The 72089-nt window shown below is 35.7% G+C and overlaps 1 protein-coding gene across 4 annotated transcripts; it reads left to right on the top strand.

Moving 5' to 3' along the window:
• The first annotated feature begins 16888 nt into the window (after positions 1 to 16888).
• LOC145690825 (uncharacterized) lies at positions 16889 to 44995 on the top strand. 4 transcript variants are annotated; one of them, XM_081766138.1, is made up of 3 exons: positions 16889 to 17026; positions 27071 to 27623; positions 42912 to 44995. In XM_081766138.1, exons 2-3 carry the CDS (start codon positions 27139 to 27141, stop codon positions 43081 to 43083), a joined length of 657 nt encoding a protein of 218 aa, XP_081622264.1. In that variant the 5' UTR covers positions 16889 to 17026; positions 27071 to 27138; the 3' UTR covers positions 43084 to 44995. The 4 variants fall into 4 exon arrangements, with proteins under 4 accessions (XP_081622264.1, XP_081622263.1, XP_081622267.1 ...); XM_081766137.1 differs by lacking the exon at positions 16889 to 17026 and adding an exon at positions 17128 to 17381; XM_081766141.1 differs by lacking the exon at positions 16889 to 17026 and adding an exon at positions 17445 to 17496.
• The last annotated feature ends 27094 nt before the right edge of the window (positions 44996 to 72089 follow it).

Here is a 72089-nt window from a genome sequence, read left to right on the forward strand (position 1 = left end):
TATATGGAGACGGGACCCAAAGTTTCAAATGCGATCCGATCCATCTCTTAGTTGTTGAGTCCAAAGCTTGGACTCTTAGTGGGGATTGACCCCGCGACACGGCGCGCCAACGTGCAACCTTGCTTTCTGTTGCTTCCTTGCTTATCCACGTAACGATGTAACAACTGAAAGGAACAAGTACCATTGAAATCAGGTTGATGGTTGCAGACTTATTAAGATAATGCATATGATTTCAAATCACAAATCTCTTATACATTTAATCACATCATTCATGTAATGTACTTAACATTGGGTCTCGTTCATTAGTGACATTCACTCAGTTCACTAGACATAACGATATTTGTAGCCATTGCTAAACATTACGCATATCTGGAAATGTGCTGACTATATTCGCTATCAGGCTATTTGGGGGTTTCTTTTGCATCAAGTGTTTTCACAATTTCAAGCACTCTGCTTCGTGTTATGCTGTAGCAACACCGCACGTGCCTCACTACGAACCTTAGACTGCGTATTCTCAGTACTTCATATTCCGAAATTCATTATTGGGCATCATCCGTATGTGGCGGTTATGCAACCACACACAGCAGGTATACAAGTGTCCACTATTTTGTATCCGTTTGAGTTATCGTCTTGGTACCAGGGAGTACTGTTAACGGGTGAGGAAGTCGTCCATCCATACCCCTTTCGAGCCATCTTCACTCGGCGAGCCATCTTCACTTATCCGAGAATCCCTATGCTCCTTTGGGGAATCCCTTCCGCAGGCATTGCAAGATTATGAAACATGCATGTTTAACAAGAGCAGGTATGACTTCGCTGGTGAGTTTTTAAACCGCACCCTCTACGTTGAATAGTTTCTGAAATATACGCGTTTGAAGATTCATTTCCCACGGTTTCGGCGCCTTATATCTCCGAAACAACGCGTTTCCGGACTCATGTTTACTGAGCTTTTTTGTTTCTTCGTATGAGAGGATTTACCTCCCAAAGTTTGTCGGTGGAATTTTTTGACACCCGATATATATATATATATATATATATATATATATATATATATATATATATATATATATATATATATATATATATATATATATACTCATATTAAAAAGTAAACTGCCGATGTGTCTGAAACGAAAAGTTTTCAATGAATGTATTCTTCCTGTTTTGACATACGGGGCTGAGACATGGACACTAACAAAATCAGACATTCATAGTCTGCAGACTACACAAAGGAGCATGGAGAGATGTATGCTCGGAATAACCCGAAGAGATAGGAAAAGAAATATGTGGATCAGGAAGATGACAGGAGTGACGGATATTATTGCGAAAATAAAGGGACTGAAGTTGCAGTGGGCGGGACATATCGTAAGAAGAACTGATGGCAGATGGACAAAGGCAGTTCTCGACTGGATACCTGGAGACAGGAAACGCCCAAGAAAGCGCCGTAATACAAGATGGAGTGACGAAATGAAAAAGCACTGTAAAATAGCATGGAAAAGAACAGCAGAAGATAGATGGTTATGGAGAAGAGTTGGAGAGACCTTCATCCAGCATTATATCATTTTAAAATGTTCTAAACTGCACAAGAATTGTTGGGAATGATGGATCGCTGATACAACAGGTCCAGGGTCTGGAAGCGTCCACCTTATGTCCAGGGCCTGCACCGAACTTCCCTACACCGAATCTTCATATCCCCGCAAAAAATACCCTTTCTTGCAATTTGTCCTATTTTTAAAGGACGGTAAAGTCCCTGGACCTCAGAACCTTCATCTATATTTCTAGGTCAAATGGCTAAAGCTAGAAACATCAAAGACAAATGTTGATTATGATGAATGGGAATGAGAATGAAAATTAGAAATACGAAATTTGATATAAAAACCTTTCACCAAACGCGTATTACGAAAATACTTTCTTTAAAAAGTTCATGAAGTCGCCATCTTGAATCCAATATGGTGGATGAGAATGTATTTCACAATCGCTGGGGATAGAAATACCAAATGAAATACACATATTGATTATTAAGATGTGATCACGAAATGATAAATAAAGTGTGAAAAAGTCGTTGTCTTGAATCCAAAATGGCCTCCTATGATAAAAATCGAAGGTACTAAATTTGGTAGAAATGTTCATGAGAATGGGCAGGTAAAGGGAAGAATACCAAATGTAGAAAAGTTCCCATCGTGGATCAGTATGGCGCCCTGAATAAATAACGAAAGTATATGCACAACCCAATAAATGGATGAAGGCAGAAACACTGAATTTGGTATAAATGTGCATTATGATGACTACGTAAATGGGATAATATGAAACTTTGAAGTGGTTTTCATCTTGGATTCAATATGGTCGCAATCACGAAATAGGAACTTTTCCCTGTATATGACTTTAATCGAAACAACTACTAATTGCCATCTGAATTTAACCAACAAAATGAAAATACAGAAAAAAAGCGAAGATGTCTGAAAAGCCCTCGAAAAAGTGGACGAAAACAAACTACGCTTACATTGTACGGAAATGGTGACTACTTTGAAATTGTATGTACGGTTGCCGTATTGAATTCAAGATGACAACATTTTCAAAGTTTCCAGTGATGTCATCCTAAAATTTTAGGTGGGATACGCTCTGACATTTGTTACACACTCTATAGATGCGGTATATAGACTTCATAAATTTTAGGTAGCCATACAATGGTGTCTCAAAATTGAAGGTGAGTATACTTCGAATATCCTCGTATTCCCTCCATTGCATTCTTGGTATTATCCAATTTACCTAATGGATTTACCAATTTATCATAATGCACATTTATACCAAACTCTGTGTTTGTATAGCTTCAGCCATTTGGTTTGTGCATATACACTCCTTATTTTATTTAGGCTCCAAATAGGATCCACGATGGCAATTTTTTTCAAAATTTGGCGTTGTTTCCTTGACTTGCTCATTCTCAAAAATATTTCTACCAAATTTGGTACATATAACTTCAGAACTTTGACTGTACATATAGCTTTGATTTTTATTTTAGGAGGCCATATTGGATTTAAGATGACAATTTTTTCGTACTTCATTGCGTGATCACATATTGATAATCAATATTTGTGTTACATTTGGTGTTTCTATCCACAGCGACTGTGAAATATATTCTCGTCCGCCATATTGGATTCAAGATGGCGACTTCTTGAACATTTTTTTATTCTTTTAATGCACGTTTGATGAAAGGATTTTACACCAAATTTCGTATTTTTAGGTTCAGTAGTTCGGGCTGTGCATATACTGTGCTTATATTTTAGGAATCATATTGGATTCAGGATGGAGACTTTTCCCAAATTTATTTTCTGCTTCTAGCCTCCTCGTGATGGTCATTATTTATACCACATTTGGTGTCTCTAGCCTCAGCGTCTAGGCTCTGTATTTGTATGACAAATGCTTTCGGCCACCATATTGGATCCAAGACTTTGGGAGGTGATAGGGAAGGTAATTCTAAGCAAAAATGTTTATGTGAACATATAGGGTTTCGGAGATAGAGGTGGAGATAACTTTTTGCATCTTGCACTTGCCCATTCTTGTTTCAAACATTATAACACACCCTGTAGTTGGTCTTACATTACATATTATAGCTTGTTTTAAAGCTAATGAAACAGGCTTTTAGGAGATCTGCAATTTGTCTCAACACTGCATACAATAGGGAAGTAACGGAGTTTTTTTTTTTTTTAATTTTCTTTTGCAACACAATTTTTCACTGCTCTTGAGTAGAAACTGTCAGTAGAGAAACTGTTTCTGATTTGGGGAAAACTATACACAGGTGTCAAGTTGTTATCTTCTTTAGAAGCCATAAACACTTCTTACTAATCGGTTTATTTGTTAAATAATGACTTCCACTGGAAACAAACAATTTTGCTTGTTTAGTAATAATGATTATTATAATTTCTTCTCTTATTTTAATTGTTACTGTTATTATTGTAACTTCTGTTCCTACGTGGAAATGTAGAGCTTTCGTATGTTTGAGAATAGTATTGTATTTCCAGTTTTGTAGAAAAACGGCTTATTAACCAAGTAACGGTTATCCTTATATATAAAAAAATGATTGTATATATGTACGTATGTATGTGTGTATGTTCCACATCTCCTCCTAGACGGTTGAACCGATTTTGACCACACTTGGCACAAATATTTCTTGCTACTAGGCAACCAACACTGTCGGGGTTAGCTACCCCATACTCACCCCGTTGCAGAGGGGGAGGGGGTGGAACACTACACAATGCTTTTTAAATGGCGATATAATTGCATAAATGGTTTTAATGAGTTATCTTAAGAACGGTTCGACCGAAACTTGGCCCACATATAGCTTATAGTACGGCGAATAATAATGTTGGAGTAGAACACCCCTAGCGCGTCCAGGGGCGGAGGTGGAGGGAGTGAAATATAAATAATAGTATAAATAAATGGTTTTAATGAAATATCTTAAGAACGACTACACCGATTTGAACGAAACTTGGCACACGTATAGCCTATAGTCTGGCGAATAATAATGTTGGAGTAGGACATCCCTAGCGCGTCCAGGGGCGGAGATGGAGGGGGTGAAATATATATAAATAATGGCATAAATGGCTTTAATAAAATATCTTAAGAACGACTACACCGATTTGAACGAAACTTGGCACACATATACCTTATAGTCTGGTGGATAATAATGTTGGAGTGGAATACCCTAGCGAAGGTGGAGGGGCTAAAATGTAAAATTTGTCGAAAATGACGAATACATCCTGTACATAGGTCTTGTACATAGGTTTTGGGGTCACTTAGATCAATGTTAACACTCCAAACGCCGTAATAGTAGTAGTTGCTGTTGTTGTTGTTGTTGGAGTAGTAAGTAGTAATAGTAGTAGGTAGTAGTAGTAATAGTAGGTGTAGTAGTAGTAGTAGTAGTAGTAGTTGCAGGTAGGTGTAGTAGTAGTAGTAATAGTAGGTGTAGTAATAATAGTAGTAGTATGTAGCTGTAGTAGTACTAGGTAGTTGTAGTGTTAGTAGCAGTAGGTAGTTTCAGTAGTAGTGGTAGTATTAGTATTAGTAGTAGTAGGTAATAGTGGTAGTAGTAGTAGTAGTAGTAGGTAGTTGTAGTAGTAGTAGTGGTAGTAGTAGGTAGTTGTAGTTGTAGTAGTAGTAGTAGGTAATTGTAGTAGTAGGTAGTAGTAGTAGTAGTAGTAGGTAGAAGTAGTAGTAGTAGTAGTATAATGTAGTAGAAATAGGTAATAGTGTTCCAAAATATTTTTAAGAAACCAGATCTCCCCGTACGAAGTCGGGCGTTAAGGCTAGTAACCTTTAAAAAATAGGAAAATACTTGGATAAACTGCATGTAACGTAAGACCAACTACAGGGTGGGCTATAATGTTTCAAATGAAAATCGGCAAGTGCACCACGAAAAACGTTACCCCCACCCCTATCACCGAAACGAAGGGGAATAGACGCTATGTTTACATAAGCATTTTTGCTTAGCATGACCTTCCCGATCCCCCCTCCCCATCACATCCCAAAATCTTTGCATTTCCTCACCGGACACCGTGTATACATTGTAATATACTTATTGGAAATATCAGTATAATATTTCCAATAAGGGTGATGTTTTTATCAGAAGTGATATTCGAAAAATCTGCATAGAAATTTTCTAGAATTTCTAGCAGAGGATCTCTAATAGTGGATTATCACCTGTTCTCACTTTGTGTGGGGTAGGATACATTAACGAGACTGTTTTTGTTGTTCCACTGCGAACTACCGTGGATGGAATGGGGAATTAGTATTTTGCATATCGATAATACTTGGGAAGAAGAAGAAGAAGACTAGATCCACAGATTCTACTCTATAGCGTCTCACAGTGCCCCCTACACTATGTTGCGTAAACCGAATTTGAAAATTGTTCTTCGTTCCAAAGATATTTTGATTTGTCAAATTAAATGTACATAAAAACCCTGTATATAAAAAGTGTATATTTTTTTTTAACTTTATGAAAGTAATTTTTAATGCTGAAATTGTATTCAAACCACATTCTATATGGTAATTACTTTTAACAAACATTAAGAAAACACAAATAGCTCAATATTCGCGAACTTGTACCTTTTCATACACACGCACAAATATATTCATTTTCATAAAATTTATATTTGAATTGAAATATTTTTGGTAAAAAAGAAGAAAGCAACTTTATGGAGCCTGCGGTGCTACTTTCCGGGGTATTTATCATCTCCCGAACCTGGAAACGGAACGAAACTTTTCTGGTGGAAATTCACGCAATGCTGCTCTTTCAGCGCTAAACAAACTTATTGCTACGTGCTTTGAATGCACCAAATCGGCCCATTGGAATGTGTCCAGGCTTGTCGTTGGCCAACCTTGTCGTCAGCGATCCAAAATCAATCCCGACAAGCCTGGACACCTCAGGAATGTGTCCAGGCTTGTCGTTGGCCAACCTTGTCGTCAGCGACCCAAAATTAGATGTGTCCAGGTTTGTCGGGATCGACCACGTTGAAGCTTGAATTCGTTCGAGACTGGTGCAAGAGGATAAATTGAGAAGTGTCCAAGCTTGTCGTTGTCCAAGCTTGTCGTTGTCCAAGCTTGTCGTTGTCCAAGCTTGTCGTCGTCCAAGCTTGTCGTTGTCCAACCTTGTCGGGAGCGGCCAAAATTAAGTGTTCAGGCTTGTCGTCGTCCAACCTTGACGGCGTCCCGCTCATACTCTTGGACGCCTACCGGCTGTAGAATCAAGATGAAACATGCCTTTTCCTATTCTTCTTCTCGTCGTGTATTGGCTAGTTATTTGAACCACGCACCCCCGCCCCCGTCAGTAATCAAATCATGAAACATGCTGTTGCTAAGTGTTAGAACTCCTTGTGGGAAATTTTCGTTCTGGGAACGTTCCCTGGGTTGCTAAAATGAATAGGATTGTTTTAAAACGTGTTGGATTCTATTGATTGAACATAATCTAATAACGGAAGCTTCTAATGTCATTTGATATTGTTTTCACAACGTAGGATGAAAATTTGTATACTCAAGTGAACAGGGGCGCTGGTATTGCATGTGAAAAGTGTTATGTAAAGAATCACATGAACGAAATGACTAGTAATTAAAATCACTTATGCAGAGAATTCAAAAATCAAATTATGCCAACGAATATACTGCTTATGTTGAAGCCGTAATGAGATATTGTTTTGAAACACATTCCCATGGAAATGACTGTATAAACAATATGAAACATGATTTTCCCAAGTCTTGATGTATAAGATGTTATGTGATGTCTGTATTGAAACGGTGATGAGATATGTTTTCGATGACTAGTATGCGACCCCCAATTATTGAAGACATGTGTGAACGTGTTATAACATTTTTGTCAAAGGTAATCAGGTGTGTGTGTGTATGTGTGTGTGTGTGTGTGTGTGTGTTTAGGTCGGAAAAAATAATTGTAAGTGAAAGCTAACATAGAGAAGCTGTGTTTAGTCTTTATCGTCTTTCGCTTAAAACTTGTAATAGTGTGTGTGTGTGTGCTTGTGCCGCTGGATGTGGAAAGTTGTGAATAAGTGTTATCATTGGACATTTTTATTAAAGTAGGGAAGCAAAAATATTACTAATTATATTACGGTCCATGATTATCCCTGAAAGAAAAAAACAGTATGTTATGTCTTCATTTAACTATAAAGGCAATCAAGATATTGAATTTACTTAGCGTTTCCGTATTTGATAATGAGATAGATTTCTAACGTTAAAAAATACACATACATACAAGCGAATCTGAACTGAATAGTTCTTCTCCTCGTTGTACATTGAATTCCGAGGAAACGATAAGATAAAATGCCTGAGTGTTTTGAGACTCGTATTGCATCTAGCTTATAGCTGACGCGAAAAATGTCTGGAGTCTTGTATAAAGCAAATAGTGAACGTTCAATAATAAAGACGTATCACTTGTAGTTTAATGTTAAAATAACATTATAAAAGAAGACGTATATTATGTGTTTTAATTTCGATAACATCATGTCTACCTGTCTGTCTATCTGTTTGTAGTATGTGCTCGGGGCCAGCAAACATTGAAGGGCGATCTGGGAACGAATCAAGAATCCTCAAGCACTGAGCCACCGTGTCCCTAAGTGAATGATAATAGAATAAAATGTGGAACGTATCATATCTACCTGTCTATCTGTCTGTCTGAAGTATGTGCTCGTGGTCAGCAAATATTGGGTCTTATGAATAAAGTGGAGCAAGGTGAGCATGCTCCAGTATTTGTGGAGTTTACTCCTTTTGGTATGAATAAAGAGGAGCAAAGAGAGCATGCTCAGGGAGAGGTTACTCAGTGCTGGAGCATGGTCTGAAAACTACCGAGCATGCTCACATTTCATATGAATAAAAAACGAGTTCGTGCTCGCACTTCCGAGTACTGTCTCCAAAACTCTGGAGTCACCTCATTAGCTGACTCAAGCCGTGCAGTGAAAGTGTGTTGTGAAAATGGCTGCATTCATGAATTTACAACGACGTAAAATATACAAGGAGCGCAGAAACAAGTGGCAAGTGGACTATGAAACTGTGTATCGCTTTGATCAAGAAAACGTGAAGTAGTTTTCCTAGGTGCAACAAATGAAACTAGAGGCGGAGCACTTACTAACGAACAGAGAATGCGAATTTTTTTGAGATATTTGAGTGATCCAGGGTTTCAAAGTGGGGTAGGGGAGAATATAGGTGTGGATCAGAGTACGGTGTCCGTGACATTTGTAAATGTTCTAGACAAAATAATCGAAAAGGCTCCCCTGTGGATAAAGTTCCCAACAACTGTTGCTGAACAGCAGGTAGAAATGAATAAGTGGCTCCAAAAATACAATTTTTCCTTTGCCATCGGGGTCATCGATTGCACACATGTGGAAATTAAACGACCTCATGTACACGCGGAGGAGTACATAAATCGTAAATGACGTTTCACCTTGAATGTTCAAGCCACTTGTAATTGTAACGAGGAATTCACGAGCGTTGATGCTTCCTGGCCAGGTTCGGTGCACGACTCCCGAATATGGATGAATTCAGCTGTTCCTGTGGTCATGACAGAAAACAGGTCAGGAGCCTTGCTTCTGGGCGATTCTGGATACGCCATTGCTCCTTGGCTTATGACTCATTTCCAAAATCCAGCTACAGAAGGAGAAAGAGAATTCAACAACTGCTTCAAAGGAGAACGAGTTATAATAGAAACTTGCTTCGTCAAGTCAAGTAGCGATTCCCTACACTAGAAAATAAAATACGGGCGACCAACAAAAGTGCCTTCGGTGATTCTAGCCTGTTTTGTCCATCATAATGTGGCTAAATATCTGAAAGACGGCGAGTTTTACATTGTTGAGAGAGCGTTTGAAGACTATGACGACATGGAAGAGGATAACGAGGGCATCCCGCGCGTGAGACAACGTGGGCAACAAAGGAGAAATGAAATTGCCAGGATGATAGTTGGTCATTAAAATGTAAGAACTTTCATAAAAAGTACAGTTTATTTACAGTAGTAGTTTGTCAAATACTTGATAAAAATATTCATGTTATACTACAGACTTAGTAATTCTTATAAATCTTATAGCATCTATGAGGTTTTATAGAAAAGTTCAACACAAATTTCTTGAAATAAATGTCTCTCTCTCTCTCTCTCTTTTTTTTGTTGTTTCATTTATGTCTGTTGACACTTCTTAAAATAAATAACAATACATGCTATTCTTTTAAAAATAATATAGCAGAAATAAGTGCAGTTGCAGACTGCTTGCTTCGTCGTCCCAGCGCGGAGTGGAGCAACCTCTATGAGCATGCTCGGCTTCTGCAAGAGTAAGCTCTCAAAACTATTGATAGTTTTTATTCATACGAAATTTTTAGAGTTTGCTCACTGATAGAGCATGCTTACCTCAAGTGAGCAGAGTCTAGGCTCCATTTTATTCATACCACCCATTGACGGCGCTAGCTGAAATCGAACCAAGGTCCCCCAAGCACTGAGCCACCGTGTACCGTAAGTGAATGATAATAGAATAAAATTTAGAACGTATCATGTCTACCTGTCTGTGTGTAGTGCTGGGTAAATTCCCGGGAAGATATTTTTCGGGAATATTCCCGGGAAGACACTCAAAATGGGAATTTATCTGGAAATTTATGTACAATCAGAAAGAAAATTGCTTTCTATTATTATATTATGATTTCAAAGTTGAATAACTTTTTATATCACATCATATTATTACTGTTGTCCACAGAGGATTCTTTAAAATGTATATTTTGAACGGTACTATGTTACTTTGTTAACATTTAATTATATTTAGAGAGTACGCATAAATGTATATTTATTTACAATATGTTCTGTCAATTAAACATATGTGAAAAAATTATATAGAAAGACCTAATACTTTTACACCACTAAACAGTTTAAATTTATATGTAAGTGGATTTCCTTAACTTGACTCTATTACTAATATTATAAACACATTGGGTCTTATGCAGAGTCGTTTTGAAGTCTGATTAACACTTTACTACGGGGTTGACTAAAGGATGGTTATGAAAGTTGTATTCAGAGTCTGTGATTAGGACGTAGTATTGGACGAAGTTAATCACATGTGACTAATTAATCTAGAGCAGAGACTAATCTTTTACCCACGGTTTAGCGTGCGACACAACATTTCGTATTTCGTAATTCATGTATTTTAATTTTTACAGACTACGCATGCGCTCATCTACTTTTCCGTAGTTGCCATATTTATTTTACTCACCGATGCATAGGGGTTCTATAAGTTAATCATACCCAAATAATAATTTTAATTGTACTCAAGTAGACTCTGAATACCAAAAAGTGCACCTTCCTTAGTAAAGAGTTAGTATGCTTACTAACTAGTCTGTGACTAACATTCGATTAACGAATCCTCTCTGAATACCGCCCATTAAATTTATAAATGTTATGAACCAATTAGATTGGGTAAATGCTAAAAGATACATGTCTCACCAATTTATCAACATTTGTGCATACATATTTATGTTCACAAAATTTTCAAGATATTTACCTATCTTTATATTTTAGCACGTAACATTGCCATACACGACCTTTCATTCTACCTATTTCTCGAAATTCCATACGTTACCATAATTCACATGTAAAAGAAGGCCGACTACCTCTTCAGAAATTCGAGTCAGAGAGAGGAGACAGACCGACGTCTATTACTCATGGTGGTTCAGAGTTTATTAATAGAACTTCATCTCTATTTCTACATAATTCTAAATTACTTTACAAAATGGATCCTTTTCATCATTTGTAATTTAGTACTTTGCTAATTTTGGCTGTTCTTTTGCATTCGGGCCCAGCTTTTGCACATACTTTTTTCGATATTCTATTCCGATGCGGTTGTTTTATGGTTTCATACGTTAAATTACGTTTGCAACATTAAATTGAGACAGCATTGCAGAGAGAGCGTTAGCGCATGAGGGCCGGTTAGAGCCCTGCATGGTACGTTGTTTTCTATCTTCGTTACCAACAATTCATTTTCTTTTCTCACATAAATCATTTCCACTTACCTTTCCGTTTTGTATAAGTACTCTACTGCCCTAAAAAGATGTGTTCGATACTTTCTTGACGACTTGAGCATCACTATCAACTCATTTTTTCTTTAAATCATCCTACTTTTTGCTAGTTTTGGCCCCACCAATACTAAATAATTACCTTACCTTTTAGCGCAAATGGAAATGTAACTTAAAAACCCAAATTATTAGTTATATAAAGTACCGTCAAATAATTTTAAATTTGTTAACCTCCAAATTCTTTAAAACATAGAAGTTAATCATAATATATTAAAATAATTAGTCATATGGTTGTTATAATTTGGAACATAAAGTAGAGAAATGGAAATAAATTCCTTCCCAAGAATTTATAGGCCAGGGAAAAAACTCGTGAATACTCCCATTTTTTAAATCCCTTCCCACCGGGAATATTCCCACTGCCCATCACTAGTGATACCACCGTCATTTTGATATTCGTTAGTAAGTACATTATCGGAGCCTGACAGCAGTTTTGATCGAGTGCGGTTCGATTTCTTCTGTCGTTGTAGTGCTACGAGTGCTGAACTTTTGACTTTGTGTTTTACATACCTTGGTGTCCTTTGTATCTGTGCCTTGTGTTCCCTAGTCATTTTTTTGTGTAGTGTTCTTATCTATTCTTTATATTCTTCTTTTCCGCCTTGCGGCAACATCCGACGGTTCTGAGCCTAACTAGGCCACTTTGACGACTACTACTTCTACTTCTTCTAATGCTATGGTGATCAATTCAACAGAAAATCATTCAACTTCTGCACCTGCTTTTCCTAATAATGTTTATGCTGCTCATCTTTTTGGGCCTTATATTGTTCATGTTAAGGATTCTGGCAGTATTGGTAGACAACATCCTATGAAATTGGGTCGCTTATAACATACGCATGGTGTTGCAGATCTTGGATCTAAAATAAGTAGGTCGTAGCTTACTTAAAGTTTATTTTCGTACTGGTTCTGCAGCGAACCACTTCCTTACAAATCCGTTATTACAAACAAACAACTGGAAAGCCTATGTGCCTAACTATCGAGCTTCCCGCAAAGGAGTTATCCGTAATGTGGACCCGTCTCTTAGTGAAGCCGATCTTCTGTCACATATCAAAAGTTCCGCTACAATCACACACGTGAGGCGTATATTTCGTACCACTTCTTCTCCTATTCCGAGTTCTCGTCCTCCCTACAGCGGTCAAGGAGGCTCCATCCCCCGCGCTTCCTTCCCGTTCCCCGTTTACACCCCCTTCTTTCTCTCCGAAAACACCCACTAGTGCAGTTGTTTTAACCTTCAATACCAATATTGTGCCCGACTATTGTACTCTTTTTTACATGCGCCTTCCGGTGGCCACTTATATACCCCAACTGAAACAATGTTACAAGTGCTTCTATTTTGGTCATTATTCACAAAACTGTAAAGAGCGCCCCCATGCGCCAATTGTGGCTTAGAAGAGCATACTTCATCTGTCTGTAAAGCACAACCTCATTGTCTCCATTGTTCTGGTGCGCATGTTGCAACATTGCGAACCTGTCCCGAATGGACCTTCCAAACCCAAATCAATCAGCTAAAGGCCCTGGAAAACCTCTCTTTTCACGAAGCCAAACGTCGCGTGCATACTACCTCACACCTCTTCTGTTCCTTCGCCTCAATTCTCTACACATTCCTCAACTTCTCCTCCCCTTCCTTCTCGCCGCCCGTTATCCTTTGCAGATACTGCAAAACTACCTCCTCCCGTTTTCACTGTTGGTTCTACTTCTCCTAACACACCACGAAAGAAACGCTCTTTTGCTCACGTCCTTCTAATCCTTCTAAAGGTCGGGTCCAACCTTTTTGAAGGCCTTCGTCGCCCACGCACACTTCTCTTAAATCAGATGTTCTTCTACATTCACCTTTTTGAGTCTCCTCTTTTTCTTCCTCTTCTCCTACCAAATTGAGTGGTATTCAACCCCATTTCTCTACTGCTCTTAAAACTATCCTTCAAGTTCTGGAAACACGTCCGACACAGTTTACTTCCCACGAATTGAATACCTGTTTACAAGTCCTAAAATCCCTACCTTCACTTTCATTATGCAACCCTTAACTGTATCCTTTCCCTCCATACTCCAATGGAACTTGCGTAGTCGTGCTTAAGACTTATGCTCTCCAAAAACTCTGTACCTACTTTCAGCCTGATATTATATTCCTACACGAAACATGGCTTAAAACTCCTTCTCCTTGTCTCCTTTCTAGTTATCATTGGCTTCATGAAATTCGTGCTGATGGCTACGGCGGTAGTTCCATCGGAATCCGTAAATCGCTTCCGTATTTTCTTCTTTCCACTCCCTTTCCACTCCACTCCCTCCGAGATACATTGTCAGGCTGTTCGAGTTGGCTCTGTCACCTTCATTAACATGTATGTACCTCCTCATCTTCATCTGTTAGCCTCTGATTGGATCTCTCTTTTTCAATCTTTACCCTCTCCGTGGTATCTTGGTGGAGACCTTAGTTGTAATCAACCCCTCTGGGGGGCTACATTCGCCAATACGGCTAGTAATGAATTTTATGATGCTTACTTTCATTCCTCTTGTTATCTTCTAAATGATGGCACCCCTACTCGTATTCCCCGTCCTTGCGAATCTCCTTCTGCTCCTGATCTGTTTGTCTGCTCTCCTCTCAGTCGCTTCCTCCGTTGGAAAGTCTTCGCTGACGCTTTCGGCAGTGATCATTTCCCATTTCTTATCCATGCCTCCTCCCCCCACCGCCTTCTCCGTCTTTGTCATCGGCTTTACCTCCCTCTCCTCCCTCCTTTACTCGCCTATCCACCTCTTTAGACTGGACGCACTATCAAACTATCCTCCAACATTTACCATCCACACCGCCTTCTCCCTCTTCCCATGACCAAACAATCCATTTTCGCCATAAAATTGCTATAAGCACCCGTAACTCACGCCTACACCCTTCTCCTACTCGCCGTTCCGCTCCCCCGTGGTGGACCTCTGAATGTCAAAAATGGATAAATCACTGTTTCCATGCTCAGGAAACATATCTCCGCACCCATTCCAAAGCTAATTTTCTTCTTTACCAACGTGCCCAAGCTCTTGCGAAACGTCATATCCGCCTTTCTCGTCGATTAACCTGGGTACGCTTCTGTTCTACTCTTACTTCCGGTACTAAACCTTCTAAACTTTGGTCCTTACCGTTCCCTTACTCGTCCGATTCGCTCCCTTACATCTGAGATACATATTTCTTCCTCATGGGTTTCCCAATTTTATGCCCAATTGGCCCCGGCTACGACTATGTTACCTCCCATTTGGTTTTCTCCTTTCTTTCAAGATCCTCATGTTACGTCACTTTCAACATCTGCCTCCTCCCCTTCTATCCAAGTTTTTACATCTATACAACACCGTCTGGACCACTGAACATATTCCTCTCCTCTGGAAGGAATATGTCGTTCTTCCTATCTTAGAGCCAATAAAACCCCTGGGGTAGCTAATCATTACCGTCCTATAGCTCTTTCTCCCTGTTTTTTAAAAGTCTTTGAGCATCTTCTTAAAAATCGACTGCAATGGTTTGCGGAACATCATAATCTACTGACCCAATATCAGTTTGGATTTCGTGTGGGGCGCTGTACTTACGACTGTCTCATTACTTTGGTTTCTGATATCTCATTTGCTTTCACTCAACGTAAATCTCTGTTTGCAGTGTTTTTAGATCTTGAACGTGCCTACGATACTGTTTCCTTTTATTATTTTTAGACGAACTCTGGCAACTAGGTCTTCCTCTTAAATTTATTCCTGTAATACATAATTTACTCATCAATTGTACTATTTACATCCGCATAGGTCATCAGTATACTTCCTCCAGACTTACTTCCCAAGGCCTTCTTCAAGGTTCTGTTTTAGCCCCCTTTTTATTCAATTTATACTCGGCAGATCCGTCATCTTGGTAATACTGTTCGTGTTTTGTGCTTTGCAGATGATATTGTCGTGTATACTACAGCCTCTTCTCCTTTACTAGCCTCAAACCTTCTTACTACGGCTCTCACATCCTTCGCCCTTGGTGTGATAAATATAAATTTTCATTAACTGGACTAAAGCACATCTTGTGAAGTTTACCCGGAAACGTTCTACTTTCCCTCTCAAATTAGTCATCCGTGGAGTTTTAATACCTGAGGTCACATCTCTTAAATATTTGGACATGTACTTGGATTCCTTTTTGTGTTGGACTCCTCACTTTCGATACCTACAATCTAAAACTGACCGTTATACTCATCTTTTCCGAATCATCAGTAATCCCCGTTGGAGTGTTGACATTCGTCACCTTCTTACCCTATTCCGTCAAGTTTACCTCCCTATGATTACCTATGGCCTTTTCTTCCTTTCCCCGAAACCTGTCAAACGTATTAAAACCATCCAATCCTTCTAATATCGCACCCTTTGTCGTTCCCTCTTACCACTCCCACTACTGCCGCCACAGTTCTCTTTACGGAAGCACGTGCTCCACCCCTCACAATATGTTAAATTCGTCAGTGATACCTTCTGCCTTTCTCGCTTCCCCAGTACCTCCTACCCAAACTCCAATTATTGTCATACGTACATACCTCATCTCATCATCGTCCCTATCATTTCTCTCTTCCCTTTATTTATTACAGTTATACCGCTCTTTCCCCTACTTTCCCGATCTCGGAATCCTTTGCCTTATTTGTATGATTATTTTCTTTCACCTTTAGATCTCAATATCGAACTTCCCCCTTACCCTCCCTCCTCGATTGGTCTCCGATACCCCATCATTTATGTTTCTATTTTCCATTCCTGGCTTTCGCACTTCCCCTCCAACACCCGCTTATATATATAGATGGTTCTAAACCACGTGACTGTGTCGGTTCGGGTTTCTACGATTCGTTTCTCAATCAACATTTCAGTTACAAATTGCCTCCTTCTACTACTATCTTTCAACCGAAACTTACTCTGTGGCTGCTGCCCTCCGCCACTCTCTTCACCAATCTTATGCTAAATAGTATATCTCGTTACTGATTCCAAATCCCTTCTTTTCACATTACAATCATACCCTTGGACTTCTACAACTGACCGTATTATTTTAGAGATCAAATCGTTGGTAGCTCTACATACCACTCATGCTTGTTCTACTTTCTTTTTACTAGTGAAAAGTCACGTGGGTGTCGTGGGCAATGAATCAGCGGACAACGCTGCACGTGTTGGAAGTTTGTTTGGTCACCCGATTTCTTTCAAACTCAACCCCTCCTCTTACCGCTTCAATTCCTTCTCTCGTCATATACAACGTTGGAAACATTATAACTCCCAAAGTCCTACAGCTACTTGGTATTGGCATCAGCCTTCTCCCCTCCCCTCCTCGCCCTGGTTTCTTTCCGCCACCCTCTCCACCTTAAAAATCCGTATTTTACTCCAACTTCTTCTTCATGTCGCACCTACTCCCGTTCGCCTCTATTGCCTCCTATTCCCTCAATCCGCTGTGACTGTGGGGCGGACCTTGGTACAGGTAATCATTTGGTTTTTTCATGTCCTCTTTACTCTCTCTATCGTTCACAGTTCTACTCTCTCTTGTATGCAACTTATGGTTTGGGACCTTTCGATTTGGATTCCATTCTATTCCCCGCGCCGATTTCTCTTCTCAAATTTTATATCTTTTACCTCTCTACAAATCGCATGTTTTCCTGTAGCTCATAGTGCTCTCTCTTGACAACCGCTTATCTCTTAACTTTCAGAGAGTTTATTCTCTACCCTCTTTGACCTATCTTACCGTTTTGTTGCTACTTCTGTAAATTGCCGCTAGGTCTTATACAAGACGGAGGCAACCTGTTTGCGTCATATTTGGCGCAAGAGGAACAGGAACAGTAAGTACATTATCTAGGCATGTAGATTTTCTAATTGGTTGATTATTAACATATTAATAGTTGAGAGATCTGAGGATATCACAGAAGAGACTTCGTACCGGTGAACTAATTAGGGGTAATAGTTAAGAACAGCTACTTCTCATCTCCCATGCACGAGGATACGTCTTACTGTTGCACTACCTAAACACCCTAAGTACAAGGGCAAGAACTCAGTCTATTACCTACTTTTTAACATCCTAGATAGTCGATGAATAATTCCTGAAAGTATGGCGTTTCTCGTTCTTCCCTAAATGGGAAGTACGGCTCCTTAACTATAACCTAATTAGGACATCAATGTCCACGTCACCATTAAAGAATACTTTGTATTTATTAATATAAATGTTTAACTCTTCCCAATTAGCAACGAAAATATTGATATCTGAGTTTGGGGTTCGGTATATAGAAACAATTATTACTTTTGTGCTTTTTAGTAATAACCCAACTACTTCAACAATCTCTTCAATACAAAATCATTCTAAATTCAAAACAGTGTATTCAATATTAAACGAATTTTTCAGATATATACCTACACCACCATGAAGTATTGAAACTCTACAGAACGGGTAACCTATATCCTGTTGGAACATAATTACTTATTTCTTTAACCGTTAGTGGTTTTGTAGAGAAAAAGAAAATATACCAACGCGAGTTTGTAAGTTTTTAATTCACATTATACCGAAATATGTTCTTTATAAATATGTCTTTTTGGAGTATGTTTAGTACAAGGGGTCCAGTAGCACGTAAAAAACACAAAATTTACAGAATAAATGAATGATGCAAGTACTTAGACGTAACATAACGTAACCAAATCTAACCTAACCTAACATAAACTAACGTAAACTTACCTAATATTATAGAAATAAGCGAAATTCTATCATTTTCTGGAAAATTATGCGGGACACCTACACTAATTTAACATACACTAACCTAACCTAAACTATACTATACTAACCTAAGCTAGCCTAAACTAACATAACCTACTCTAAACTAACCGAATGTGAACAGAAATTACCAAAATTGTAACACTTTTTAGAGAAAAGAGCTGGACCCCTTCTGCTAAACATAGGCCGTCTTTTCATGTAAAATTCTAAGTTTTATTTGTAAATCTTCCAAAATTTGGTGCGCCAAACGTAAACCAGCACCAAATAAGGTAAGGGTAGTGAGGACACTCATAGGAACCAGTGCACATGGAAAATTTAATTGTAATTTTAAAAATATTTGTGAAGCATACATAGAAGAATTTTGCCCCTGTGATTTATATGATATATCTTTGAGCACTAATTTTAATTTCACAATGTGGTAACGTGAATTTATATATATTTATAAATCAAGTAAGGGTTTTACTTTACAATGTCCACTCCATCTTGTGTACTCACTCAGGAAAAAATACATTATTTTAAGAAATTATATTTATAAGTCAGGTATGGGTTTAACTTTACAATGTCCGCTCCAGCTGGTATACTCACTGAGGAAAAAAAAATACATTATTAATTTTATGAAAATGGGTCAAATTTTTCTAACCTTAACTAAACCGTTCCTACCTCTACGCTACTAATGCGCAGTTGGAGCATTTTTTTTTTTTTTTTAATTTACCCCAAGTTAGTATATCGCGTACGACAGATACTGGGTACAATCCTCTATATCCATATAAATGCTTAGTCAAGATACAATGGATAATGATATTAGGCAAATTTCCCACCGTCACTTACGGGGATCCGCCGTGCACTTAACAATGTAAGTCAAAGCCTCCCTCAACAAAAATCTCGTACAATTTTGGTTCGAACATTCGAAACCATGGGATATGGCCATGGGAAGGAACTTCGTAAGGCTCACAAAAAATAAATGAAACACATAACGTTTGAATTCCCTTGCACAGTGTTGCGCCAAACTGTATGGTAAAGAAAATGGTTACGTGAAACACGTGAGTACATTCAAATGATACCTTAAATATCGGTTCCTTCTTTTAATGGAAGATTAAATAATCACTTTGTACAAACAATAAATAACGAAATAACAACTAAAAGATAAGTAATTATAAAAAATGAAGTAAGATGACTTGTATTAATCGATATTTACATTATACGTAAACTTTAGCAAAACAAGGCAATCAAAATAAATTGAAGTATTCTCATTTATTATATTCTTTACTAATTGTATGATCACAACTTAATTTCACTAAACAAAGTAACCACGATGAGTAAAACTTACGGCACTTTTTTCATACTGAAAAAAGAAATCGCGGACGCGAAACTGCTGAGCGAATAGTTACGATTAAGTAGAATTGTTCACCACACACATCCACATTACAAGTAATCATTTATTTCCTATTACCAGTGAGGAAATAGAACTTCACCGAAGAAAATACTTCTGCATTGGTAGATTCAATCTTAGTTACATATTGGATGAGAAATAGTCGTAAAATAGTTGTATCCTCCTTAAGTGCAAATTACGTAGCTTTATCGAAGACGATCATTTTTATAATTATTTATTGGTTACTATACTTAATTATGACTAATTTATGCAAACGAGGCTTACTGATTTCACCTTTGGTATTGAATTTATCACATACCAATCATTAATTTAAAACATTCAGTGGGAAAATTTTAGGCTTGTCAATCTTGGGTAGCGTCAGAATTCCCACTACCCGGCTCATGCAAGTACTTGTCTCTTCCCAAAGAATGACAGGCGCATTGATACAAATGTAAATTAAAAATATTTCCACTAAATCAGATTAGTTTAAATCAGATTTCAATAAAGTTTAGTAATTGGCACAAAATGCATTCTCCGTATCAAAATATATTAAATAGAATGGTAAGATACGTCATAGTCCACATGAGTCAATGAGTGAGATGCGACGTGCTTTACCACCCAGTTTCTATATGAAGTAAAAACCGAACACTGACAAATTAACCAAGTAGATAGCAAAATTTACAGGAAATTTCAGGTGGTTTGAGGACCGTTTTGTTTCACCAATGTGCATTGGCTCCGGAAGCTTCAATATGATATCTTCCAATGCAATGGAAAATAAATCATCGTTGTCCCCATTAAAAATATATCCATTTTGGTCATCTTCTTCAAATATTTAACGTCATATTCATCACCCATATTTCGTTCAATTCTTGGCACAAAATATTTCTTACATTTTTCCCTACAATTTTCACTAACACATAATCGCCAATAGCAAGAGAAATATGTTCATTAACTGTCGAAAACTGATATTCCAAATCATCTGCCATGATTTCTTCAAATGAACAAATTTCATCATTCAAACTATCTTCCAACTCAAAACTTATATCATCATCGGTGCTCGAATCATAAACCAGGCTTCGTTTTCCTTTCTTATTTTGTTTAACATGTTTGGGCACTTGTTTGATGCGTTTCGGTTTACGAGACTTTGCTTCCATTATCTTTTACTTCTCTGGTGTGTCTGTGATAATTCTCGAGCGGGTTTTTCTATTGACCATTCGATGGCTTGGCCTACAATCTTCAATACTAGGATGTGGTCTTATCAATTCAGGTGTCAGTCTTGCGCCAATAGATGTAGATGTGGAAGGGTTTCTAATATCAATGCTTCTTTGTGGTAGACCTTCTGAGTGTGATATTTCTGGATGATCGTCGGATTCATTGTGAATGATTTCAGATGAAGATTCTTGTGTTTCAGCTCGATTTTCCAAAGAATTCCACTCATTATTGTTGGAGCTGTTAGCTCCTGGAATTTCAACTGAAATAAATTCATTATCTTGAAAAATATCTGTGTTCAAGGGCAAAATTCCCGTTACTTTAAAACCACTTAGTATATTCTTTGGAGTAAATGCCAATTCATATGCCGTACCCGCTAGACCCGCTACATGATAAATAGTTACACGTTTCCCTGCATTATAGGAACAATTCATCCAGTCAGCTACTCCTTTGTAATAAACAGTCTTAGGAGGACCAAAAACAGTCGCATCCAATGGCTGTAGCTTATGCGATGTATGGGGTGGTAGTGTTAATATTATTACACCTGCTTCTTTGGCTCTCTCGATGAGACGTAATGAAATATGACTATCGTGATTGTCTAGTATTAAGAGATGTGGTCGATTGCGAGGTCTCGCATATGTACTGAATTTCCAAACCATTGAAGAAACACTTCTTCGTTTGACCAACCGTTGTGAGTTGCCGCACCAGATGAACCAACATGAGCCCCTCTTAGCATCGTGTATTTAAAATGTACTCTAACTAACTAACTAACTCTATGGCCTATGGAACCCGGAGGTAAAATGCCGCGTTCACTAAAGCTCTCCAGTGACTTCTATCCTTAGCTAACTGCATCCAGTTTCTACTTTGTATTCCAATCTGCGGGATCCATCTTAATATTATCCTCCCATCTGCGCCTAGGTCTTCCTAATGGTCGTTTTCCGACTGATCTTCCAGTCAAGACTTTGAAAGCGTTTCTACTTTCTTCCATTCTAGCTACATGACCCGCCCACTTAAGCCTCCTATACTTGCCTATCCTAACAATGTTGGGTGAACCATATAAATTATGTAGTTCCTCGTTATGAAGTTTCCGCCATTTCCCATTCCCGTTCCTCTTGGGTCCGAATATTCGTCTCAGGATCTTGTTTGCAAATACTTTCAGTCTATGTTCTTCCCTCAGAGTAAGTGACCATGTTTCGTAGCCATACAGACCAACAGGCGTGATTATCGTTTTATATATCTTAAGCTTCAAATTCCTCGACAGAGTTCGCGACGACAAGAGATTTTGAACCGAATAGTAACACGAATTCCCTGCTTTTAGTCGACATTTAAATTCTCCGTGAATTTGATTTTCGTCTGTTAATATTGATCCTAGATATTTGAAAGTATCCACTTTATCAAAATTATTATTTAATATATTAACGCGTCCATAACTTGATGTATTCCGGTCCCGACGCACTTCCATGTGTTTAGTTTTCTCTGCATTTACTTCTAAACCCATGTCTCTGCAAGCGTTTAATATGATCTCTGCATTTTTTATACTGTCCTCCTATCATCCCCTATTAAATTTACATCATCAGCATATGCCATAACCTGGTGAATACCGTTCAACTCTAGGCCCTGGTTGCTATCTTTGATTTTCCTTATAGCGTACTCCAGAACGAAGTTAAATAATAATGGCGACAACGCATCTCCTTGTTTCAGGCCATTTTCAACGTGAAAGCTCGTGGACAAAAATTTCCCTACCCGGACTTTACTTTGGGATTCATTTAAACATATCTTAATTAATCTAATTAGCTTTCTCGGTATTCCAAGTTCTGTTAGAACGTTGTATAATGTTTGTCTCCTAACCGAGTCGTAAGCCTTTCTAAAATAAATAAATAGTTGATGTATCGGGGAATTTTATTCCCACTTTTTTTCGAGTATTTGGCGAATGGTAAATATTTGGTCGATAGTTGATCGATTTCGTCTAAATCCGCACTGATAATCTCAAATAATTTCATCAGCGTATGGGGTCAATCTTGCCAATAGCATGTCCGAATGCCTTGATAATTATTACAGTCAGTTTTGTCGCCTTTGTTGTGAATTGGAACAATGATTGATTCTTATCACTGTTATCACTGTAGGAAACCTTCCTTGTTCCAGATAAGGAGAATGAGGTTGTGTATCTTGTTCCACAATTTTTCGTCTCCAGCTAAAATTAACTCAGCCGGAATTTCATCTACACCCGGAGATTTGTGTTTCTTTAATTTCTTTATAGCGGTTTCTACTTCTATTCGGTTGGGTTCTGGAATATGCGGTTCTGCAGTGTGTATCTCCTTTTCTCCACGCACCGTAGTTTTTGGTGTCGTGTTAAGCAAATCGTCTAAGAAATTTTTCCATCTATTTAAGATACTATCCGTGTCAGTGAGAACTGTACCGTCAGATTTCTTTAATATACAGTGGAGTCTCGTTAATTCGATCTTGAATAATTCGAAATATTGGATAATTCGAACAGAAGTCCATTCCCCTTGAAAACTGTATTGAAAACAATAGTAAAAAGTCGTGGATAAATCGAACTTTTGAACCTAGGTTTTGGATAATTCGAAGTAAATACAGTTGAAAATTTTTAATGTTGGACAGATGTAAACAGAGAAATACAGTTTTAACGTGTTTTCAGTTATCCAGATGCAGTCATAGGAAGAGTAATACAAAGGATAAGTAGCAAATCTATGTAATGATAAAGATGAAGGTGAGTTTGGGAAGAAGTAAAGATAGAGAACGTGTGCCAACCTCATGTTGTTTCAGAATTGGTTGAAAATTTAAGATGAATTATTGATAAAGTCAACCAAATGTTATTAATATCGTATTCCACGCAATACATGAAATTCAAGATTTATTGACCGTACAAAAACAATCAAATTTAAGCAAATGAGGTTTACGACTTCTTAAAATTGAGAACAGAATATTCAAATTGTTCCTGGTGTTTAATTGTTTGGGCTATTCAATGTATGTTGTAGTGTTGTACGTAAATATATTTTCCACTGTACACGTAGTTTGAATTATGTGGAGTCAATGTCGTTTGTTAGTTTGCGGTATTCGATCATGCAAATAATAAGCTGCTTTAAAGGTAAAGTCTACACCATATGAATATGTTTTTGATGCACAGTACTTCGGTTTGTTTGTTGTTATATATGTGAAAATGAATGTCGTTGGATAATTCGAAGTTTTTTCGTGTCCCCTTGGACTTCGAATTAAAAAGAGTCCACTGTATAAGCACGAGGTTAATAGCCTTTCTTAAATTCGTCGATTCCCTTATACATGTCCTGGATGTTTCTATTTTTACTATTATCTTCAAGTTCCTTAATTTTACCTTTCAGAAAATCGCGTTTCTTTGTTCTAAAAGTTTTGGAAGTTTCCCGCCTGATATCTGCAAAATTTCATGTAGTTATTTTATTCGTGTTTTGTAGCCAGCGTAATTTTGCTTATTTCCTTTTCTCTGCTAGTTTTATGCATTCCTGGTCGAACCATGTTTTTTTGCTACGTATTTCCGCGTGTCCCAATTTTTCTTTTGCTAAAATTTTAATGCTATCTCTAATTTCAATCCAGGTATCCTCAACACTAGTGCACTCCGAATCTCTAAAGCCGAGAATGTATTCGAAGTTTCAATCTGGTATTTCTCTCTTACCTGGCTCTCTTCCAATTTCTTTAAATTCAATTTCTTCGTTTTCGGACAATGAATATTACCTTTATTCAACGATAACCTCTCTCGTATTATCGCTGCTACTAGGTAGTCGTCAGTGTCACTCTCAGCCCCTCTATACGATCGAACGTCAATTATGCTAGATTGCCTTCTTCTATTTACTAAAACGTGGTCAATTTGATTATGTGTTTTCCCGTCTGGTGATGTCCAAGTGTATTTATGAACGTCGCGATGTGGGAATTTTGTACTCTTCACGATTAGGTTTGTGGATTTTGCAAAGTTCACGAAACTTAACACAAAGAAGGGAGGAATGCTATTGCCGACACCGTTAACTGAATCAATCATAGTAATGTTGCTACCTCTTTCGGCTGAGTAGATAGAGCCAAGCTGTTTCACACCCTTTGGAGCAAATACTTTTGGTGGATTGTGCTGAGTAGATAAACCTGTCTCATCCGCATTCCAGATTTCTTGTGGGTCAAACTTGCATTTCTAAAGAGCTTCTGTGTAATTTCCAAAATACTCCGCAACCGCAGTTCTGTTAAATCCCAAAGTGCGTGACAGACTTGTTCCTTCAGGCTTTCTCAACGACACATTAGAATGGCGTCTTCTAGAGGTGCGCAGCCATCCCTCTCCAGCCATTTTGTTTCCCACATGGGAAAAGTTTTATTGGTTCGTATAGCAAACTCGTACGCTGTCTCATTCCTACTTTTGTCAAACCATGTTTCAGTCGAGCTGCTTCTATGAGTTAATTTACTAGCTGAGTTTCCTCTTCTTCGGAAAACACTTTATGGACGTCGTAATTGGGATTGTAATGAAATTCTGTGTTAGAGTTTTTAAATTTACGTACATAACGAGCAACAGCAGACTTCGATACTTTATCTTTAAGTGCAGCATGCCTTGCAGAAACACTTCTTGAACAGCTGCTTCCATACATTCTTTTGTTGGAATTGATCTATTGACACCACCTTTACTTCTAGGCATTCTTTTGTGCTGAAACAAAGCAAAGCAAAGTCATATAATTAAAGAATTGCTGTGAATATTCGTCTAACATTTTAACATAATTTCCTCAAAACTTAATTTCTGCATAGCAATATCCGTGAAATTTGTGTTCCACGTGAAACTTATCACCTTAATACAGGAATTTTCTAACATGGGTTTTTGTGCGAATAATTTTTCTGACTTCGAGTTATCAATGTTGTATTAAAATATTTTCATAGTTTTTTCTAATTTATACGCCTATAACACTCGTATATTTTGTTTGCTTGCAATCTATGGGCTATGCAGAAAACAATATTTTGGAAAATAATTCTTACTTTAAAGTGATGTACCAAGGGACAAGGAAAACACTGTCCCGTGGTACATCAAGCTATCATGTCCCTTGGTACAACAACTGTTCAATTTGTAAACAGAGGTAAATTTTAGAAAAATTAAACAAGTTAATTTTAAATTACCTGAGTGTCCAGTTAGTAAATGCATGTCCTAATTACGTTGTAGCCTTTCTCCTCCGCTTCAACTTCTGTTCAGTATGACAGAACATTCGAAACTACACAATAAAAAATTAGTTTTTGACACCCAAAATCGATTAGGCCTTCCTTCGAAGAGGTCTCGCCGCCATGTGCAATTCATTCAGTGTAGCCAAATCACACTTCCAATGATGACTTCAATTATAAAATGAAAAAAAAAAACATTTCATGAATTTAGGACGCTTTAAGCGCGTTGTTCCTTGGTACATACTGTCCCTTGGTAGAGCAACTTCCCCTATAGATACATTAAGGTTATCGTGTGCGCCATCTTCGCGAAACTCCGGTTCATTTCTGGTGGGTGGGTATTCTTAGGATCCAACTTTAACCAGTTTGCCTATATTTCATATAACTGGTACTAGAATGGACGCTATACGCAAGTGAAAGACTGAATACAGCAAAAAATCCCTCCATAAAATATTACAGTATGTCTTGAAAATGTCATTCATTTTTAAGTCTAAAATTTGTATAGCTATGCTGTCATGATTTATTTCACAAATATAGGCTAGTAATAGAGTAGAAAATATTTTTATTTTGGCTTTTTTTTATTTTTTTGCTGATGCAGCACTGATCGTACGTTTAGTATTGGTAAATTTATTTCAAGGTAAAGAGAAAACAGCAAGAATCGTACCTCGATAAAATGTAATAATGTATAAGAAAATTATAATGATATGCTAGAAAGGAAATATAGGCCTATAATATATGTAAGTTGACAAGAGAGAAAATATAAAAAAATGGAATTGGTGAGTATTTCTATATTTTTGTGTAGTTCTGTATTTTCGGCATTTAATTATATCGATATTTTGGTATGAGTAGTAGCAAAATCTTACATATTTTAAATTACTTCTTTCAGTATTTTTATATGCCTAGTCTGATCCAAAACCTTTCCACCCACTAACTAGATTTCGCCTGAAGCGGGAATAACTGTTATCTTCTTCCAACCCTCTGATGAATTTTGTTGAACCGAATAATATTTTTCTTATTCTTTTCAGATCTATTGGTTTCTCTTGAACGTTAATTGCTGAAGGTTTCAAATCTCCCACGTGAACACTATTGTGTGATGGAAATGCCTTTACGTTGTTTCAACTTTGCTTTTAATAAAATTGAAATGAAAATAGAAAACGTTCCTATTAAAGTTGAAATTAAAACAGAAAAGGAGTCATTTGAAGATTGTAGATATGAACTATGTATTAGTAACACTAATGATGATAAAGGTCCTCTTACTATAGCTTTGGAAAACAAGAAAAGAGGAAGTGGAACGGAAGGAGAGAATATCGCTTCAGAAAAGAATGAGGGTGAAACAATACCAGATGGGAAACTAACTTCGAAAGCTATATGTTTGGTGAAGCGTTTACCAACAGATGATGTACTAGTTTATGCCGAACGTTTTCCTAGTACCATCAGGCGAAGATCTTCCAATCTTTCATACATCACAGACGGGTCAAGCAGTCACATATGTGCCCCTATTGGAGATAAGAGGGATGATCGAGAGGATGTTCATGAAAATGATACTCGAAATGCTGGTAGCAGTGCGCAGGCTCTGAGGTACATTTAAAAGTGTTTATTTCATCTAGGTTACGGTTTGTTTGAATATTTCTTTTCAACTCTTGCAAAACTACGTTAGATATTATTTTTTCCTTCACCTGAAACTGTGTCATTTGAATCGCAAACATTTGATCACATATATAATGCAACTTAATGCGTTGCGTTGTAAGACGTAGGACAGTTCGGCATTGAAATAAGTATCCAAAGGTAACGGTAAACTGCATAAACCTCCTCCTTATGCCAGGCCTAGAGGTTTAAGACTGAGTACTGACACGCTTCTGACTCATGTCAATATTAGGTAATACGTTTCCTACTATATGGGAACAGTACGTCGCCGAATTATTTATATCTCCTCTCTCACTAAAAATATATTTTTTGTATAAAAAAACACATTTTAGTATTCATTTATTTATTGGTTCTGAAACCGTAGCATTATTTTATGTACAAAACATCTTAGTAATTAAAAATAATGAATATAGATGACACAAAAAATTGTAGATATTTAGAAAATATATAACGATACAGAACATTTTAAATTATAGTAATTGCTGTTAGGTTCATGTATGTTGTATCACGAACGAACTCTCACTAGACTAACCAGAAATTCAGCTTTTTCTCTTCTGCAAGTAGCTTATTATATGGTTTATTTAATTCACTGGTAGAAGTTCCTGTCTCAGAACATTAAATCTTAAGATGGAGTGTCTTGTTTTATGAACTTCTACCGCGGGAAAAGATTATATAAAAAAGGATTTTTTCTTTGACATTTGCAGGCAAAATAATATGTTCCCTTAAAGAAAGCTTTCGTCTGTTCTTTGAACACTGATTATGTTATGGGGTCAAGGATGCTCACTAGAAGAGTGATCACCCCGGGCCAAGGATACTCACTGGAAGAGTGATCACCCCTGGCATCTGGGCTACTGGTTTTGTCCCAAATTATGATAGTTTCCTTGGCGTTTTTGAGGTACTCACGAACATTGAAAACGTGCTTCTCACTTTCTTCGTTGCACTATTATAATGCGTTTCGTCTTTTCCCTTAGCCTGGGTTCATAAACATAGGATGTTTAAATGAACCATTGTACAAATAAATGTTGACAGTTAAATTGCCCATGTATGATAAAAATTGGATTAAAATCGATAGGACTCAATAACATTATAAATAAAAAGTACTAATGAATACTTAACTATTCTCTTTCGATTTTTTGAAGCAAATACATTGCTTCGATACTTCATTTTACTTAGGTATAAACAAAATTACCTGTTCTGTAAAGAAAGATTATCAAATAAAACTTTAGGATTTTTTCTTTGTTTTTAATGATAAGCAGTTACATAACTGTTTAATGAGAAACTTTGAAAACTGTGCTTTGTAATTGTTTTATAAAATGGCAGGCAAACACTCTATTAATATAATGTGTGCTGTGGTACGTTTATTAAGCAAGTAAGCATTAAGTTATTTGAATGATTGGCAGTAAGAAATTGATTAACTCAAAATTTTAAGATTTTCAACTAAGGAATTCAGTTGCATTTTGAAGAATGTTTGTTGGATACCTGTTCCTCGTGAGACATTTATACCGTTGTTTATTAGAAGTAGATTTATGCATAATTAGATAATGCAATGTTTTTTTTTTATTCTATTGTACACTTCTAGAATTTCAGTTTTCTGTAGCTCAAGATCATAAGATTTATATCGGGATTATGTGCAGTATTTTTGAGACAAAGCTTACAACTAACAAGGGAAGAGAGGGAGATTATATATCAAAGTGGAAGATTGTTTATACGCCAATCGAAAGCACTAATGACGCCTAATATGAAACTGTAATAAAAAATTTCCGAATACATATACTGTGCGAGTTATATGAATATATAGGGTGTCCAGAAAATCCGTTTTCACCCCTTGAATCGCAAACGGTGAGAGAAATGCCAAAACAGGGAAACACGTGTCTGGTCATTTTGAAAGTACAACGTATCAAAACAAAAAGCGTTGTCCCAGAGCCACTCGTAGGGTCACAAGTGAGGTCCAATTCAAAAATTGCAAATTGTCAGGGGGTCAACTAGCATATCGTTAAAAACCTGTTCGGAAATGAAAGAACACGTAATAGGTCTCGACTGTATAAAATTACCCTGTGCAAAATGGCGGACGGTCAAAATATCAGCAAAAACGTCATTGTAAAGTTTATGGGCACCCGAAAAAAACTGAAACGGTGAGACAGATGTCAAGACAGGAAATCGTGTGTGTCATCATTTCAAAAGAAAAATGCCTGAAATGTCCTCCAGAGTCCCAGATGCGGTTCTACTCAAAATTTTCAAATGGCAAGGGAGGTTAAGTAGCATATCGTTGGAAAGCTGTTGTTAATTGAAAGTAGATGAAACAAGTCTGGACGATCATTGATAACACTGTGCAAACATCTTGTTTCTTAGTTATTCTTTCTATGGTCGTTTTTTTTTTCACTTTAATTCTTGTACTCAACGGAAAGAAAGGAAACGCACCCTGGTTTGAGATTCTGCTCTTTGGACCCACTAATGTCTAAATAAATGAATAAACAAAGAAATATAATAAAATAAAATTAAGAAATAATGAAAACAAAAGAATTAACATTTGACATCTTTGAGTATAAAACTGACTAGTTAACATATGGTGTAGAATAGTTCTGCCGACGTTCCAAAATTTATGTGGGTGCATATCAATCGCGGAGGTATTATATGTTTTCAGGGGAGTCTCGATATTTTTTATTGATTTCTTTTAGTTTAAATCTTTTATGAACACTGTCATAAAGGGTTGTGCTCGATTCTATTCACAGTATAGTTCCATTCTTATTGTAGGGGCTGTGTTGCTTGGTTGCCTTTTACAAACACATTTCGAATAAACAATTATGTATTAGAAGTTAGAAATTTTAACTTCCATCTCAATGTTTTAATTGCTTTTTAGATAATGGCAAGTGAGAAATATTTGATTTTGTTTCTCTCAAACTAAAAATTTTTATGGGTGTGGTGGACCCACAAAATTATTTGTGTGGGTGCTGGAGCCCTGGAGCACCCGCGTAGTAGGGGCGCAAGTAGTACTTATGCTAGTCTGGATTATCAACTATAAAATGATTCAAACAAAAAAATTTTTGCACCAGGTACCGTGGATACGTACAAACGTCTCATAATGACAAAAGTTACCATTACAAAATGGAAATCGAATGCGCTCGGAGAATCGAAATGAGGATTCAATTTTGACCGGCCGCCATTCCGCATAGGGCAATTTTAGAGAATCGGTACTTGTTCAGTCTTCTTTCATTTCCCTACAGCTTTCCAACAATATGCTACTTGATCTCCCTTGCCATTTGAAAATTTTGAGTACGACCCCGTCTGGGACACTGTGGAGGACCGTGGGACAAATATTTTTTTACATTAGATCGTTGCACTTCTAAATTGATAACACACGTGTTTCCCAATTTTGACATCCGTCTCACCGTTTCAGATATATTGGGGTGGTCATAGACTTGTCAATGACGTTTTTACTGACATTTTGACCAGCCGCCATTTTGCACAGGATAATTTTATAGAGTCGAGACCTATTCCGTTTTCTTTCACTTCCCTACAGGTTTCCAACGATATGCTACTTGACCCCATTACCATTTGGAATTGTTGAGTTAGACCTCGACTGGAACCCTGCGAGTGGCCCTGGGACATCACTTTTTGCTTTGACTCATGGTACTTTTAAAATGATCATACACATGTTTTCCAGTTTTAGCATCTATCTCACCGTTTCCCATTCTAGAGCTGGAAACGGACTTTCTGAAAACCCTGTATGTTGATATAACTCGCACAAAGATGTATTCGGAAAAATTTTATTACAGTTTCATAGTAGGTGTCACTAGTGCTTTCGATTGGTGTATAAACCATCTTCCACTTCGATATATAATCTCCCTTTTTTCCCTTGTAAGAAGAGTACCTGCGACCTATGCGTGCAATGGCAAAAAAAAATAGACGACTTCCGATAGAAAGTGCGAGATAAAATGGAGAATGAAGAAGAACGAAAATATTTAACTCTTTCAACTACAATGAGTGACTTAAGTAGGAAATGACTTCTTCACTTTACCCTCACTAAAACTTTGCTTTACGCAGTTTAGGCTCTTACTTTTAGGCAAGATACTGCTTATATCATAATGGCTAGATCTACAGTTACTGTAGAGGAAATGTACGCTTTGGAATTAGCCATAGAGATTCACAATGATTAGCAACGAAATGTCAACGTTCTTCGTGTTTTCTTCCTTTCAACCACGTAAAATTGAATTCAATCATTTGTTACATTTAAATAAACACACATAAGAAATGCTTATATATAATGCTCGTGTTAACAAGTGTTTCTTAGTCGTCGAACATAGTAGGTGACTGTTGACCACAGTGCTTGCGAAGAGTGATAGGTCATAGTAGTTCACTAAGTGTTGAAGTACATAGTGGATCGTGGTGTGAAGTTGTGAGTGTTGCACGGGAGAAGCTTTTATTGATTCACGCTTTTCGGATACACGCTTCACATTTTTAAATATGTAATGTTTGACATTTTTTAAACATTTTATTTATGTCCGATTAAACGATTCAATAGAAACATAATACTAATCTTACACGTTCCAGTCGTGATGAGTAATGTCTAATGTTAACTTTCTCACCGATAGTTCAGATAAAAATCCTGAACTTCTTACATTGGGACGTTTTAAGTTCCTCTCTAGTGGGGTTGGTTATTAGCATTTTATAAATGGCACTTTGCTGGATTCACTAATATCTAATTGAGCTTGTAATCCACCTATACATAACACAATACTAACCTTATGTGTTCCAGCCCTGATGATTTCTTACTGCTAAAAGTAGATAGTAATACTTGAACGCGTAGGATTATGTATTAACCCTTTGGGGATCATATGGTACATTTTGTGCCATGCGCGTTTTTCATGGTATATTGCGTTATTTCTCTTCTATTTGAGCTTTTTCGTCCGTTTTTTTCTTTTTTTTTCAAGTCCAGAGACATTGTAGAAGACATTACGTATGGCTTCAGACCGTCCTGCGTCCAGACAATGGAGGTGATGACGTCATAATTTTGAAATATAAATTTTCTCTTATGAAGCCTATGTTCATTATTTTTTGGCGGGCTTATTTTTTCACGTAGAAGATTTAAATTTTGCACAAATATTCAGTCCACCGCGTAGTATTTACCAGATTGTTTGTTCCGATGTCAGTCTTAAAACGGGGGGAACCAGAGGGGCAAAGGGTTAAAAAAGGATAATTTTACCCCAAAAATCCCGTTTCTCGTCATTTTCCCGCCTCACATACATGATAGGGACACACGAGTCATACCGTCTCAAAGGCAGTTCCATTCTGAATAGAATGACGGTCGAATTATTATCCTAGGGTAATTAGGGATGTCTCAGGGAATTTTTAAAAAATATACTTCTATATAGGGAAAAATGGGACAAGGTCGGTTTATTTTTTTTTTTTTTTGCGGACTTACTTTTGCACCTAGAAGATTGAAATTTTGCATAAACATTCAGGCCACCTAGTAGTATTTACCAGATTTTTTCAGATCTCTGCCTTGTAACATGAGGAGTTCCAGAGGCGAAGAAAGTTGAAAAAAGGGATTTTTAGACCCAGAATATCCCGTTTTTCGTGATTTTCCCGCCAAAAATACATGATGGAGACACGTGAGTCATACCGTCTGAAAGGCAGTTCTATTCTGAAGACAATGACGGTCGAATTATTATTCTAGGGTAATTAGGGCCGTCTCAGTGATTTTTTTTATCAAAATATACTTCTGTATATGGTAAAAATGGGGCATGGTCGGCACATTTCTTTTGGCGGGCCTATTTTTTCACGTAGAAGATTGAAATTTTGCATAAACATTCAGTCCACCGAGTAGTATTTACCAGATTTTTTCCGATTTCTGCGTAAAAACAGGGGGGTCCACAGGGTCAAAAGTTGAAAAAAGGATTTTTAGACCAAAAAATCCCTTTCTTCGGGATTTTCCCGCCTTGCATACATGATAGAGACACGTGAGTCATACCGTCTGAAAGTCAGTTCTATTCTGAAGAGAATGATGGGCGAAACATGACCCTAGGGTAATTAGGGATGTCTCAGGAATTCTTTTTCCCTGAAATCATGGTGTTTTGCGGTAATTTTGGGCATTGTGGGAATTCCTGATAAAATTTCTCCCGCCCTTACTATTCAAGATGGAAACTTGAAATTTGGTACACGCATTTAGTTTACCCAGTACTATTTATCACATTTTTTGGAGGTCTCTACGTTTACACGGGGGGGCAGGGGGCCCAATGTTGGACAAAATATTTTCCCTTTCAAAAGTTTCCCTTCGACATCAATTTTCCCTCTCCTGGTATACGGTATGGGCAAGCAAGTGATACCATTTGAAAGCCAGCTCTATTCTGAAGAGAATGAGGTATGAACCATGATCCTAGGATAAATAGTGACGATGCAGTAGCTGCTTGACTGAAAGTCTAAAAAATAGCCCAAAAAGCCATGATCCGGAAAGGGTTAAGTATTCCACCGTCTAATAGTTCTACGGCTAATGAAATGTTTTTCTCTATTTTGGTTCCACGTTTCTCGATCTTGAGTATCCTCTTTTAATTCCCGATATTATAATTTTAATTTCATCGATCCGTTGTGTTCTGCTTATTTGTACTTCTCTTTTCCCTTCCATTTTTCTTTGTGTGGTGGTATGAAGACGAAAATTTCTCTACAAGATCTGTTCAAATCAATTGGACTTCGTACGTGGGATGCCGGCTAATTGTGCCAAATTTAGAAAGTGTGTTATACCTACGATTCGTTATTATAACATATGAGAAATTGTTTAGAATTTGAAATTTTATTTTTGTGCAATTTTGCATACAAGACCTTGCGCAGAAATGCAATAAATTGTTCTGTATTCTGCGTCTCAGTGTATTTCTGTGACTCCGAATTCCAAAAATATATTTATTACGCAGGAAATATGTATTATGTTTTGGTTTTCAAATGTTTAGTTTCTTCAATATTAATTGTAATCATAAAAATTTCTGTACCCTAATTTTTCTCTATTTATTTAGCTTTCTTCTCGTTCATCTCATTATTTTTAGTCCTGAGCCAAATATTTTAACTTGGTGAACTTCACTATATTATTGTTATTATTACTATTATTATTATTATTATTATTATTATTATTATTATTATTATTATTATTATTATTATTACTATTAAAATATTAGTAGTATTACTTACATCAATATTTATGATGATGCTTCTCTCAAGTCGTTACCATATACTTATTTTACCCGTTTATTATGAAATAAGTTTCCTAACACGAGAAAAATATGTTTTAATTTTTGTTGTAGTGACACTTTTAGCTCCGGAGGTAGAACCACGTTATAAGTACAGAAGTTCTTAGTTATTCACCAATAAGTGTAGAAATCTAAATAACTCAAATATTATATCGCTTCTATTAATATTCAGTTCTTCTGAAAGTCAATAGCGAACATAAAGGTGAGATTATTATATCATATTGTGTTCAACTTAATAAATAAATAATAAGTTATTCATGCACAGACATAATTTTTACTTCAGTCAAATGAGATTTTAAAGGACGCGTGATTATCTACTGCATATGAACTCGAGATCGTATTAACGTTCAAGATTGACTATAAAGGAAGTGATTATTCATAATGGAGCACATACAATGTCTTATAAACAGTTGGTCCCAGATATATATATATATATATATATATATATATATATATATATATATATATATATATATAAAGATTTTGAGGTTCATACTGTAAATAACTCGTGAACACAAGATGGAGTAATTTAAAGTAGCATTAAGTAAATTCGAGAAAATATATATGTAAGAAAATTCTTACAGATGACGAAAAATAAACACAATGCTGAACAAGACTGCATTTATATATAAAAACACATTTGCACGTGACGTTTTGATCTTCTAGCCAAGATCCTCATCAGACGTACGTGTAAGTGTGTTTTATATTAAATAAGTACAGTCTTGTTTAGCAGTGTGTTAATTTTTCTGATATTATTTGCAAGACGTATGACTATGATTGTGTGTCAGATATAAGGAATGTAAGTAGCTTACTTTGGCCTGTAAGCATGATTGATACCTTTATATCCGGTGACAAACTTTGTTTACAATCCAACACAGGGACATTTATCCAAAATTTTAAATTTTGTTGAGATGTGCAAAAACATACTCTGCCATACACATGATTGGAGTGTGGATATTGAGTTAGTGAAAAATATAAGCAATATGAATAAACAAGTATGTAAGGTAACTCAACAATTATCCCAACGTATTGCTGAAACGAGAAAGCATATCAAAAAGTTAAAACATGTGTAACAAGGCAACTTCAAAAATTGTGTAGATGAAGATATCGAAAAGATAGGAAAGGTAAATAATGACATTACAATTATGCAACAAAAATTAACGAGTTGGAGCAAATGATTAAGTACTATCACGAAAAGTATAGAAGACCTTGAAATTTATTGGGATAGTGCAAACGTGCGTACATCTAGTAATGATGAGAAAGTGAACTGTGGCGAAGTGAACAGTGCAAATCGTGTTGTGATTCAAGAGGGATACTGCGGTTTTGATTATTGTAGAGTAGGCAAAGGGATCAATAACAGTATAAAATAATTTTACTACTCGGATCAACGTGTGATACCTTCAAAGAACACCCGTTGTCAAGCCAGACCTTCACAAAACAGCAATGCAGAGGAAGGACGATGCAGAGGTCACCAGAAAAGAAAGAAGGAAAAGAATTTGCATGTATTTTCTTTTTAACATATGGGAGATTCTGGAAAAGAGACGAATGCTAATTACATGCATTATGGGACTGCAAGTGACACAGACGTCATACCAGTGCTGGATGAGATATGTCTTCGTATTAAGAGAAGCGGATTGCCAGTTAACCTGACTGAAATAGAGCACTTCACAAGATTTAATGGACAACCCAATAGACCTCAAGTGCCGACTTCGTTGGCGAGAGATGAAGCTGCATTATGATTTTGTCTCGTCAACAATTACTTCGAATAACGTGCCAAATATTTGATGGCTCGGCGAGAAGTTGGTTCAAATTATAAATGAAACCTTTCTCCTCATATCAGAAGTTAGAGAATGCATTGAAGGAGACGTTTCTATCTTTCCAGGTCGTGGCAGGTAAATTGACTGTATGCAGGAATTAGCATTTCAACCTTCGCAAGTATCCTACTGTTAAGGAATTTGCTACACACAAATTCCAGCAATTGCAAAAATTATGTCCGAATAGTCCCGAAGTTTATATTCTCTCGGATTCATGAAAGCCTTATCTTTTAAATACAGAGAGGTCTTGTCACCGGTATATTTCTTTCCGGGAGCGAGTAGTGTCTCTTGGAATGTCGAAGGAATAAGGAAGTTGATACAGGTGAAAAAAGGTATCAGGCGATATACAAAAATAAGGTAAATCGAGAAATTCTTTAGCAAGATGTAAGGCCTCATGAGACAAACATGGGATCAAGGCCACAGGAGACGATCTCCGTGTAATCGTAGAGAGAAGCAGGATGGAAAAAGAAAATAGGAAAACGCAACTGGAAGCCGAGCATCTGATCAAGAAGATCCAGTAAGGAATCAACAAGGGAGACAATCAACCCAACCCTGTGATATAGGCCCAAATAAGAGTCCCGTTGTCGCATAGCGTTTCGAACATCCAACAGCAACGATTACACAAAGTAATGATCAGGCTTGCTCAGAACCTAACCGTCGATCGGTAAACTATTAAAACGCAACGATAGTGGTCTATATCGACAGCGTGTGGAAGAGGATAGGACGAAGGCACCTCATTTGTTCTGCCCACACCCCAAAGGAAGTAATAGGGGATCGCAATGATGTAGAAGATGAAAAAATAAATGAAAATATTATTCATAATATAAGTACACACTCGACAAGCATGATTAAGATTTCCATAAACGGAGTTTAGTACCAATGTCTATTTGCCAGTGGCACAGAAAGTATCTTATATTTTGGGATGCATAGATTCGCGCTAGGTACGATGTGACGCACTCTTGATTGTTGAGTCAGCGATGTATCATTGCTCGATTTTGCAAGGAAGGCGAAGTGATTGTTAGGCCAGTTTGAGATATTGGTCTCAGTGGCTGATGTTCAAATTAACGTCAGGGTATTTGGCGTACCTTCGTTGGGTATAGAGATTTTCTTAGGCATTGATGTACTGAAAAAATTAGTCGCTGTATTGAATTTCAGTGATCCAACTGTTAGATTTTAAGGACAGGATGTGAGCAAAATAGTCCGTAAGCTCCTTTTTCCAGAAAAACTACTGAAAGAAATATTGAATTCAAAGAAATGTTCCAAGATCATCATGGACGATGTAATAAATTTACATAAAGACGGAGGTGAATACACAAGATTGCACAGCTAAAAAAAAAAAATCTTATTTCACTTAAGTATCTACTTCAATATAGAGAAGAAATAAAAAAAATGTATAAAGCTGGAATTTTACAACCAAGTATATCTACATATTCAGTCTAGCTGGACATTAGTCGTTCCAAAAAAAAAGTACGTACAAAATCAGAATATGTTGGGATATGAGAGGAATTAATTAGCATTTCTGATTGAGACAGTTAAAGGAAGAAGCGATTGATAACATATTTAGTAAAACTAGGTATCGCAAGTTTCAGTTGCAATTGCATTCTATTCATAGTTATCATGCAATCCCATTACACCCTGGTTCGCGACAATTCACTTTTGATGGCAAACTATGGAAATTTACGGTTGTGCCGTACGGATATATCAGTGCAACCGGTTACGGAACTTGAAAGAATACTGCCAAAGGATTTGCTAAATACGTAGATTACATATGTTTAGCTGATCGCACCTTTGATTGACATATACAATTGAAAAGGTTACTTGCAAGTCTGAAAGAAGCCAATATTAACATCAGTCTTAAGAAGTCAGGTATATGTCGTTCAACTCGGAAGTTCCTTGCATACAATAAGGAAGTTTCTACACCAGTCAGAACGGCGATAATATCATTGACGTTTTAAAATAAATAGTTGGTAGTGATGGAAGTTCCAACCTTGACAAGAAATTTCCCTCGGTCGAAAGAGGGAGTGTTCAGAAAACATTGTCGCAACCAAGACAAAGGATAGGTGTGACAAATGTAAATATATACTCATCATCTATTAACATCAGAAGTCATCATTTGTATTTGTGTTCAACTAATAGTGGACTTTATGAATATACTATTTAGTGATATGATATTGTGTGTGAGAAACAAATATTTGAATAAGGTGAAGTGCATCACTTGTTTCGTAAGGTAAGTGCACGCCGACATAGTGGTATCAAGTACATCCAATAATATAACCGTCAGTATAAGTAAATAATAAGAGTTCAAATATTAAGTGGACGTTCTATATGTTGTGTAAAAGTGATAGTATGTATGCCGATATTTGTTCTTATCAATAATCATCGATTTGTCCCGTTTATTGCTACAGTCAATAGTAGAGCTAATTAAATTAATGATATTAAAACCATTTCACAGTAAAATTGTTATATGTACAATTAAATATCATGTGGATGAATACCTTTTTTATATTCACAATATTGTTGTATAAGAAAAGGTATTCAAGTCAATATTAACTCATATCGGAATTTTAAAAATGGCGCCCACGGACCACACTACACTATTCTGTACCACAGGTCAACATAAAGCGAAAATGCTATATGATTTGGAGTCCTTCAGCCGCTAAGGAAATCTGAAAATTTACTACGTGGCAACATTGTACATTAAGTTTGAAACATTAGCAGCTACTGTACGGATTCTTTACTTAGTTACATCGATAATCGCCAGATGGGGTTATAGCTGACAGGCAGAGAGTAATAGAAATTGCATGATATATTTCATCGCAATAGTATGTCACCGACCTCAAGCTCTTTATTTTTTAATTAGAAAAGCTTGGAAAGAATATTGTTAATTTTGAACTTTATTAACCCTGCCTCGTATATGCAGGAACAATCTCGAAGCTTCTTTCACAAGTTTGGCATGTTATGCATTTTTGTTAGTAAGCCTAATTTCGATTCTAAGGCCTTATATGTTCAAGAAACAGGGACCCTGATCACGTGACAGCAACATGCTTGGTGACTGTCTCTTTATATCTGACTTTCGGGACAATCACCCTTCACCTACGCACTGTTATCGCTAAGAGCTAATTGGACGATAATTCTGGTCCTGATACTCGGATTGAGAATCGGTATTTGCTCGGCTGACCATATACAAGAGATAGTCAAATAAAAGACCCTTCAGTGCTGTGCAAGTACGTTTAGACGCGAGACCCGTCACGGTTGTCGCTCTGAAATCATCGACGAAAGTGCGTGGGGTGCTTTCTTCTAAAGTGGACATAGGTTATTCTTTTTTAAGTGCTCCCCTGTACGGGTTTAGTTTAGTACCAGTGATTATGGGATACTCGTGTATGATTTAGTGTTAATTGTCTTACCATATTTTTGAATAACAGTGCAATCAAAAGTCTTTCCAAACAAAACATGCATTACTGAACGAGAGTGCAGGAAGATTTCGGTGTGCAGAGATCCGAACCATTGGTTACGAGGCCTAACAACATACTCTTGGAATATTCAGGCTGTGATACAGGAATCTTTTTTGTGGTCTTTAGCATTCCATCGGGACTCGACATCAGAACCCCGATGTTCCTAAAGGAGTTGACCGGTCGAAGATTATTGTCAGTAAATGAAAATTTATTGACCGTGTTGCCACCTTGATTACGTAAAAGCCACTGTAAATATATGAAGTAAACGTTTATTTGTCTATTTTGTAATCTTTTGATGTAATTTTTAATCTAGTATAAATTATACTAAGCTTCATTATATTCTTTACACATTTTAGTTAGGCTTTGTGATTTGATCCTCAACTTAATTTTAATTGGTCGGTATTTGTGTCTAGTTCAGTCATCTGCACATATTTTCATTTTGCGGTACTTATATTATTGTCTGGCGTCCTCCCAGTACGGATATGACAAAAATGTAGGTATTGGAAGAAATAATTCTACAGGTATTGGAAGAAATAATTCTTAATGAGAAATAAGAAGACGAACGTAAACATCATGATCATATTAACAAAATTCTAACCACGACGGAGACCACGGTTCTAAATATTGAGAGTATCTGGAGATTATAAAGAGTATGTTAATTTTCTGATCGTCTGCTTCAATGTTCTTCATTAGTAAATACTTTGTCGATTGCAGAATAGTCTGCTATCGCTTGTAGTTTTCTTTAGTCTAATAGACGTTGATACAGACCCAATCTCTTTGCATCGGTGGCATTATATCATGGTCTAAGGAAAGGCACAAATGGAGTAATTTATGTGTGTATGTGTGTGTGCATGTACATAACCTACGTAGCAGATTGATTCAAAAGCAAGTCTCGGCTTCATAACTTCCTAATATCATAATAATAAAATGCATTTGTGAACAGGTGTAGTAGTGTAATACTTGTGGTGTTAACAATAGTTGTATTAATTGAAGAAAACATTTTTATCATTTTCACATTACGAGTATTACGAGGATAATACTTTATGTGAAACGGAACCAAAAAATCCCAATCCTTAGAAATATTTCGATGCAGAAGCGCCGCTTTTTGTAAATCAGTACGGGGCCCTTTAATTAACTTCCAAACCGTGATTCTCGGCTCTGGGTACGGGTAAAACTCTGGCTTACAGAAGAGTCTTTTCCCGGATATATGTGGAAATTGGTCCTCATAAATATGTAATTTTAAATATTTTTTAATGAGTAGATATTGTCGTATTTCTTGTTTCTTCCCATAGTGGTAAGTATCTGTATTTGGATGAGAGTATTGCAGCTTAACTAGAAATATTCTAAAATTCTAACCCCCGACCTTACAAGGAACAGACATTAAAGTGTCATCCGAATCAAACCTAGTCCATTCGACAACCATAATAAAGATTGTAATGTGGAATAAAATTTAATGTAAAAACAATTAGAGGATATTAAAAACATCTGCAGTTGTTGTTATACTGCTTTAAATGGTATATTTTATGCAAAGTTTTTAACGTTTTAGTAGCCTTATTTTATTTCCTTGTCGATAGGATAAAAGCATCTGGTAGTTGTAATTGCAACAAATCATTGCCTTTTCTAAATTTTCTAGCACATAAATAATCAACATATTTGAGGAACAGCAATTAAGTACCTACATTCATATTCACTCATGATATCTTGTTCATTTCATATTGCAACATATGTACACTCATATCCAAAATGATTGGCGCATATCTATAACTCTCTTGTAAGAGGGGGGCGCGGTGGCTCAGTGGTAGAGCGTTCACCTATGGTGCTTGGGGTCCCGGGTTCGATCCCAGCCCCCGCCAAGTGAATTTGTGGTGGACAAACACCGTGCTCGTGGGTTTTCTCGGGGTTCTCCCGTTTCCTCCCACTTTCTTCATTCCACCATTTCACTCATCTCTCATAATCACCGTCTCCTTTACCCTAACCGGCATAACCGTGGGACGTAAAACTCAAAGATTTCATTTCATTTCTCTTGTAAGAATATAAAATGATAATTCTTTTCCAGGGTAATTTTAATACTGATACTTTGTCTATAATCGGGAAAAGTATTTTTTTGGTTAATTTCATAGGAAAACAATTATAAATACGATAATTTGAATGAGTAATAAAATGTTGCTAAGTGGACAGAAACGATTTATTTTCGTTTTATATTTCTTATCTACTGCTCTTTCGACATGAAATTTGCCATATACATGCCGATAATACACATACTATAATTCTATGATACACCGGGCGAGTTCGTTCTCAAATTATATACCTACAAAACATATTTATAAACATGCGATAAAAATTTTAGACATGAGTGTACCTTGGTATGTACTTGTGTCAAACTGCTTTCGAATTTTTAAATGTAAAGACAAATTTAAATATAGAAACTTAGGGCTTTCTTGTCTTTAGAGAATATAACTAGCAAGGAAACCTCTCGATAGTTCTAAATTCAATATTTCTACATTTTATATAATAGTTCTCTAAAATGAGATATCACTTTATTACGGAATACGATTTGGTATTGCCTTGAAACCCTCATCTTTTAGATGCAAAATAAATATAACATAAAAAATGTATATTCCTTTAAATGTGAACTTTTTATGCGGCGTTTTATTTATCTGGAATTTCATATTCTTTATGTCCATTTCATGTTTATTTATTTATTTATTTTATTATTATTTGTAGATTCCGTAAATATACTCTTTCCAGAAGAGTAAATACATTCATTGCACGAAAGAAAGAGATTTCTCGTTTAGGTGAGAAGTCTATAAACGAGGAAGATTACAAAGTATGTACCCAATTAGAGTTTCCGACACAGATGATAATACATACAGGTAGGAAGCCTCATACTGCCTGAGAGAGTGGAAAGGGATTTACTAAAAATTCAAAATTAGTAAAAAACATTGTACACAAAGGAGAAAAAGCTCACACATGTCAATACTGTGGTAAGGGATTTACACAAAGATGCCATTTAGCAAGACACATGTTAATCCATACAGGTGCTAAACCTCACATGTGCCAAGACTGTCGAAAGTGTTTTATTACGAAGTCCCAGTTAGCAACACACATGTCAATACATTCTGGTGAGAAACCACTCATCTGCCAAGAATGTCGAAAAGGATTTAGTAATAAGTCACACCTTGCAGCACACGTGTTAATACATACTAGTGAGAAACTTCATACTTGCGAAGAATGCGGTAAGGGATTTGTCCAAAATTCAAATTTGACGCAACACATGTTGATACACACAGGTGAGAAAGCTTATATTTGTCAAGACTGTGGAAAGGGATTTACTCAAAGATCATGTTTACAAAGACACGTGTTAATCCATACACGTTCAAAATTTCACACATGCCAACACTGTCAGAAGCGATTTATTACTATGTCATACTTAGCATCACACATGTTAGTGCATACAGCTGAGAAAATTTATACATGTCAAGAGTGTACAAATAGATTTGTTACGAAGTCAAACTTAGCAGCTCACGTGTTAATACACTCAGGTGAGAAACCGCACAAATGTCAAGAATGTGGCAAGGGATTTACTCAAAGATCGAATCTGGTAAAACACACGTTAATACACACCGGTGAAAAACCTTATAACTGCCAATACTGTGGAAAATGCTTTACTAACAGCTCAAATTTTGCAACACACATGTTACTACATACAGGTGAGAGAAATCACACGTGCAAAGAGTGTGGTAAAAGATTTACTCATAGGCAAAATCTGAAAAAACACATTTTGATTCATACTGGTGAAAAATCTCATATGTGCCAATACTGTGGAAAATGCTTTGCTCAAAGCTCAAATTTGGCAACACACATGTTAATACACACAGGTGAGAGACATCACACGTGCCAAGAGTGTGGTAAAAGATTTACTCAAAGAGCAAATCTGGCAAGACACATCTTAATACATACTGGTGAGAAACCTCACAAATGCCATGTGTGTAGAAATGGATTTATTTCTAAGTCAGCTTTGGCAAAGCACATTTTCACACATACGGGTGAAAAGATTTACAATTGCTAAGAGTGTTAATAAGGATTTATTAACAAATTTTGTGAAACATATATTGAATAAGTGGGAGATTACTTCGACGTGGCAACAATTTAGAAAGTAGTTTTGTAAAAGTTTCATCTTTGTAACAAATTTGCACCAACCGATGGAAAACCCCAATTCTCATCGCAATGATGTAGAAGATGAAAAAATAAATGAAAATATTATTCATAATATAAGTACACACTCGACAAGCATGATTAAGATTTCCATAAACGGAGTTTAGTACCAATGTCTATTTGCCAGTGGCACAGAAAGTATCTTATATTTTGGGATGCATAGATTCGCGCTAGGTACGATGTGACGCACTCTTGATTGTTGAGTCAGCGATGTATCATTGCTCGATTTTGCAAGGAAGGCGAAGTGATTGTTAGGCCAGTTTGAGATATTGGTCTCAGTGGCTGATGTTCAAATTAACGTCAGGGTATTTGGCGTACCTTCGTTGGGTATAGAGATTTTCTTAGGCATTGATGTACTGAAAAAATTAGTCGCTGTATTGAATTTCAGTGATCCAACTGTTAGATTTTAAGGACAGGATGTGAGCAAAATAGTCCGTAAGCTCCTTTTTCCAGAAAAACTACTGAAAGAAATATTGAATTCAAAGAAATGTTCCAAGATCATCATGGACGATGTAATAAATTTACATATAAGACGGAGGTGAATACACAAGATTGCACAGTTAAAAAAAAAAAAAAAAAAAAAAAAAGAATATTTCACTTAAGTATCTACTTCAATATAGAGAAGAAATAAAAAATGTATAAAGCTGGAATTTTACAACCAAGTATATCTACATATTCAGTCTAGCTGGATATTAGTCGTTCCAAAAAAAAAGTACGTACAAAATCAGAATATGTTGGGATATGAGAGGAATTAATTAGCATTTCCGACTGAGACAGTTAAAGGAAGAAGCGATTGATAACATATTTAGTAAAACTAGGTATCGCAAGTTTCAGTTAGCAAATCTGGCAAGACACATCTTAATACATACTGGTGAGAAACCTCACAAATGCCATGTGTGTAGAAATGGATTTATTTCTAAGTCAGCTTTGGCAAAGCACATTTTCACACATACGGGTGAAAAGATTTACAATTGCTATGAGTGTTAATAAGGATTTATTAACAGATTTTGCAAAACATATATTGAATAAGTGGGGGATTACTTCGACGTGGCAACAATTTAGAAAGTAGTTTTGTAAAAGTTTCATCTTTGTAACAAATTTGCACCAACCGATGGAAAACCCCAATTCTCAAGATTGACGTAACTGATTTTTTTAAAAGTTCATACTTTGCAAAAGCCATGTTAATATGTACATGACAAAAATCGTAAGCGAGCTTAGAATATGGAGAACATTGTACAAGTCTTCACACATAGTAGCATACATCTTAATTCTTACAAGTTGCTTACCAAATGCGTGCCTAGTATGTTAAAATTTGTCCAAATTCAATTTTGCCAATACACACTTTAGAGTGTGCGCCGTGACACGTAGTAACATTCCTTCAAAAATCGTATATAGCATGACACTTAATACAGGCGGAAGGAAATCTTCTTACTAACATAATAGATTTTATTTTATTCAAAGCAAAATCTCGGAAAAGCATGTGTTGATATGAAGATGATGTGACAAGTGAGATATGACAAGACAAGTATGCATGTTATGTTTACAGTTTATTTGCCTAAGAAATGTTCTATCCTTACAAAAATTCTCAAATTTATTGACCGAAATGCTATTTTCTTAATGATTTCACCTCAAACGCTTTACCTCTTTCTTTGTTCAAATCGTGTATATATTTTACTCAGGCACATAATATTCCTGTAAGATTTTTGGCAGAAACATAGAATTGAAGAAATTGTTCTCTTAAAACTTCAAGCAAAGCGATAAGGTTGGAAACCGTGCATACATGTTAAAAAGTAAGGAATTAATTTAGCGGATTTGGTGTTGTGCGGTGCGCTGATAGTGTTAAAAGATTAAAGAGAAAGAAGGCTTTTCGTGTCCGATATTTTTATACCTTCTCTCCATTCTTGCATTTTTAATCTTTTATATACAATACTTTAGTAGTTTACAACTGAAAAGAACAAACAATGAAATGCGTAAGAAATGCAAAAAGTTTGATAATCCACGAGAGTTTCGTACAAAGGAAATAACATCCTTTTCAATGTATTGGAATTCCATGCTCATTCTGCTTACATGGGTTTTCCCGATTTGTAATCGCGATTCTAAACAACTTCTTTCATCCTGTTGTATGTAGAGGTGAGGCAAGTTTCGATTATGTATATATATATATATATGTGTGTGTATGTGTGTAGCGTATATTATTTTTCTCGAGAGTAATTGTCCGTAAAAACAAGGCGTGCCCCACTCCAGTCTCTTATGTGCATTGGGAATTTTTGTGTTAAATTGTAAATGTGAGTGTGTGTTTGTATGTACTGTTTCTGACTTCTTCACCCTGTGGTAAAAACCGAACAGTCTGAAGTCGGTTCTTGATTTTCCATTGTATATCTCTTTGAACATTATCTTCTAGAAAGCCCTCTCCTATATGTATCTCACGATTTAGCGACAGGTTGTCCATCTCTTTAACCTAGCGAACGAGTTCGGAAATTGGAAACTCGTCTTTTTCTAAAAAAAAAAAAAAAAAAACAACTTCTTTTCGCTATCCTGACATTACGCGTATAACCTCCATCGCTGATGTGACTTCTCACTGCGGAAGCAAACCCATGCGGGCCCACCAGCTTCGCTCTGCATGTACTCTGTTAGATAGCATTCGTGCTTTTTAGCCATCTACCACACGTTGGTTTGTTTTTGCACTGGAGTTCTTATGCGATCCCTCCGCAGGCCGTATTTATAAGCAAATTAAATGGAGTTGTAATTTTTTAAATATTACATCTGATAGCCCCTTGAATTTTATCTATGCCGAGTGAGATATTTTCATGTCGCTCAGCGCAAATTTTTTAAAAGGCAACCAGAAGGATATTAGTGAAAGAATTATGATGTTTCAACAACTATATCGTGTTATGCGCTAAAAGATGAGATGCAAGTATTTTCGTGTATTATTTTGCTTTTATATTAGCCGTTGTTCTACAATTTTTACTCAAACCAACCAGTAAATTACACATATTAGCTATTTTTTAGCAAACAAAGAGTAATACCTTAGGAATTTATGCGCGCTCAGATTTGCAATACGTCGGCAAATGAAATATATATATATATATATATATATATATATATATATATATATATATATATATATATATATATATATATATATATATATATTACTTCATATAACTCCCTAAGACATTCTGCGCTGATGATATGCATGCAAATTGTTCTATCATAAAAGGTCTGTTTTCGGCCTACAGACTTCATTCATGTAACAATTACTTCTACTATCAAGTGCATTCTCATTGACTCAGAAAATTATTCTTAAGCGAGAAACTGCATTACAGGGGAAACTGTAATACCACTCATTTCAAACGACTCACTCACTGGTTACATTTTCGGAATATTTCATTCTGTTGGTGCTGCAAATTTATTAATGCAAAAGTATCTACGGTCTATGTAGCCGCAGGTGGTCCATCATAACAATCCACTTTATTTCCAAACTAAACGATGTATAGGCTCGTTGTAAGCTTCGCTCCAACTGGGTTATTTGGCGTAATGAAAGCTATCACTTCTACGATAGCGACATTTCAAATGTGCTGACTATTCTGAGAATAAATACTATATTTTCCGTCGAAGACAGGGAGAACGGAGAGCAATAAAAATTTCATTCCATGTTATACTTCTTATCCACTAGTACATGCAAAGTTGAATTTCCAAAGGAGATGAGAGGTTTCCAATACACGGCAAGAGCTCTGCCGCCAGGAATTAACATGTAATACAATCTTTCATATGCAGTCACTCATTTTAACCAAGGGCTTATTATTTTCATGTCAATGTATTGTAAATTTTCACTTTTATGATAAAAGCAATTTATTTTTACTTTTAATTTAAGAGAAGGTATAAATTTTAGATATAGCTGGAAAATGAATGCATTGTCCACACCAATTACTAGTCCACCATTGAAGGAAAGCACGATGGACTTGTGACAAAAGGTCACCTCTGGTGCGAAGTCCCCGATTTGATCCCAGACCAAGTGAGCTTGTATTTAGAATATCATGTCCGTGGTTTTTCTCATGGTTCTCTGGTTTCCCTCTACAGTATCACTGGAGCAAGGTTTTCATAATCATCAACCTTATTAACCTGGGGAACGTAAAATAAGAAATTTCCTTTCATCGTACCCGCATTCAAACAATTAATTTAATTTTCGTATACCTAGGTATAATGTATTGAGAGAGAAGAACAATTAAGTCCGGTCAATGCATCCTCTTATGTTCTCACTAATCGCTTTCACCTTCCATCCTTATTGAATTGTGTAAGTTGCAAACTAAAAAATAGATTTCAGGAATTAGATAACTCTCGCAAAAAGATATAATCATTGTATGGTACAGCCACAATCAGAAATTTCTGACCCCTGTATTTATCGATCAGTGCACTGATGGTAACATTTCTTACGAAATTAAAATCGTGCCAAAGACATTCAAGGCCAGGGGTTAACAAGAAAACGACTTAGAATAGTATTGTGAATCATATACACTTAACCTTGAATGCATTGATCTATAATTACAGGGTGGTCAGAAATTCCTGATTTTCGATCTACTACTCATATTGTTTGAATATGCAAGCTTGTGCTTTAAAATTGGAACAGTCGCTAAGAGCATAATATAAAAAGTGCAAAAAATCTTGACTGCACACCAAAATTGAACGTGAGATTTCAGCTTAACAGGCTGATGCTAATCACTATTACCCAGTCTGCTCTCTGAACAGGCATTCATTCTTCTATTCTTGAAGTCAATATTCAATCCCTCGGATCACATACATTTTACCATATTTCTTCTAACGAACAAACTAATTCTATGGTCTATGGAACCCGGAAATTCAATGCCGCGTTCACAAAAGCTCTCTACTGACTTGTATCCTTAGCCAACTGGATCCAGTTTCTATTTTGAATTTCTATTTTTGCAAGATCCATCTTAATAGTGCCTCCCACCTCCGCCTGTCTTCCTAAAGGTCGTTTTCCGTTTGGTCTTCAAGTCAAGACTTTGAAAGCGTTTCTACTTTGTTCCATCCTAGATACATGACGTGCCCACCTAAGCTTTCTAAAACTCGACGACTCTAACAATATTAGATAAACCTTACAAACTATGTTGTTCTTCGTTATGAAGTTTCCGCCAATCTCCATTCGCGTTCATTTTGGGTACGAATATTCGCCTCAGGATCTTGTTCTCAAATACTTTCAATCGATTTTCTTGCCTCACAGTAAGCGACCACGTTTCGCAACCATATAGAACAACAGACAGAATTCGGGACGGCCATTGGCGCGGGAGACCCGGGTTCGATTCCCGGCGGGAGCTCATGTGGTTCGGATTCCACGTTAATCAGTAGGTCCACGTCTCACATAGCCTCGCTGCTGAAAGGGACGCTAAACTAAAATTCATTCAGAATTCGGGACAACAAGAGATTTTCAACTGAATAACATGAATTCCCTGCTTTTAGTCGACATTTAATTTCTTCCTGCATAAGATTTTTGTCTGTTAATATTGTTCGCAGATATTTTAAACTGTCCAATTTATCAAAAGTATTATTTAATATTTTAACGCATCCATGATTTGCTGTGTTACACTCCCGACGCACGACCATGTATTTAGTTTTCTCTGCATTTACTTCTAAACCCTAGTCCCTGCAAGTGTTTAATAAAACCTCTGCATTTCTTTCTATTTTCCTATCATCCCCTATTTATATCATGAGTATACGTCGTAACCTGATGAACTCCGTTCAGTTCTAGGCCCTGGTTACTATCATTGATTTTCCTTATAACGTATTCCAACTGAACGTATATTAGGTTAAGACATCTCCTTGTTTCGGGCCATTCTCGACGTGAAAACTCGTGGACAAAAATTTTCCTACCCGGACTTTACTTTGGAATTCATTTAGACACCATTAATTGATTAATTAAGTTTTTCGGTGTTCCAAATTCTGTCAGTACGTTGTACAATGTTTGTCACTTAACCGAGTCGTAGGCCTTTCTAAAATCAACAAATAATTGATGTACCAGGGTATTGTATTCCTAATTCTTTTCGAGTATTTGGCGAATGGTAAATATTTGGTCGATAGTTGATCGATTTCGTCTAAATCCGCACTGATAATCTCAATTAATTTTATCAGCGTATGGGGTCAATCTTGCCAATAGTATGTTTGAAAAGATTTTATTTGGCTCATTCCATGTGAAATGAAACAATGCCATTTGCCCTTATGTCATGGATTTTCTTCATATTTTTTCTTTGGGAAGATACCCATGAGAAATGACCACAGGAATATTTGCAGATTTTTATCTCCTAAACGGACCTCAGGAAAAATAAATGAAAATCTGGCATTTTCCGAGACTTCTGCCGCGGAAAAATCGACACGTAATATTAAAAATTCTGTAACTCCCTTATTTTTCGGCCAATTGAAGTGTTTCTGGTGTCAAATTAAAGCTAATAGTCTCTACTATTCAGAACTACTCTTGAATCAGAAAAAGAGGTTCATAGAAAAGAGATACAAACTCTGAAACACAATTTGTATGATTTATATGTGATTTTTGTAAAAAAAAAATCATATCTGCTAAATCACTGAAAACACAACCTCCACATTTTTACCGCAGATTCACCTAAATATGTATGTTCAATAGTGCAAAAATGAAAAGGGTGTTTTTTGTGGTTTGTCAGTAAGAAATTATAATGCAGGGACACGACTTATGGCACGTTATTAACATTTAACATTAACATGTTATTAACTATATAAATGTTGCATTTTGTTGGAATGTTTACTACATTGGTTACATTTGGCTTGGTTGAGATGAACGCGTAACGTGCAAAAATTAATATATTGAAACATTATTTTATGAATACGGAAGGATATCATAAATATTGAAGGAAGTCAATTGCAATGACATTCTCGCTCACTCACTCCCCATCACACATACCCACGTTACTATTACTAGTGGGTCTAATGACCAGGTGCCTCACGTGAATTTCAAAAATTGCGCCGTATAGAGTGGATGGCCGCCATTTTGAAAAAGTTTGCCGCCATTTTGAAACTGTACATTGGATCACTTGATTGTTAGATACACCAAATTTTATATGTCTTTTGCTTCTATTCTCAAAATTTCAAGTCAAAGTACCGAAAATTACGACCTGGAGTGTAGATGGCCACCATTTTAAAAATCGACCGCCATTTTGAAAGTTGACATTTCTCCACTTTAATGGTAAGCACAGTAAATTGTATATGTCTCATGCTTCTATTCATAAAATTTCAAGTCGAAAACCCGAAAACCGCTTTATAGCGTGGATGGCCACCATTTTGAAAATCTGGCCGCCATTTTAAAATTTTACTTCTGTTCTATTCTACAAAACAAATTTCGAGCGTCTCACGGTTCTTACCTCAAAATTTCGTGATATTTTATAATATTTTCCTTGCTTTTTTTGCTAAATACACAGTGGTATTGAAATAAGACACTGTGTCTTGGATACTCTATGATTCAGGGACAAGGATTAATATTTGGACTTTCTCATCAACACTGCTGGCAGAAAACTTTGCGCAAAGTCTCTTCATCAGACTTTCACAATCCTTGCATTTTTTGTCTTCATCCACCTCATTCTTACAGGACTGGGGCCCTTCAGTACCAAAAGCGTTTTCTGCTAACCCTGTTAAACTGGCAGCAAGACGACTAGCCTTATGTGTTAAGTATGTGCCTCTTCTGTCCACTTTTCTTTTGGTAGCTTTCAGTGGTGAACAGTTAAGTAATTCACACGCTTTATTAAGTTTTTCTGAGACAGATTCATCTGGTTCATAAGCGTCATCAGAATCAAAGTTGATTTCACTGTCCGATTTGCTGCTGTTTGCTATCACTGCTTTCCTGCAAGATATACACAATTTTGTGCCAGGAATTAGTTCAATATCTGTAAATCTTCTGGAAAATGCCAGCGAAACAGATTTTAAACTTTTCACTACCCTTTTCTTATGGTTTTGAAAAGGATCAATGCATGTTCTCTGCCTGTCTTCATAAAGAGATACATACTGCTTTAAATGGAAATCACAAATAAATTTCAAGTCAGAACATTTGGCTCTAAGTCTGATAAGTTCCACATCACTTGCTTTCATATCACACACGGAAGTTACTTTCCTGTCTGGAACTTCCTTACATTCCTCATACTGCCTGCAAACCGAACACTGGTCACCTGGTTCCATTTGTAACATTGTTAGAGTAACTTCAAAATACCAAATAACAGTCACTCAGTAACATTATATATATATATATATATATATATATATATATATATATATATATATATATATATATATATATATATATATAAACTAATTGCCGAACGTCAGTGAGCTCCTACTTGGACTCGATCTGCGTTTGGATTTTCCTGTCTCTGTCTGTTTGTATGTCTGTCTGTACCACGCTACAGGGCGCAATTTTCGGTATTTTAATACGAAATTTTTAGGATAGGACTACGAGATACCCTAAACTTGCTGTATAGATTTTGGCGGTGATCAAAAGTAAAATTTCAAAATGGCAGCCATCCACTCTTTACGGCGCAATTTCCAGTCTTTTAACACGAAATTTTGAGGTAAGAACCGTGAGACGCTCGAAATTTGCTTTATAGAATAGAACAGAAGTAAAATTTTAAAATGGCGGCCAGATTTTCAAAATGGTGGCCATCCACGCTATAAAGCGGTTTTCGGGTTTTCGACTTGAAATTTTATGAATAGAAGCATGAGACATATACAATTTACTGTTCGTACCATTAAAGTGGAGCAATGTCAACTTTCAAAATGGCGGTCGATTTTTAAAATGGCGGCCATCTACACTCCAGGTCGTAATTTTCGGTACTTTGACTTGAAATTTTGAGAATAGAAGCAAAAGACATATAAAATTTGGTGTATCTAACAATCAAGTGATCCAATGTACAGTTTCAAAATGGCGGCAAACTTTTTCAAAATGGCGGCCATCCACTCTATACGGCGCAATTTTTGAAATTCACGTGAGGCACCTGGTCATTAGACCCACTAGTAATAGTAACGTGGGTATGTGTGATGGGGAGTGAGTGAGCGAGAATGTCATTGCAATTGACTTCCTTCAATATTTATGATATCCTTCCGTATTCATAAAATAATGTTTCAATATATTAATTTTTGCACGTTACGCGTTCATCTCAACCAAGCCAAATGTAACCAATGTAGTAAACATTCCAACAAAATGCAACATTTATATAGTTAATAACATGTTAATGTTAAATGTTAATAACGTGCCATAAGTCGTGTCCCTGCATTATAATTTCTTACTGACAAACCACAAAAAACACCCTTTTCATTTTTGCACTATTGAACATACATATTTAGGTGAATCTGCGGTAAAAATGTGGAGGTTGTGTTTTCAGTGATTTAGCAGATATGATTTTTTACAAAAATCACATATAAATCATACAAATTGTGTTTCAGAGTTTGTATCTCTTTTCTATGAACCACTTTTTCTGATTCAACAGTAGTTCTGAACAGTAGAGACTATTAGCTTTAATTTGACACCAGAAACACTTCAATTGGCCGAAAAATAAGGGAGTTACAGAATTTTTAATATTACGTGTCGATTTTTCCGCGGCAGAAGTCTCGGAAAATGCCAGATTTTCATTTATTTTTCCTGAGGTCCGTTTAAGAGATAAAAATCTGCAAAAATTCCTGTGGTCATTTCTCATAGGTATCTACCCACAGACAAAATATGAAGAAAATCCATGATGTAAGGGCAACCATAAAATCTGATATTGGTTCATTTGACATGGAATGAGCCATTTTTGGATGTTGAAAGAAGGGAAATGCCTGGATAATTATTACAGTCAGTTTTGTCACCTTTCTTGTGAATTGGAAAAATGATTGATTCTTATCCCTGTTGTAGGAAGCCTTCCTTGTTCCAGATAAGGAGAATGAGGTTGTGAATCTAGTTCCACAATGTTTTGCCCCCATCTAAAATTAATTCAGCCGGAATTTCGTCTACACCCGGAGATTTGTGTTTCTTTAATTTCTTTATAGCGTTTTTTTCTTTCTGTTCGGTTGGATTTTGGAATGTATGGTTGTGCAGTATGTATCTCCCTTTCTCCAAGCATATTAGGTTTTGGCTGCGTGTTAAGCAAGTTGTCAAAGATATCTTTCCATTTATTTAAGATGCAATCTGTATCCGTGAGAACTGTTTCATCAGATTTCTTTAAAATATAAGCGCGAGGTTGATAGCCTATCTAAAATTCGTTGATCCTCTTATACATTTATACATGTGCCGAATGTTTTTATTTTTCTATTATCATCAAGTTCCTTAATTTTAGCTTTCAAATAATCTCGTTTCTTTGTTCTTAAAGTTTTAGAATTTTCCCGCCTGATGTCTACGGAGTTTTTCTGCACTTATTTCTTTCGGATTTTGTAGCCAAAGTAATTTTGCCTGTTTTCTCTTCTCTGCTAGTTTAATGCATTCCTGGTCGAACCTTGGTTTGCTGCTACGTATTTCTGCGTGTTTCAATTTTTCTTTCGCTGAAATTTTAATTGAATCTCTAATTTCAATCCAAGTATCTCGAACACTAGTGCACTTCGAATGTCGTAAACCCAAGAATCTATTCGAAACTTCAATCTGGTATTCCTTTGTTCCTGGCTCTCTTCTAATTTCTTTAAATTAAATTTCTCCGTTTTCAGACATTGGACATTTCCTTTGTTCAACGATAATCTCTCTCTCATTATTTTCGCTGCCACCAGGTAGTAATCAGTGTCAGTCAACCTCCCTAAACGACCGCTTCTATCTACTAAAACTTGATCAATTTGATTGTGTTTTTCCGTCTGGTGAGGTCTAAATGTATTTATGAACGTCGCGATGTAGAAATTTTGTACTCTTCACGATTAGGTTGTTGGATGTTGCAAAGTTCACGAGTTTAACACCGTTGTCATTACTTTCCTTATGCAGACTCTCGTCACTTATAATCAGTTTGAAAATATCTTCTCGTCCTACCTTCGCATTGAAATCTCATAGTAGAATTTTCATATGGTATCGCGGGAATTGGTCAAATATCCTTTCCACTTCCTATAAACTGCCTTTGATATCGTCATTCTTATCTTCTGTTAAGGCATGTACATTTAAAACAATTATATCACACCGTAAAATTTCCGGAATTCACAGTTCCATTTCCTTCCCACCTATCTTCTTGAACTCCTACTAGGTCCATCCTGTATTTATCTAACTCACTCGTTACAGATTTTAACGCACCTGCCCTATAAAGACTTCAAATATTCCATGTTTCAAATCTCATGTCCATTTTCTTTTGCTGAGGTCGTGCTAAGTTATCAGTCCCAGTCCGATGCTTTTGCGAATCTTTCTGAACAAGACTTTTTTTTTTACATGATGAGGTTGTTATCCTTATCCAAACCCCCAAGCTAGAGGACCACTTCTTGTCGTCTGTCCGCGACTGCTTATTCAGTATATTGGCAGCTAACCTCTATATCTAGAATCCTTTTCGATCCGGAGCCTGAGGGGGCGCCATGCCGTGGTGACAGGAACCCATGTTACCATACTTCCTTTGCTCCAACGAAGTGGCAGATCATCTGTCTGTGAAGAAACGAGAATCGTAACAGAAGTACAGGCGCTGGTATTCGCAGACACGTGTATCGTAATGGAGGCGAGAGTGGAAATAGTGAAAATCAGTCATGGGTCTGTGCCTCGGTTGTTAAGCTGGTATACGTATGCTCATACTCTACGACGCCGACCGACTGTAGAATCAAAATGAAACATTCCTTTCCTCTTCATCTTCTTCTTTCCGTCGTGTATTATCTAGTTATTTTAACCTCCCGCCCTCTCTCCTCTTGCAAAGAACGTATGCGTTTGTGTAAATTATTCCGTTAGCAGCTGTTGCAAAGGAAGAAACTTCAAATAAAAAATGTCATCGTCAATGAATTTATTAGGTAAGCTTATTATACCATCAATAATACCCTTTACAAAAATGCGCGATTTTGATATTGGCGTACAATTTCCTATTGTAGACTGTGTGGTTATTACAACGATATATATTAGGAAGGCATGTGTAACATTTGAAGGAGGCGAAAAAGTGATTTTGCCAGGACACTGTACTGAAAAATTGGAAGCAGATAATGGTGCATTATTAACGTATTTACAAAGTGGAAATGTATGTTTAACATATAAAGGAATGAAGATTAATGTATCTGGACGTAACATGCATGATCTTGAATTTACTGAGTTGGTATATCCATCGTAAGTGTATGGTGGCATGTAGAAAGAAGACGAAACATGAATTTTCCTCTTCGCCCCACTACTTCATCCATGCGCAGTCATCTGTATGCATAGGGTCGTTATTCTGGTTACCAGCTGCTGTAGTAACATGTCTGAGTGCTTGTGCATCAACTATGGATACCAAGAAAGAGTACTTGTTAAATGTGGAATATGGAATTAATTCAATGAAAACCAAATTAATTTGTATTGGACTGGATAGTGATACATTTGAACCACTGATTCGTGTTGGTGAAGAACTTGTGTTTGGAGTTGAGTTAAATTTAGCAGAGTGGGAGAAACTGGTACATTTGACTCCATTTGTTACGGACTATTTAAATTCTCAAATCGAAATTACATTTATAAAATCTCTTGGACGAAAAAATGAACTGGTGGTGCGAAAATAATGGATGAAAAATTACTGATGTTAGAGAAGAAAGGAACACTTCATGCTCCTCGAAACACTGTGTATTTAACTTCAAGTGATTTTCTTTATTTCTTGTAAATACTAACGTGTATTGATAAGTTTGCAGTGTTGTGCGACCGCATTGACGCACTGGTCGACAATGTAGTTTAAGGCATACAGTTACGAAAGTGAATGCCAGTGGAAAGCCTGTACTATCTCTTATACCTATTTTGATATGTTCTAAATGCATTTATGTTCTTATGCATAGGCACATAATGTAGAGGATTAAAAATTTCTATAACAGTACTTCCAAATGCATGATTTACAGGATTCATATTTATGATACGTAATAATGGTGCTACTGTATCTCCAACAAATACGGATTGAATTATATCACAATATACATACATTGTAGATGGCAGTCCTAAACGCAAATTTGGAATTCAATGGCCTTGTTGCATATCCTTTAAATCAATGTTTGGATCAAATCCCAACATCGCACTAACACTTCGTGATAATGCAACGTCTACATCTATGTCTTTATTAAAACGTCGATGAAACAGGTATTACTCTCACGAGAGTAGGAAATATGAAAATTTGTGTATCTGTTGTGCCTATTAATTATCTTGATCAATTCTGAAATGACCTTTTCTTCTTGTACGTATGATTTTGTCTATGTAAAACGTTTTTGATAACATAAAATGTTGTAATTCCTCTTTATAAAATAACCCATCCAGTGGTTCCTTGATTAAATCTTCAATTTCATAATAATGTGGATCTCTTGGTATCATTTTCTTACTTTAAATATTTCCTAAGTCTAGGTTTGCATGTATCCTTTATCAAATGTATGTTCAGTTTTACTAATTCGTACTGTATCACCAATCCTAAGATGTTTTGAAAAATCTGGGTACTTTTTCTTCTTCTTTATTTTATTATCATACTGATTATGCCATACTTGTAATAGGTTATTTTGAGAAACATCTCCAGATGACATCTTAATGCTTGAATGATAGCCTTCATTGTATGATTTCACAAGAAGAGGTTGGAAGAAACCTCTTTGAGCGTTACATTTTCTGAAAAAAATTATTTCATAAAATCATTTAATTAGCTCTTAGTTAAGTATTATTTCTTTTCCATTTTTATTTTCCCAATTCTCGACCACTTTGGTGGATTCCATATGGTCGACAACTGGGCTGGTTTATTTAATTGAAGTACGCTACTTCCTTTGTTAGTCTATGGCACGCATCGAGTTAAATTTCCTAAATTTACCACGAGATGACATCAATGGTTTAAACCTGAAAAAGTGGTATTTTATTTAAATTATGTAATTTGTTTGTGGGTATATTTACCAAATAACAATTTATATTAATTTTACTTTCGTCTCATATTTAAGTTTATGTTAAAATCTCTATTTAGTTTTGTGTTATGCTGGGTAATTAGGAGCAGCCAATCAAAAAGCCAGCGGGTTTCTGAGCGCATTCCCTTTGTTCTACCTCTCTGTACTGACAAATATGGCGTAAAGAGTAGCTGATAGTGCGCCCTTTACATCAATTGAGGACAAAAATTTAAGATACCGACAGAAAAATGTAACCAGTTTCTGTTAAGAAATTTTGTGTAAAAATGGTGTAATTAAAGTAAAAATGTAAAAGCCACACAACGTATACAATAAGCTACCTTTTCCGATTGACTGGCCAAAAATTTTACCAACTTGGTTTAACTAAGTGCATGGTGATTTTCAACATGAGAATGTAAGAAATTATAGCAATGTAACCCCGCCTGCGGTGGACATTTTCTGCAATGACATCGAAAACCGTTCTCCTCTTCCAGTTTTGATTTAGCCTCGCTGTTTTCCTTGGATTATTCGTCTGTGACATCGTCAGTGCAGGTACTTTTCCGCAGTGCCCTCCCGTCTTCCTCTTACAGTTTTGGTCTGGCCTCGCTGTTTTCCTTGGATTATTCGTCTGTGACATCGGCAGTGTAAACTATTTGCTACAGCGACTTGATGCCTACGGTTGACTTACGTCTGTTGAAGCTGAAAATATGCTTCCAGTTTGTCGTCAATTTTCTAAAGGTTGCCATCGGGTAAATCTACGCCCTGGCTGGAAGTCTGCTGTAACCTCACGTCGAGTGGTCTGGAAAACTGGTTTATCGTCCATAATACTGCCAAAACTGTGCCTCTGGGACTGATCTGCTGTGCTGATACCGTTTCACCAGTGGGATACCGTGGTTAACCGTCAAACTAGTTTTAATCATCCATTTCCAGGTATCTCTTTATGTTATTCAGTTTCGACGCAGTCGATCAAAAAAATAAATATAATCTTAAAACTATTTAAATTTCGTCATTATTTCAAACAATCAACAAAAATTAATACTGTCTCAGCTCGTAATTTGTCAGTTAAATATTTCAATATCGTATATTTACTCAATTCTCACTTTCCTACAATGTCTAAAATGTTATCTATTACCATACGTTCTGTATGTAATATAGCTAAGTAAACCGAAGTGAGTTCTCTATCCAGTAAGTCAATTCATACGCCAACGAGATAGTCCAATGTCAATACAATTTCTCTCTTGCATTAAGGAAAATTAATTCTTTAAATCAAGCAAATAGATAATATACCATTTAGTTTGCAGCTAGCTAATGTTCTACCCATTAGTGGGCACTCCACATTGTTTATTCTATAATTATCATATCTTAATAAAGTTAAAAGTTTCTTTAGCAACAGCTAACTCATGTCCTACCTATTAATGGGCACTCCATATTGTTTGCTATAATCCATAGCTTGTAATCTGTAATTAAAATTGCCACGCAAGTAAAGGTTCAGGTTAATTTTAAAATATTTATATGTTCAAACTTTAGTTAAAAAGGTACGTTAAGTTTTGTCGAAGACGGTGGGCATCGCTATGGTATTCACGCCTAAATGTAATGGTGTCAGGGGTGAAGTTCAGGTTGCTGGCTGGTCTAATACCTCCTATAAACGTTTCTGCTATATGTATTATTACCTCCGCTGCTTAATTGTAAGCCAGGTCGAGGTGTAGCGCCCTCTTCATACAGTTGGTTGCAAAAAAGTAGTAAAAATATTATGTTTTTTAAAAAAATAATCAATTCAACCGCATAATTACTCCCTCTGTAATAAAATAAATTGTAAGCAACAATGTACCGTTGTATTTTCTCTTCATTTATTGCAATGTAGCTTACTAAAGTTATTGTTCCAACTGTATGTTCAAAAAATGTAAACCACTGTCTAACGTAATATCAAATTAACATCAAAACATTATTGTTAGTGGTTAATTCATGGCGTTTATGTAACAAATTTCTAAATTCTGAGAAACTAAAGTACTTGTGTCAAATGATTGTCTTTAACTATGGTTATTAAGTCTAGCTAAACCTTATAATCGCTAACATCAATGTAATTCCTGCAACTATCTGCTGTACGCTAAAGAGGTTAAATAAATATAATATCCAAATTATATGGTGTTACTTTGGCCATAGACTTCATTTCTTCCCATCCATGGTACCAATAATACCACTACTGTGAAAAGTCCAAAAATAAATAGCGTTGTGCTTACTAACCTATAATCATAGAGTAAAAAAATGTAATTTTCGGCAACCCAATTATATTTTTTCCTCTTTTCTTTCTTTCCAATATATAACATTAACTACAAATCAAAATGTAAATCTAACGTCTCAAGTTTGACTTTCCAGCCACAGGATTTAAATTATCGTAAAATCTATCGTTACAAATTTGGCGACCCAGCCAGGATTATTTCAATGTATTTAAAATGTCACACTATTTGGTTGTTGTGTTCATGCGGAAAAAAACAAGTAATACAAACTGTCTCGTTGATATTAAAAAATATACTGAATGGAGCTCATATGTGTATATATTTACTAAATTTATAAATAAGTAAGTAAAATGTCGACTGAGTCAAGAAATCTTCCATCTAATGGAGATGATATTATTAGCGTTTGTTGTAGCGAATCTTTTGCTACGGAAAAACATTAATTCTGATAAAAAAACGTGCTATATCTTGTGACAAATGTCACGAATGGTCACACTTTGTTTGTGTTAAATTAAAAGATACCTCTAGTATTTTCGAAGCTGTTAGCTCACATCCTTTTGTATGGGTTTGTCCTAAATGTAACGCACGTACTTCTTCTGAAGCGCTTGAGCGTGATCGTGAATCACCTCCTAAGCACTTTTCTTCGCCCAGGTCCTCGCAAGGAAGCGAAAAATGGACAAAGCAGGCGAATAAGCTCGCCACACTGCTAGCTCAGGTGCTGAGCAAAATAAAAGAAAGTAATAGTAAAATAAAAAGTGTTGAGCAAAAAGTTAAAGAAAGTATAAAGGAAAGTAACGAAGCTAGCAATGCTAGAATTCAGGAGTGCATTGTTGAAAATGTGCATAACCTTTTCACTGCTATAAATAAAATAAATAAAAGAATGGGTAGTGTAGAAAATCTTTGTAGTACTTTAGCTGTTAATCAGAAGGATTTGCAGGCGCAATTAAATAATATAAAAACGGAAGTTAATAGTAATAAGTTGGGTATTGAGTCTGTAGAGTCTCGTGTTGATTCTGTAAAAAAGGAAACAGAATCTCATTTTAAGGCATTAAAAGTTGTTTTCAATAAAATTAGAAAATTAAAAAATGAAAACAATAAAGTTAAAAGTGAACTAAAAGGGTATAATAATAATGAATGAAAGCTCTTCTCGGAAATGTTAACTTTGACTAACGAGGTAAACAAGTTACAAGAAATAAAATTTATGTCTATGGATTGTAAAAGCCAAAGTAAAAAAGTGTTTAGCCAAAGCGTTTAGCGTTTTGATAGCCAAAGTGTTTAGCTATCAAAAATAATATAAGATGGTTTGAGCAACACAATACTCAAATCTAAGTAAACAAATCATTACCTTTTCGTCTATCAGTGAATAATGAAAACAACATAATAATATAATGGAAATTCACAATTCGCAATGCCAAGGAGAGCGCCGACTTCTACTGAGCAACATAAACATATTCAACAGTCGTAGTTGACATTTTCAAATGAGGAAACTTACGGAAAAGGTTTAGTGCGTTCTAAAATTAAAGACGACGCAAAACTCATTTTTATTCAATAGTGCACTAGTGAATTTTATTCCGTATAGTCGCCGGAATCGTCGTGCGCGCTTACGTGTCGTTCCGAAATCGTCCATAAGGGCCAGTTTGTTTTTAAATGAAATGCTAATCATAATTTGAGAATATTAGTGTTGTTTTATATTATATGTGGTCCATGTAATCACAGTGAAAGTGAATGTTAATATAGCGTTAATCTACAATTCTTGTTATTTTTCTAAAAGTGAAATAATAATGATGAAATGTGTTTTATAAGCTAGTTTTCTTTTAGCGGTTAAAATGTGTATAAGTTAAAGCATATATCACAAGGTAATGTATTTCTAATCAGTGGAGGTCGAACATTACTTTCGTCTCCCACTACTCATCTGGCGTAAATCTCACATGGCTGTCCCACCTTATATTTATTTACAGGTATTGACTAGTATATCTTGGAGCTGACGCAACAGCGACGGTGGGTATATGGCTTATGCCTCTGACATGTATAACGCCCGAATCCCAGGACCATGGGAGTAAAACTATTTGTTTACTTGCCAGTTCGGATCTATTAGTCTTACAAATGAATGATGTTTTAAGGAAAACTCATACAAAGATCCAAGGTTTGAATCCCAATATTATTATTAGTTGGTCTTCTCGAACTGAAACAAACGAGTATCGAACCTCATTCCCCTTATAATCGTGGAAAAAATCGAGAACGTAACAAAAGATATCAAAACAATAATAAAAAACAAGATGAGGCATCTTCGAATCCGAGGGAGATCAACCTTCATCTACTTCGGAAAACTAAAGCCACAGTCCTTTCCAAACACGGGGGAAAACGACTGCTATATTTTCCCCGGTCCCCATAAATAATGATTCTAAAACTAATGTCAAAACTCATAACATCTTGGTCAAGTCATTATCTGGAAACGTAAACAATAATGAGAGTAATAATGCTGTGTCGTTTAACGTAAATTTTGTAGTTAAAGAGGATGAAGAAAAAGAAAAGCCTGACTATTATTTTTCTTCCTCCGGTGTTGTTAAAGAAAATATTGGAAAAATTAAATTAACCTGTACTATTAACTGTAAATCCAAGTTGTACCTTTGAAATTGAAATATTTGGAAACAGTTAAAACTTAAATTTCCATCTGCTAAATTGTGACCATATATTGGTTTGTCATTGGGTGCCTTTGCAGGTACAGAAAAGTTTTCAATTCAAGGTGTCCAGATATTTAGTTTAAATATTCAGGGTCATTTATTTAACATTCCGTTGTTTGTCATTAAGTATCTTCGAAATGATCTCATTTTAGGTTGTCCGTTTTCGTACAAATTCAAAGCTGTTGTTAATAAAAAAAGAAAATCAAATTGCGTGATAATGCTGATAGTCTTGTCGTAATTTCGACTGATCAACCTAGCATTCTTTTGGTAGCTTTGTCTTCAAACAAGGTTGAAATCAAAATGGCCATCCAATTAGCAGGAAATATTTCCTTCTAAACTTTTGTGTTCTAATGTTAATATTTTAAAGGTTTCTCCTCCAGTAATAAATTCAACTGTCCCTTCTGTGTCAAATGTGTATTCAATTCCTAAAACCAATCTCTCAAAAGCTAAAATTCAAAACGATATCTCATCTCAAAGTAATTTAAATAACAGTGTCAAGCAACATTTGTACAATTTATTACTTCAATATCGTAATATTTTCTGCGAGTATTCTCGTAGGATACAAAAGCCTTTATATAAAATGAAATTAACCAACGAAAAGCCCGTTGTAGGACCGTGTTTTTCTGTACCAAAATCCATGGAAACAAAATTTAAGGCAAAATTACAAAAATAAATAAAATTAAGCATAGCTCGCAAACAGACCTCACCTTACCGGAACCCCATGCATTGTGTTCGCAAGGCACCCGGTGTTGTCAGGCCTGTGATCGATTTTCGCCTGTTAAACCTTCGAATTCGGGCCCCTAAGGCTCAAGTAAAACGAATAGGTAATAAATTAAACCATGTAGCAAAAGCGCAATATTTTTCAAAATTCAACTGTTCATCAAAATATTATGGCCTGAGTTTACATCCTTCGTCATATCCCTATACTAGTTTTGTTTATAAAAAACGTCAGTATGTTATAATGGTGTTGCCTCAAAAAATCAAGAGTGCACCCGCCATTTTTCAAAGTATAATGCATAGTTTCTTCGACCAAAGTACTAAAAACTTCGTCACTTTGTTCTTGAATGACATTTTAATATCTAGCTCTTCTCTAGACGAAAACTTCGCCCATCTAAAGCGTCTGTTCGAAATTTTTAAACGTGGCAATTTTTCCCTAAATTTCCAAAAGTGTTGCTTCCTCCTGACGGAAGTGAACTTCCCGGAACATGTCATTAGTGGTCAAACTGTTAAAGTTGACCCGTGTCACAACAAACCAATTCATTGCTATCCTATCCCAAAAACCAAAAAATGCGTAAATTTCTAGTGTTATTGGGATGGCAAAAGCAGTTTATTCACAATTATTCAACTCTCACTTCTCCGTTGTTCAATCTCATTAAAAAAATGTCAAATATAAACTTGCTCCCAAAATTTTAAATCTCTTTTATAAACTAAAAAAAATTGTCAATAATCCACCTGCGTTAGGGCAACCTAATTTCAATTTACCGTTTAATATTCATTCAAACGCCTGTTCAAAAAATTGGCTAGTTTTCTAAGACAGTACTCTGAGGGATCTGATCATCCAAACGTCATTGGTTACGCTAGTCGTAAAGTTAAGCCTCACAAACTTTCGTTGTTTTTTTTCAGTTTGAATTTCTTTCTGTTGTTTTTGTGTAAACGCTTTATGCAGTATATACTTAAAAACTACTTATATTCATACAAATAATGCTGCTGTCACTCATTCTTTTTCTATAAAAAATTAAATACAAAAACAACGCGTAAGCTTCTCAAATTACAAAGGTTTAACCTTGTTTTTAAACATTGTCCCAAAAGTTTAAACTTCATAGCAAGCACACTCAATAAAAATCCACCTAAAATGCCTTCTAAGTTAAAAAAAGTATCATATAAATTTTCAATCTATTCAAAATTCGTCTCTTTCAACGTGAAAAAAATTAAAATGAGCAGCAGCATAATAATTTCAACATTAAATTAAGGTCTTTGTTGAACAGTTCTCCAAAGCGTGTTACATGTTATCAGGGTATGTTATATTTTAAGCGTAGAAATTCAACCCAATGTATTTTGGTTATTCTTCAAGAATTAGTAAAAAAACAGTTGGACAGGTTCATTCGCGTTGTCACTTTGCAGTAAGGAAATGTTAGTTTGTATGTCGTTCTTTGTGTTATTGTAAAAAGCAAAGATTGTCAGTTCGACAGTACATTAAAAATTGTCTTGATTGTGCTGAAACAAATTTCGCCAATCAGGTAATACTAAAAAAATTCATATAAAAGCTACTAAACCTCACAACAGTCTAGCAATCAATCTTATTAAAAAAACTTCCAGTTAGTTATAGTTATCATTATATTTTATCTATTATAAATATTTACTCTAGATTTGTTTGTTTCTTTCCTTTAAAAACTACTCATGTGAAAGGTATAATTTCAGTATTAAAAATTTTTTATTTGTCCCCTTATTCTAATGCTATCGTCTCAAACAAAGGTTCACAGTTCCTTTCGCAACAGTAGCAAAACTATTACAAAAAACATAATATAAAATTAATATTAACTTCCAATTATTCGCATTCTTCAAATAACCTAACCAAAAAACATAAAAAACTCAACCAAATTATTCGTTTAAAGTATCACAATAATCATTCTGAATAGAATACTGTACTCAAACAATGTCAAAAACTCCTTAATTATTCATTATGTAATAACATTGGTTATACGCCTGCAAAGTTATTTTTATCTTATTCTGCTATTAAAACATTTAAAAAAGACTTTCCTTAGCCTAGTGTTCTAAAAAAACACCTACCCAAAATCGTCATATCACATTGTATCCTAAAATTACTAATAAAACTAAAAAAAATCCTAAAGCAAACTAAAAAAAGTTAAGTTAAAAAAGTAATAATGGTTCGGCTACACCATCTTTCTTCAATTAAAAAAATTTGCAAAATATATAAAATGTTTCTCAAACCCTTTCTTAATCAAAAAATTCTTTAAAACTCTACAATTTTACATACCCTAACTAAAAAATGTAAAGAACAAAATTTCCAAAATTTAAAAAAATTCGAATGCTCCAAAAAACCAAAAAAATGAACTTCTTCATAATTACCCACATAAGTCGTTCTTACCGTGAAGTGGTAATATATAAAGTATTCTAAGAATAACTGATCTAGGTCAGATAATTTATTTTTCCTATCCCCTGGGTGGATGTAACAATCCTCTTGGAGCGTTATATTTTCTGAAAAAAATAATTTCATAAAATCATTTAATTAGCTCTTAGTTAAGTATTATTTCTTTTCCATTTTTATTTTCCCAATTCTCGACCACTTTGATGGATACAATATGGTCGACAACTGGGCAGGTTTGTTTAATAGAAGTACGCTACTTCCTTTGTTAGTCTATGGACCCCATCGAGTAAAATTTCCTAAATTTACCACGAGATGGCATCAACGGTTTAATCCTGAAAAAGTCGTATGTTATTTAAATTAAGTAATTTGTTTGTGGGTATATTTACCAAATAACAATTTATATTAATTTTACTTTCGTCTCATTATATTCAAGTTTATGTTAAAATCTTTATTTAGTTTTGCTTTATGCTGCATAATTAGGAGCAGCCAATCAAAAAGCAAGCAAAATCTCTAAGCGCATTCTCTTTATTCTACCTCTCTGTACTAAAAAATATGTCGTAAAGAGTAGCTGATAGTGCGCCCTTTACAACAATTGAGGACAAAAATTTAAAATATCGACAAAAAATGTAACCAGTTTCTGTTAAGAAATTTTGTATAAAATGGTGTAATTAAAGTAAAAATGTAAAAGCCACACAACGAATACAATAAGCTACCTTTTCCGGTTGACTGGCCAAAAATTATACCAACTTGGTTTAACTAAGTACATGGGAATTTTCAACATGGGAATCTAAAATATTATAGTAATGTAACCCCGTCTGCGGTGAACATTTTCTGGAATGACATCGAAAACAGTACTCCTCTTCCATTTTTGTTTTAGCCTCGCTGTTTTCCTTGGATTATTCGTCTGTGACATCGGCAGTGTAAACTATTTGCTACAGCAACTTCATGCCTACGGTTGATTTACGTCTGTCCAATTAAAGCTAAAAATATGCTTCCAGTTTGTCGTCAACTTTTCTTAAGGTTGCATCGGGTAAATCTATGCCCTGGCTTGAAGTCTGCTGTCGCCTCACGTCGAGTGGTCTGGAAAACTGTTAAAAATTGGTTATCGTCCATAATACTGCCAAAACTGTGCCTCTAAAACTAATCTGCTATGCTAATACCGTTTCACCAGTGAAATACCGTAAGTAACCGTGAAACTAATATTAATCATCCATTTCCATGTAACTCTTTATGTTATTTAGTTTCAACGCAGTCGATCAAAAAAATTAATATCTTTTAAAAACTATTTAAATTTCGTCATTACTTGAAACAATCAAAAAAATTTAATACTGTCTCAGTTCGTAATTTGTCAGTTAAATATTATCAATATCGTATATTTACTCAATTCTCATTTTCCTACAATGTCTAAAATGTTATCTATTACCATACGTTCTGTATGTAATATAACTAAGTAAACCAAAGTAAGTTCTCCATCCAATAAATCAATTCATACACCAACAAAATAATCCAATGTCAATACCATTTCTCTCTTGCATTAAAGAATATTAATTCCATAAACCAAGAAAATATATAATATACCTTTTAATTTACAGCTAACTTATGTTCTACCCATTAGTAAGCACTCCATATTGTTTATTCTATAGTTATTAGGTCCTAACATAATTAAAAATTTATTTAGCAACAGCTAGCTCATGTTCTACCCATTAGTGGGCACTCCATATTGTTTATTCTATAATTATCATATCTTAAAATTAAAAATTTATTTAGCAACAGCTAGGTCATGTTCTACCCATTAGTGGGCACTACATATTGTTTACTATAATCCTTAGTTTACAAACGTTTCTGTTACATGTATTATTACCGCCACTGATTAATTGTAAGTCAGGTCTAGGTGTGGCGCCCTTTTAATACAGTTGGTTGAAAGAAATAATAAAAATAATATGTTCTTAAAAAATAATCAACTCAACCGCATAATTACTCCCTCTGTAATAAAATATATTATAAGCAGTAATATACTTTTATATTTTCCCTTCACATATTACAATGTATCTTACTAAGGTTGTTGTTTCAACTGTATGTTCAAAAAATGTAAGACACTATCTAACGTATTATAAAATTAACATCTAAACATTATTTTACTGGTTAATCCATTGCGTTAACGTAAAAAAATTTCTAAAATCTAAAAACTAAAGTACTTACGTCATTTTTTAACTATGGTTATTAAGTCTAACGAAACCTTATAATCGCTAACATCAATATAATTCCTGCAACTATCTACTGTTCGCTAAAGAGGTTGAATAAATATAATATCCAAATTATATGGTGTTATTTTGGCAATGGATTTTTTTTCTTTCCTTCCGTAGTACCAATAATACCACTAGTGTACAAAAGTCTAAAAATAAATAGCATTGTGCTTACTAACCTATAATCATAGCGTAACAAAATAATTTTCGGGAACCCAATTATATTTTTTCCTCTTTTTGTTCTTTCCCCTATATAACATTAACTACAAATCAAAATCTAAACATAACGTCTCAAGTTTGGCTTTCCATCCACAAAATTTAAATTAACATAAAATCTATCGTTACAAGGTAATACATTTAAATAATTATACCTTTGATACTTTTTGAAATACTTCTACATTTTTTTCTTTTTGAGTTCTGTTAAAACGTTCTACAATGCTATGCTTTATATCAGGATTTTTAGTTGTAATATGTTTTGTTGTCCTCTTAAAACTTCTGTATTGTTTTATTAGTAAACTCACTTCCCTTATCTGCTCGGAATGTAATTGGTTTTCTGTCTTTGAAAACAATTTTTAATGTTTTTAAGACCTCATTTATACTTATAGAATTTAATGGCGCATCCCAGGCATATCGACTGAACACATCTATCACTGTAAGAATTTAACGATATCCATCATGAAATTTATGAAAAGACTGAAGATCATTAATATCACTTTCCGCTGATCATCAATATTATTCACTAGACAGAAATTTCTTTTAAAACGGTTTGCGTAACGTATATGTTGTTTGATTAAATAACCACTTTCTTATACAGTATAGGAATTTTCTTGTTTGTAGCTAAACAAAATTTTTAACAGTTGAAAACGAAGCAGGTTGTAAAGGGCTGAAGTAAATCTTGCTTAATTGTTTGTTTATGGTTTCCATCTTGACCATACTAGTTGTCTACATGTTGTAGCATGCTCAGCTACATTGAGTACGAGCTGCTTGTGCTTTGGAACACCCTGTATATTCTAGTATCTGGTTGTGAAACGGAAATATGGACTAATTACCAGAATAATGAAAGAAAAGAATGAAAAATGTCTAAAATCTAGTTGTATAAATTACCATTTTTGTATTTCCTCGATTGAGAGAATTTATTGTGTTTGTTTTTTTAAAAAAAAAAAGAAAAAGTAAAATCTTTAGGTAATGGGAAGAAGAGCGAATGTTTCAGAAGCGAGTTTGTTTGTAACAAACTCAAGGTTATATAGTATGACGTAGTGTCTGGTTGTTTGCGCGTGGGCAGCTGCCTCGCTCGTAAGCGAAAGCCGAGAGCCAAGCAGTTGCTGCGTCGAACGTCCATCTGGTAGTACCTGACTGTTGTATCTGGTCGAATGTTAACGGAGTATGGAGGAATAGAAAGTTTGAGGTTGAATTTTTCACTTCGTTTGAATTATACCGGATCGGAAGAATACGAAGTATTTATAAGTTATCGGTTTGGCGTTCTCTAGAAACATCAGATTTCCTACCAAGTTTTCTTCTATTAACTGCACTAATTGGGAACGGTAGAATCGAGTAGAGGTGATTCGGGACAGACGATTCCAATGGCAGAATAGAGCAGTTTGGAAATTGGTAAGTACAAACCTAGTTATAGTTTCTAGAACCTAAAACCCTGGTAACCTTGGTTTGGTAAATCAACTAATATTTTGACTAATAATTTTTTCCTGCTAACGCAAGTAGAAGTAGCTATTAGATTATTAATTACTAGATTTAAGACTTGGTATGAAAATCGTTCGTAATTTCATTTCGAAAGAAAAGTTGCATTTAGCGTCCCATTATAATGTTTTTGAGATTTCTATTGAGAGATTAAATTTTCGACGTCGATTTAATTTTCTTTTTTCTTGCTTTGCGTATTTAGTAGTTTTGTAGTTTACGCGTTATAATGTATTAAAATCGTTGGTCAAGTCGTGGTCGCTTTTGACTAAGTTTTTGACACTTTCTATTCCAGTTAAATTTTCATTCACCTTTGAAATTGTTAATAGCGTTTGCAATTATTTATTTAATCAAAGTGTATTTAACTACTATTTTTCTAGCAACATTCACTTATTATTAAATTGCATTTAATCACGTTTTCAATTTTTCATAGTTGTTGTTGGTTTGTATTTTTTCTTAATATTTAATTAATTGTAATAGAAAGCAAATTGAATATTTTCTTTTATTTAAAATAATATCTAGTAGCTGAAATCTTGATAACCTTTCATTTTCGATTGGGAGATTTGAAGCCTGCATTATTTGGGGATTCCTTTTTTGTGCCAGATATTAGAATCGTGTCAAAAGATAGTTTGGCTAAACTTAATCATTGCTTATTTGTCTTGAATAAAATTAAGATAGGTGTCAAACAATCCTCGGCACAAGGTTCGTTACAATATACGTTTCCTTTACCTTATAGGATATACTACTTTTTCCTTTCCTTCTTCTTCTTCTGCTTCTTCTTCGTCGTCTGCAAACGATTTCAGAGGTGTTTTCCTTGACGATGATGTTACTGGTGATGCTTTAAATCGTCTTAAAATATATGACAAACGTTTTGGATTTCCAATAAGCTCCTGAGATGTGTTATTAGAAGATAAATAAATACAAAATTGTTCTCATCCAGATGGGTTTGTGTTTCCGTGGTCACGACATCTCAAATTAAATCTACAATGTGAAATTCTTGTAGTTCATCACCTTTGATGTAAACAGTTCCTTTATTATCCCACGAGATATTACCATCATGTTTCATTCTATGTAGTAGTAATTCAGCTTTTTTCGAAACATTTTGGGAAAAGATAACAATATTTCTTCTACTTCAGGCTTCGCTGGTTTAGTTGACATAATCAAAAGTGTCACAGGTTCTTCTTGTTTTCGTATTAAATGTAATTATTTTTGAAGATTATTATTGTTGGATTGATTCCACTTTTCTTCATAACTAAGCGATGATAAATGTAAAATCTGTTGCATTTCTTCATCCAAACTAGATTCACGTTTCTCCAGGGCTGCTGATGATGATGGTATTTGTATACGATTAAGGACTTCAGGTGGAACTAAAATCATTTTCTGCGCGTGTTTCATTGCACTAACGGAATAGTAAACTTGATAACGCACTACTTAAAATAGGAGCTAATAATGCCAGTATGAATCGACCCTGCTGCTGCACTAATAAATGCTTCTTTTTCTTTTGGATGGACTTTCCTTTTCTCAAGATATTGAAGCGTCCTTTTGTATCGCTTTAATTTTGCTTTCTATCTTTGTAAGAGGTACATTCCCTTTTAATACATTATAACAACATACGCAAATACTACGAATCACTGAAGAGTCTGCATTGGCCACTACAGTATTACGTAATTTAAGATTTGCTTTGCTCAGCGTACGAAGAAGATGTCCGTGTTTTACTCTTG

Source organism: Thermobia domestica, chromosome 7 (genome assembly GCF_964235325.1).
Source record: "Thermobia domestica chromosome 7, izTheDome1.hap1.1, whole genome shotgun sequence".
In the NCBI taxonomy this organism is placed as follows: domain Eukaryota; kingdom Metazoa; phylum Arthropoda; class Insecta; order Zygentoma; family Lepismatidae; genus Thermobia; species Thermobia domestica.

Excerpts from the sequence above, each read along its gene's own strand:
- LOC145690825 (XM_081766138.1), top strand. The coding sequence starts at position 27,139 with ATGGAAATGCCTTTACGTTGTTTCAACTTTGCTTTTAATAAAATTGAA. Across the intron at positions 27,624-42,911 it reads AGCAGTGCGCAGGCTCTGAG|ATTCCGTAAATATACTCTTT; the intron begins GTACATTTAAAA and ends TATTATTTGTAG.